A 72089-nucleotide genomic window follows, 5' to 3' on the forward strand; every position below is an offset into this window, starting at 1 on the left:
GGTGTTCCCAATAGAGCAGTGACAGTGTGTGGGGCCTCAATGTTAGCAGTGTTCCCAGCAGAGCAGTGACAGTGTGTGGGGACAATGTCAGGAGTGTTCCCAGCTGAGCAGTGACAGTGTGTAGGGGCAATGTCAGCACTGTTCCCAGCAAAGCAGTGACAGCATGTGGGGGAACATGTCAGGGATGTTCCCAGCAGAGCAGTGACAGTGTGTGGGGGCCGGTGTCAGCGGAAGGAGGTTGGTACAAAGTATGAGTGATCTGTATCGCACATAGGTGTCCCATGGCCTGGCTTCTCCTGGTTTCTTGTCCCACTGCCCCAATACTTTGGGAATGGGCGGTGGTCAGGTGTGGTGGGAATGGCTGCAAGAACAACCCCTGGATAATGGATTGACTGTGAAGGATCTGATATAAAATTTTCTTGATTTTTAAAATCCAGGAGTCCGAAGTTGTTATAATATTAACCTGAATAAGCAGAAAGTAGGTGTTCCTTCCAAATTTCTTTTTTTTTTGAACTTGAAGTAACTTTAAAGAAGAACTGCAGTTTTACTGTGACTTTTCAGTAAAAAAGCAGTAAGAAGGGGATGGATTGCCAAATTTTTTTAAAATGTTACTAATAAAATACAAATAGGAAAGCAATAGCTTTGAATCATTTTTGGAAGGATGTTGTTGTTATGTGCCGTCGAGTCAGTTCCGACTCTTAGTGGCCCTATGCACAACAGAACAAAACACAGCCCGGTCCTGCGCCACCCTTAAAATCGTTGTTATGCTTGAGCTCATTGTTGCAGCCACTGTGTCAATCCACCTCGTGGAGGGTCTTCCTCTTTTCCGCTGACCCTGTACTCTGCCAAGCATGATGTCTTTCTCCAGGGACTGATCCCTCCTGACAACATGTCTAAAGTATGTAAGATGCAGTCTCGCCATCCTTGCTTCTAAGGAGCATCCTGGTTGTGCTTCTTCCAAGACAGATTTGTCCATTCTTTTGGCAGTCCATGGTATATTCAATATTCTTTGCTAACACCACAATTCAAAGGCATCAATTCTTCTTCGGTCTTCCTTATTCATTGTCCAGCTTTCACATGCATATGATGCGATTGAAAATACCATGGCTTGGGTCAGGCGCAAGCCATGGTATTTTCAAGGTAATATCTTTAGTCTTCAACACTTTAAAGAGATCCTTTGCAGCAGATTTACCCAATGCAATGCGTCTTTTGATTTCTTGATTGCTGCTTCCATGGCTGTTGATTGTGGATCCAAGTAAAATGAAATCCTTGACAACTTCAATCTTTTCTCCACTTATCATGATGTTGCTCATTGGTCCAGTTGTAAGCATTTTTGTTTTCTCTATGTTGAGGTGCAATCCATACTGAAGGCTGTGGTCTTTGATCTTCATTAGTAGGTGCTTCAGGTCCTCTTCACTTTCAGCAAGCAAGGTTGTGTCATCTGCATGACGCAGGTTGTTAATGAGTTTTCCTTCAATCCTGATGCCCTGTTCTTCTTCATATAGTCCAGCTTCTTGGATTATTTGCTTAGCATACAGATTGAATAGGTATGGTGAAAGAATACAACCCTCACACACATCTTTCCTGACTTTAAACCAATTAGTATCCCCTTGTTCTGTCTGAACAACTGCCTCTTGATCTATGTAAAGATTCCTCATGAGCACAATTAAGTGTTCTGGAATTCCCATTCTTCACAGTGTTATCCATAGTTTGTTATGATCCACACAGTTGAATGCCTTTGCATAGTCAATAAAACACAGGTAAACATCCTTCTGGTATTCTCTGCTTTCAGCCAGGATCCATCTGACCTTAGCAACCATATTCCTGGTTCCACGTCCTCTTCTGAAACCAGCCTGAATTTCTGGCAGTTCCCTGTCGATACACTGCTGCAGCCGTTTTTGACAAAGTAAAGTGTTACAAAGACATGTGCAAAGAGCTGGAAAGGGAAAACCAAAAGGGAAGAACACTCTTGGTATTTCTCAAGCTGAAAGAAATGGAGAAAAATTCAAGCCTCGAGTTGCAATGGTGAAGGATTCTATGGGGAAAATATTAAATGACACAGGAGGCATTAAAAGAAGATGGAAGGAATACACGGAGTCATTATACCAAAAAGAATTAGTTGATGTTCAACCATTTCAAGAGGTGGCATATGATCAGGAACTGATGGTACTGAAGGAAGAAGTCCAAGTTGCTTGGAAGGCACTGGAGAAAAACAAGGCTCCAGGAACTGATGGAATATCAATTGAGATGTTTCAACAAACACATGCGGCACTGGAGGTGCTCACTCATGTTTGCCAAGAAATATGGAAGACAGCTTCCTGGCCAACTGACTGGAAGAGATCCATATTTATGCCTATTCCCATGAAAGCTGATCCAACCGAATGTGGAAATTATAGAACAATATCATTAATAATACACTCAAGGAAAATTTTGCTGAAGATCATTCAAAAATGGCTTCAGCAGTATATTGACAATATTTGGAAGGATATAAACTGTTAAACAAACACAATTATTTAGAGGAAACTTAGATTCTCAGCAAGTGTGTGTAACAAATATGAACAGTTAAATGGAGAGGAAGAAGACAGCCCTTCTAAAAGCCTAACATCAGGAAATGGCATTTAAAGAAATGGTTTTTTTTAAGCAGATTTTTCCTGGCCTGTGGAGTTATCTTGACAGTGTTAGGATGTAAGCGAAGACTTCCCAGGGAATTCTCACAGTTACAGGGTAGGATATTCACCCAGCTACTGGAGAATTCTAGAGCTGAATCTTGCCAATTAGATTTGCCTCATAATGGCCATTCTTAATTTGTGAAAAAGGTTTTCAGTGGATTTAACAACCTGGACAAAGTCAAAGTGCAGGTCTTTTTTTCACACATTTAAATAACTCCTTAAAAATTGACTAGAATGAGTCTGGATGATTTTTATCACTCAAAACCCATCTGGTTGTCAAAGACGGAACCATGCCCTAAACTTCTCATCTGTATTTCTTTTTTGTTATGTAATAGGGGCTTCTTTTGATAAAAATAATCGGAAAAAGCCCTCTATTTTACTCTCTATTATACCATATCGTATTTATATGGAGTGACACCAACCCAATTCTTTCTTTTTTTTTTTATTAGGATTTGCTAAAGAAAAATCTAGGGAAGAGAGAGGATAAAGAAGGGATGATTTTTTATGTTTTAAAAATTTGATTAAGGCAGGTTTACCCTTAGACTTAGACATCTACCTCTATTTGTTCTTGAGGGGAGCTATAAAGAAACCAGGGGATTTCGGACCAGGGTAGAAGGTCGCTGCCTCCCATAGCTGGTGAGATCAGCTCTGGGTCAGTTCGGAGCCCTCCAGGGATTGAGAAAGAGGGGGAAACGTTCAAGGAGGAATTGATCAACCAGCACCATGTGCGTATAAGGTGTGAGCCTGTAGAACTGAGTTTAATTAGAGCGTGAGAGCTTTCCATAGGGTTAACACTCTCCCTTTGCCAGGGCGATGGGACAGTGCAATGAGACAGTGGCAGTGTTGTAATTTTTAATAATGTGCAGAGTAACGGAAATGGCCCAGGGCTCTTCACTTGTCTGGAGGCCCAGATGATATGGACTGTGTATATCCAGAGGTCCTGGTGGGACGCCCTGACAGGGTGGGGTAGCTATCCCAGGTTCCTTCTCCTGCTCCCTCCGGAGGGTTCCCTTGTGTGAAGTATCTAAGAGCACACTGTGTGGACTTCAAGTACTCCATCTTTATCACCTTTTCAGAACTGATAAAATGTTTCTGTCCCTTGTCCTTCTAAACACCACCAGTCTCCCACTTCTTATGCATTTATAAAATGTGTCGCTCGAGGCATTTTTATGCTGATGCAGTTGTTAACGGTGCTAGACAGGAAATATTCCTTCTCCTTCACAGGCAGTTCAGAGCTCCCTCCAAGACAAAAGCTATTTATGATACATATAAATACACATGGCTTTTGATTTCTAGCATTGATGAGCTTAGAGCTAATAAGCAGAGATTTAAGAGTCAATTTGGCTAAATATTTGGATGGTTGGTTCAATTTTTTCCCTGGGCATGAGAAAGCATCTATTTCATCCTTTGTTAGGTAGTTTGATGCACCACACAAAATTAAGCTTTTCCTCTGGATGACTAAAATAATGCGATAAACACTGGCTCCAATTTTGTTATCAGGTCAAAGAAAATAACGAAACAAGGTCATTTAATGATCTGACCAGCCGCTTCAATAGGCTGCAATGCTTCCTAAGACACAGTGTAGGCTGAAGGTGAAAGGCAGCCTGTTCTGGGGTGTTCTTGATTACTGACGCAGATATCCTTTCATTCTGTACATTTGAGTATGTGTATTGAAAATGCTGAAAGAAAATAAAATGAAGTCAACTGTTGGAGTGGGTTTTATTTGCTATTTTGGTTCCTCTTTTAAGAAAAAATCCCCAGAAAGGCAGCCATGTGTACTGTCTCATCTTGCCCACAGATCCTCATGGTGATTGTTGTTGTTGTACGGCTCTGAATGCTGGCATCAAGCTGGCATGGTGCAATCAAATACAGTGCAGGCACAGTTGGCAGGGGTGTGGTACAAACACACGCTGCAGAAAGGCCAGCTGGGCCCTGCCACCTGCCACTCTTGGTTGTGTGTTTGCTCGGGTCACCCCCAACTCTGAGGTGACTGAATGTGGCTGGAGAGAAAATGAAGCATGCCAAAGATGCTTTGACACCTCGAAGCGTCTAGCAATTCACTTGGTTATTATGCAATTTTATGTACATTGTCAGTGTTACGTTAGTCATCTGACAAAGGCTAGCAGTAGGTTTTGCCAAGTAGCCATCCTTTGCAAAGGAACCACCCGTTCAAAAAACGGAAAATATTGAATGTGTGAATCCTAAAATATTGCTGTCTTTTCTGAAAAGTTTGCTGGATTTTTAGTCAACGTAAAATTCATGCTATATTTCACTTCATTTTCTTTAGTTCATCTGGAAGGGCCTTTATTAGAGAGGATTAAAACTAAAAGCTAGGACGTGAGTCAAATACTGGAGGCTTAATTTTTTTTTTTTTTTTAATATTTAGGTTCGAGGTTTACCTGATGTGATGTTCACAGCCCACTTGATATCTCAAAGACAAGAAAGCCAAAGGGAGCTTGGTGTATGAGAGCATTCTGTGATGGCCACGAAGATTCTCCACCTCTGATTTAGTTCAATACGTGCAGTTGGAAACCCACTTATTCTTCTTGAGGTCTAGACACCAAATATTACTTACAGAATCATTTTTAAATATAAAGCATATCTTTATTAGCATAACAATATGCTCTTTCAACACAAATTTAGAAAAGTATTAAGCAGAGAAAAAACTTACCCATGTTCTTTTTTTTTTTTAATTGTGCTTTGGGTGGAAGTTTAGAGGTCAAATTAATTTCTCATACAAAAATTTATACACATGTTTTGTGACATTAGTTTTGTTTTTGTTTTTGTTTTTGTTTTTAATGTTTTTGTGCTTTAGGTGAAAGTTTGCAGAGCAAATTAGTTTCCCGTTCGATAGTTTGTACACAAAGTGTTCCATGACATTTGTTGCCTTCCCCTCAATGTGTCAGCACTCTCCCTATTTCCACCCTGGGTTCCCCGTTTCCCTTTGTCCAGATTTTCTACACCTTCTGCCTTTTTGTCTTTGGTTTTGGGCAAATGTTGTCCTTTTGATCTGGTATAACTGATTGTTCCAAGGAACGTGTTCCTCTCAGGTATTATTATTTATTTTACGGGCCTGTCTGTTGTTTGGCTTAAAGGTGATCTCTAGGAATAGCTTCAGTTCCAGGTCAGAAGGCTGTCTTAGGGCCATATCTCAGGGGTTCCTCCAGTCTCTGTCAGACCAGTTATTCTGGTCTTCTTAGTGAATTTGATTTTTTATTCTACATTTTTCTGCCGCTCTCTTAGGAACCCTCTGCTGTGATCCCAGTCAGAGCTGTGGGTAGTGGTAGCCAGGCATCATCTAGTTTTTCTTATCTAAGGTTTATACAGGTTGTGGTTCATGTGGTTGTTTGTCCTTTGGACTAAATGTTCCCTTGAGTCTTTGGTTTTCTTCACTCTTATTTGCTCTAGACTGGAAGAGACTGATAGCTGTATCTTAGATGGCCACTCCCACACTTCTAAGATACCAGATGCTACTCACCAAAGTAGGATGCAGAACATCGTTTTTATGAACAATGTTGTGCCAACTGACGTTGATGTTCTCCGAGTCTATGGTCCTTCGCCTTCAAGCCTGTGAACTTTGTCCTGCGAGATGTTTGGTTATGTCTAAGAAGTTTCCATGACTGTGCCCCTTGTGTTCTCTATTGTGTAGATTAATATACATAAAAATAGAAAAAAATTAATATACATGAAAAAAAGTACCTAATATTGTGTATATAGAAATATCCACAAACAAACTTATATCTGCAGGTGAGTGTGCTCCCTTACACCCTCCTGCACCTCTTTAGTATACTTATCTACTATGTAGATCATTGTTTGTTAATACTATTGTTGCAGGATTGTCTATGTCATAGTAATTACCATAGTTGCCCTTTGTTCTTGCGTTCCTCTCGGTATCTTAATTTGCCTTGGTCATATTGTACTGACCTCCCCCATATTGTGTATTGCCTTTCACCTCACCAATATTAACATATGTCTTCTATCTAGTTAGTAATTTTCCCTCCTTCCCCCTCCCATCCCTGGTAACCATCAAAGAATTTTTTTTTTCTGTGTGTAAACTTTTTCTTGTTTTTTTTTATAATAGTGGTCTCACACAATATTTATCCTTTTGTGATTGACTTATTTCACTCAGTGTGATGTCCTCCAAATTTATCCATGTTGTGAGATGTTTCATGGATTTGTTGTTATTCATCATTGCATCGTATTCTATTGTGTGTATGTATCAGAGCTTGTATATCCATTCATCCCTTGATGGACACTTAGGTTGTTTCCATCTTTTTGTTATTGTGAGTAATGCTGCAATGAACATGGGTGTGCATATGTCCATTCATGTCATGGCTCTTATTTCTTTAGGGTACTTACGTAGGTGTGGGATTGCTGGATCATATCGTATTTCTATTTCTAGTTTTTAAGGAAGTTCCATGCCATTTTCCATAGTGGTTATGATATTTACATTCCCACCGGCAGTGTATAAGAGTTCCAATTTCTCTACAACCTCTTCAACATTTGCTATTTTCTGTTTTTTTTTTTTTATTAGTGCCATTATTGTCAGAGTGAGATGGTATCTCATTGTAATGTTGATTTGCATATCTCTAATGACTAATGACCACAAGCATTTCTTCACGTGTTTGTTAGTCACTTAAATGTCGTCTTTGGTGAAATGTCTGCTCATGTCCTTTGCTCATTTTTTAATGGGATTATTTATCTTTTTTTGATGTTGAGGTGTTGAAGTTTTCTATGAATTTTAGAGATTAGACCCTTGTTGGATACATCATAGTCAGGAATTTTTGCCCAGTCTATAGGTTCTCTTTTTACTCTTTTGGAGAAGTCTTTTGACGAACATAAGTGTTTAATTTTTAGGAGGTCCTATTTATCTATCTCGTCTTTTGCCATTTGTACATTTTTAGTTATGTTTAGTATTCTATTTATGCCATATATTAGGGCCCCTAACATTTTCCCCTAGTTTTTTCCCACAATCTTTATAATTTGGGTATTATATATAAGTCTTTGATTCATTTCGAGTTAGTTTTTGTGTATGGTTGAGGTATGAGTTGTTTCATTTTTCTACACATAGACATCCGGTTTTGCCAGCACCAAACAAGGTTCCAGGAATTGATGGAATACCAATTGAGATGTTTCAACAAATGGATGCAATGCTGCAAGTATTTACTCTTCTATGTCAAGAAATTTGGAAGACAGTTACCTGGCCAACCGACTGGAAGAGATCCATATCTGTGCATATTCCAAAGAGGTGATCCAACAGAATGTGGAAATTATTGAACAATATCATTAATATCACACACAAGTAAAATTTTGCTAAAGATCATTCAAAAACAATTGCAGCAGTACATCGACAGGGAACTGCCAGAAATTCAAACCGAATTCAGAAGAAGACTTGGAATGAAGGATATCTTTGCTGATGTCAGATGGATCTTGGCTGAAAGCAGAGAATACCAGAAAGACGTTTACTTGTGTTTTATTGACCCTGCAAAGGTATTTGTGTGGATCATAACAAATTGTGGATAACATTTCGAAGAATGCGAATTCCAGGACACTTAATTGTGTTCATGCAGAACCTGTACATAGACTAAGAGGAAGTTGTTCAAACAGAACAGGAGGATTCTGCATGATTTAGTCAGGAAGGATGTGTGTCAGAGTTGTATCCTTTCACCATACTTATTCAATCTGTACGCTGGGCAAATAATCTGAGAAGCTGGACTATATGAAGAAGAACTAGGCATCAGGACTGGAGGAAGATTCATTAACAACCTGCAATGTGCAGATGACACAAACTTGCTTGCTGAAAGTGAAGAGTTCTTTAAGCACTTACTAATGAAGATTAAAGTATGGATTACACCTCAACATAAAGAAAACAAAAATCTTCACAACTGGACCAATAAAAAACATGATGATAAATCAAGAGAAGGTTAAAGTTGTCAAGGATTTCATTTTACTTGGATCCACAATCAACACCCATGGAAGCAGCAGTCAAGAAATCAAGTCACATATTGCATTGGACAAATCTGCTGCAAAAATCCTCTTTAAAGTGTCAAAAAGCAAAAAAGTCACTTTGAGGAATAAGGCGTGCCTGGCCCAGGCCATGGTATTTTCAATTGCCTCATTTGCATGTACAATGAATAAGGAAGGCCAAAGAAGAATTGACATTGGCAAAGAATATTGAATATACCATGGACTGCCAGAAGAATGAACAATCCTGTCTTGAAAGAAGTACAGACAGGATGCTCCTTAGAAGTTAGGATGGCAAGACTTCATCTCATGTGCTTTGGATATCAGGAGGGATCAGTCCCTGGAGAAGGACACCATGCCCAGTAGAGAATCAAAGAAAAAGAGGGAGACCTTCCGTGAGATGGATTGACACAGTGGCTGCAACAATGGGCTCAAACATAGCAACTATTGTGAGGATGGCATGGGATTAAGTAGTGTTTCATTCTGTTGTACATAGGGTTGGTATGATTCAAAACCTACTTGACAGCACCTAACGACATTTGTTAAATAGACTGTCTCTTCCTCATTTGATGGACTTTGGCCCTTTGTAGAAGATCCATAGGTTGATGAATTTATGTCTGGGTTCTTAATTCTATTCCATTGGTCTATGTGGCTGTTCGTGTAGCTGTAGTAAATTGTTTTGATTACCCTGGCTGTATAGTGGGTTCTGAGATCAGGTAGTTTGAAGCCTCCAACTTTGTTCTTCAGTAGTGCTTTGCTCATCTGGGGCCTCTTTCCTTTCTGTATAAAATTGGTGATTATTTTTTCCATCTCCTTAAAGAATGCTTTTGGAATTTGTATTGGAATTGCATTAAATTTATAGATCTCTTTGGGTTGTATTGATATTTTCACAATATTAAGTCTTCCTAATTTTTTATTCATAAGCCTGGTTATGTTTTTGCACATTACGTATTTTTTCTCTTTTGGTTTCTTGCGGTAGCATTTTATGGTTTTCTTTGTATAGGTCTTTTATGTCCCTGGTTAGATTTATTCCTAAGTATTTTATCTTTTGGGGGGATTATTGTGAATGGTATTGTTTCCTGATATCTTTTTGAAGTTCTCTTTGTTGGTGTGTAGGAATCCAACTGATTTTTGTATGTCGATCTTGAATTCTGTTACTTTGTTGAATCCTTCTATTAGTTCCAGTAACTTTCTTGTGAAATCTTTGGGGTTGTCTATGTAAAGGATCATCATCTGCAAATAGGAGTAGTTTTACTTCTTCCTTACCAATCTAATGCCCTTTATTTCCTTTTCTTGCCTTATTGCTCTAGCTAGAACTTCCAGTACAATGTTGAATAAGAGTGGTGATAAAGGGCATCCTTGTCTGGTTCCTGTGCTCAAGGGGAATGCTTTCAGTCTCTCTCTGTTGAGAATAATGTTGGCTCTTGGTTTTGTATGAAGGTCCTTTTTTATGTTGAGAAATCTCCATTCTATTCTTATTTCGCTGAGAGTTTTTATCTGGAATGGGCATTAGACTTTATCAAATGCCTTTTCTGTGCCGAAGGACATGATCGTGTGATTCTTTTGTTTTATTTTTGTGGTTGCTTATATTGATTGATTTTTAAATGTTGAACCATCCCTGCGTATGATATGCTGTTGAATTCTATTGGCTAGAATTTTGTTGAGAATTTTTGCTTCTGTATTCATGAGGGATATTGGTCTACAATTTTCCTTTTTTTTTTTTTTTAGTGGTGTCCTTGCCTGGTTTTGGTACCAGTGTAACGCTGATTTCATAGAATGACTTCAGGGGTATTTCTTCCTTTTCTATGCTCTGGAATTGTTTGAGTAGTACTGGTGTGAGCTCTTCTCCAAATGTTTGGTAGAATTCTCCAGTCCAGGCCAGGGCTTTTTTTGTTCAGCGTTTTTTTTTTTTTTTAATTTTTTAATTACTTTTCAATCTTTTCCTTTGTTACTGGTCTGTTTAGATTTTCTACCTCAATTTGTGTTAGTTTAGGTAGGCAGTATGTTTCTAGAAATTTGTCAATTTCCTTTAGGTTTTCAGATTTGTTGGAGTGCAATTTTTTTATACTATTCTGTTATGATCCATTTTTTTTTCAGTTGGCTCTCTTGTGATGATACCCATCTCATTTACCATTTGGGTTATTTGCTTTTTTTCCTGTTTTTCTTTTGTCAGTTTGGCCAGTGGTTTGTTGATTTTATTGATCCTTTCAAAGCACCAAATTCTGGACTTCTTGATTTTTTTCTATGGTTTTTCTGTTCTGTTTCATTTATTTCTGCTCTAATCTTTATTATTTCCTTTCTTCTGGTGACTGTGGGCTTCTTTTGCTGCTGTCTTTCTATCTGTTTGATTGTTTTAGTTTTGGCCCTTTCTTCTTTCTTGATGTGTGCGTTTTTTGCTATAAATCGACCTCTGAGCACTGCTTTTGCTGTATCCCAAAGGTTTTGGTATGATGTGTTTTCATTCTCATTTGTTTCTAGGAATTTTTTATTCCATCTTTTATTTCTCCTACTACCCAGTGGTTTTTAAACAAGATGTTATTCAATTTCCATGTATTTAATTTTTTATTAAAATTGTTGATTCCTGTTATTGATTTCTACTTTTATAGTGTTGCGATCATAGAAAATGCTTTGTATTATTTCAATGTTTTGAATTTTATTGAGACTTGCTTTGTGACCTAAAATGTGATCTATCCTGGAGAATGATCCATGGGTGCTGGAAAATGATGCATACTTTGTTGCCATTGGATGGAATGTTCTGTATATATCTATGAGGTTGAGTTGGTTGATTGTGGCATTTAGATCTTCTGTATCTTTGTTGAGTTTCTGTCCAGTTGTTCTGTCCTTCACTGAAAGTGATGGGTTGAAGAAGGTACTGTCTATTTCTCTTTTCAATTCTGTTAGATCTTGTTTTATGTGTTTTGGAGCCCTGTTGTTGGGTGCATATTTGTTTATTATGGTTATGTCCTCCTGATGGATTTGCCCATTAAAAACATTAGTTATTAGATAATGTCCTTCTTTATCTTTTATGGCAGATTTTGCCTTAAATTCTATTTTTTCAGATATTAATTTTGGCACTGCTTCTCTTTTTTGCTTATTGTTTTCTTGATATATTTTTTCCATCCTCTGAGTTTTAGTTTGTTTATGTCTTTTTGTCTAAGATGTGTCTCTTACAGACAGCATAATAATGGATCATATTTTTTTAAATCCATTCTGCCACTCTTTGTCTCTTGTGCATTTAAGCCATTTACGTATAGTGTGATTATTGATAAGTACACACTTACTGCTATAATTTTTTTTTTTTTGGTGGTGGCATTGGCTTCTTTGTTCTGCTTAACTTCTTGTGCTGAGTTTTATTTATTTATTTATTTGTGGGTTTTCTTTTCATTTCTTTTGTTGTCACTGATTTTATGTTTACTGAGTCTTCATGGTTTTCTTCTTTTTTAATTTTGATGAGTAAGATTGTTAACTTTCTTTGTGCTTACCTTGAAATTTACCCTTATCTTCCTAAGTTTAAAACAAAAACCAAACCCATTACCAATGAGTCGATTACCACTCATAGCAAACCTGTATGACAAAGTAGAACTGCCCCACAGAGTTCCCAAGGAGCTGCTGATGGATTTGAACTCCCTACCTTTTGGCTAGCAGCCTGAGCTCTTAACAACTGAGCCACCGGGGCTCCTCCTAAGTTTAGAGCAACCTTCTATTTCTCGATATTGCCTTGACTTCCTGTGATCATTAGGATTGTGTGTCAACTTGGCTGGGCCATGATTCTCAATAGTTCGGCAGTTACGATGTAGTTTGGCAATTGTATGATGATGTAATCGCTTCCATGATGAGATTCCATATAATGTGATCACCTCCATGATAGGATCTCCCGTAGCCAATGAGTTGAAAGGGAGTTTCCTTGGGGTGTGGCCTGTATTGAATGTAAGTAAGTAGACATTCTGGCAAGGTTTGCTGCTTTTTGCTTGCTCTGGATCCTGCAGCTGGCTCCTGTTTGTCTGACCTCTGGTTCTTGGGACTTGAGCTAGCAGCTTACCTGCAGTCTTGCCTGCCAATCTTGGTATTCACTGGTCTTCACAGCCTGTGAACAGGAGCCCAGCTGACTGAATGGCTGATCTTGGGCTAGCCAGCCACAGTACCTATGTGAATCAGAAGAAGCCTGCAGCCTGACTCATGGACTTTGGATGTTCCAGTCTCTGCAACTGTGTGAGCCATTTCCTTTATATAAATCTCTCTGTGTAGATATTTATGTTCTTTACAGGTTTTGCTTCTCTAGAGAACCCAGCCTAAGACACTTCCTCTCCATATGGAAGTTCTGTAAGTACACTATTTATTTCCTTTTTTTTGTGTTTGACATTGTCATCATTTACAGATTGACATCTCTGGTTGCCTGTTTTCAGTCTTTCAGCTTTGTTTTAGTTTTGAGAATTCTTTACCTGGGTTGGTATCTGGATGATTGCTGTCTTGTGTCCTAATCTCAGGTTGTTGTCTAATGTTGTTTTTTCTCTGTCTGAAGGACTCCCTTTAATATTTTTTGTAAAGTTGATCTGGTTTTTACAAATTTCTTTAATTTCTATTTATCTGAAAATGTTCTAATTTCCCCATTGTATTTAAGAAATAAGTTTGCTGGATATATAATTCTTGGTTGGCATTTTTTTCCCCAAGGTTTTATATATGTCACCCCATTGCCCTCTTGCCTGCGTGGTTTCTGCCAAGTAATCAGAGCTTAATATTGTTGATTCCTCTTTGTAGGTTACTTTTCTTTTTTCTCAAACTGCTGTCTGGATTCTTTCTTCATCTTTGGTTTTGACAAGTTTGATTATGATAAATCTTGGTGACTTTCTTTTGAAGTCTATTTTGTATGGAGTTGTTGAGTTTCCTGTATGAATATCTTCTCGTCTTTTGTGATATTTGTGTTGTTTTCTACCAGCAAATCTTCGACAATTCGCATTTTTTTTTCCTTTTGCCTCCTTTTGTTCTGGAATTCCAATTATGTTTAAATTTTTCCTCTTTATGGTGTCCCACATAATTCTTAGGCTTTCTTCATTTTTGGTCATTCCTTTTTCTGGTTTTTCTTCAAATTGATGTCAAGGGATTTGTCCTGTATTCTGCAGATTCAGTCTTTCATTGATTCATTTCTGCTTCTATGTCATTCTGTTGAGTTGTCTGTTTCTGATATTTTATTGTTAATCTTCTGGATTTCTAGTTGCAGTTTTTGTGTAGTTGCTAATTGTCTATTCATTTTGTCATTTTGTTCTCATATTGTTTCCCTGAATTCTTCTATTGCATTGTCTGTGTTTTCCTTGATTTTGTCTGTGTTTTCCTTGATCTCTTGGAGAACCCTATGTATTAGTTTTTTTCAATTCCTTACCATTTCTTCCTTCAGAAGGCTTCCTGATTCTTTATTGTGGTCACTTGATGGAGCCATCTTGTCCTGTTTCTTTATGTGATTTGATATTGTCTGTTGTCACCAAGGCATTAAGGTGTTATTGTGTTTATTTGTTTATTGTATGTTTGTTTTCTGCATCCTGATTTTTTGTTTTGATATATCTGAGTAGGCAGGGCATACATGGTACTCTGGTTGCTAGTCTAGCCACCTCCTGTCTTCAGGTGAGTGGAGCAGTAGTTGAGTGTGTGAGCGCACGTCTCTGTCTGCTGGTCTTGTGGGGCAGCTGAGGATATAGCTGGCATTGCTGGTGAGGTGGATATCTGTCCAGCCCATCAACTGGGCATGGGTGCAGGGGCCATTCTCACTGGTCTATGGGTTGTGTGTTGCGTGTATGCACTGCTGGGTGGTCAGGGCGAGGGTACCTGGGTCATTGATCACTGAGTGAGTGGTACAGAAACTCTCAATGATGGTTCTGGGTGAGCAGGGCTGTGCAGGGTAGTCGAAGTGGGCACAAGTTTCCAGTTGTAGGGGTGCTGATGCAGAGAGTGGGGAAGGGGAGATGCTGCTATTCCATCAGTGCCTGCTAGGAGAATGTGCCCCTGTCTGCTAGAGCACTGCACACGGGGGGATGTATGTCACTAGTCCTCAGGCTTCCAGCTCAGGTGGCTGGAGAGTCATAGATACTGCTGGTCTGCAGGCCCATGACAAGGCTGACTGGGTGTTGGAGTGGGCACCACCAGTCCGTTGGCCCCCAGTATGAATGACTGGGTATAGGAGCAAGTGCCATATGTCCTCGGTCCCCCGGTACAGTTGGATAGGTGGAAGAGGGGGTGCCATGAGTCCCTAGGCCTCCAGTGCCAGTGGCCAGGTAAAGCAGATGCCACCAGTCTGTGGGTCCAAGCTTGAGCAGCTGGTCTGAGGAGCAGGCATCACTATTCGCAGCCCCTGGCATGGGTGGGAGGACAGAGAGAGACTGACACCTATCCACAGGCTCCTGGTGTGGGTAGCTGGACTAAGAAGCAGGCACCACTGTTATCTGGGCCCCCAGTGCCATTGGCCAGGCAGAGAGGCAGGTACCACCAGTCCTCAGGTCTCCAGTGTGAGTAGCTGAGTGAAGGGGTAGATGCCATTGATCTGTGGGCCCCCAGCTCAGAGGGTGGGGCAGTGATGTGTGCTTCTGGACCATGATCATGTGTGTGAGGGAATGGATGAAGGGGATGAGGTGGTACCACAGGTCTGTGGGCCTCTGGCACAGGTGACTGGGGGGGGGTGAGCAATGGGTGAGGTGAGTGCAGACTTAACTTTTGCAGGCCGGGGAGCACTCCTGCTGGCTCTGGATGTGGGCACAGAGTCACTCTTGCTTGTCTGCACTGGGCGATGGGGTCTTTGCCTGGGGATGCTGTTTGCTTTATCTCAATATGGCCATGTTGTACAGATTCTGCTGGCAGGGCGTCAGTGATCCGTAATTCTCTGTGTCTGCTTGTCTGCTGTTTTTGTACAGTTTCTCCTTCCACTTTGTACACAGTCTGATTCTTCAGCCTTGTCTTTGGTGCTCAGGGTTCCAAAGATATCATCTACATCTGACTCACTTGTGTCTCAGGTCTTTGCTGTAAGCAGGATGTTATGAGGCATCTGACTACTCCACCATCTTGGACTGCTTCCTTCTAATTATACATATTCTTAGCCTCTAAAGGTTAAAGTTAAAAAAAAAAATTTTTTTCTCTCTTTGTCACTGAACAAAACTTTTTTCCCCTAATGGTTATCTTCTTTTCCTGCAAGTTTTACTTAATATGAAAAAGCCCAAATAATGTATTTGAATCCTCTGCACTGCAAGTGTGTGAAATATTTCCAGCTTTGTTTGAAGTAATAGGGTTTCAGCTCGGAATTATCCATAGGAGGCCTAGTGATGATTTTAACATTCAATAGTTTTATCTAACATGATTGTTTATTCCTGGAAAAGAAACAAAAATGGAAAAACGTCTTGTTCTGAAAATAGATGCAGTAACAGTGTGCACATTGATGGTGTACAGTACATCTAAGTTCTGCTTAAATGTGTTAAGGGGAAATGTAAGACCTCTATGATTGTGAATCCCAAAGCATGATTTTTAGAACATTAGTTCTTCAAGATATTAATACCTAAGAAAGGATCTGACGATCAAATGAGCTTGGGATCTTTGCGTCAAACAAAATATTGTTTCTTTCCTGCACTATGCCTGCTCAGAACCGGTAATGTACTAACGTACCTGTGATGACTTAGAAGGGGACCATGGGCATAATATTCCCAAAACACATGTGAGAAAATATTTCCCCCCCTCCCCGGGAACACATTAAGGGATTACTATTTCAGAGAGGTCGTGGAAAAGAGGAAGACCCTCAACAAGATGAGTTGACACAGTGGCTGCTACAATGGGCTCAAGTATAACAACAACTGTGAGCATGGTGCAGGACCAAGTAGTGTTTCGTTCTGTGGTACACAGGGTCACTATGAGTCAGAATGGACTCAAAGGCACTTAACACAAACAACAGCAACATTTCAGAGAACATGCTTCTGGGGAAAAAATTTTTTGTATATATTCCTAAACCACAGTGCAAGCATATATATAAGGATGTAATTTACATTTTATTTCACACCTTTACTCTGCTATGGTCATCACTGTATTCAAAGCTGAGTTTGCACAGGGATATTGGTAGACCCTAACAGTCCCCTTCTGGCTCAGTCAGCTGTACAACTCTACTCAGTAATCATCAGGCCTGCTGGTCTGTAGAGGCTAAATGATAGAGCCCTACGTGGAACAACAATTCTGAAGTTTTGAATATGGAGAAACTCTCAACCTAAATGAAAATCAACTCTTTTACTAAAGGAACTTCGCTTTGGAAGTTTTCATTAAATTACTCATCTCAAATTCTGAGCTTTTGCATATGCTGTATTATTTTTCAGGTATTATCTTGAGGCTTTTGAACCTAGCAAAAAAAAAGAAAAGAAAAGAAAAAGCAGAGGCTATCTTAAATATAACCATATGTGACTTTTTTAAGTAACAATTACATCTTCAAAGAGATTTCAGAAGAAGTTGTCGATCACATTTTTTGGAGTTTCACAGAGGACTAAAGAAAACATCATGAAGATACAGCGAAGTAATCAGGAAATAACAGACACTGGTGTACATGCTGCTATTAAAGGGTATGACATAATATTGATACTTGTCTATAATAAGTGCACCTCATCTTGCAGGCAATGTAGTTGTCAGCTTGGGAAACATGCCCCAGTGAAGACTAATTTGAGATAACCTATAAGCAAAATGGCTGTGTGGCTTATGAAAAAATATGAAAAGACTAAAAAACAAAATAAATAGCGTGCATCTGTTGACTGTTTGCAGTAGCTCACGTGATCTCGTTGTGTTTGGTGCCATCGCCTCACATATTTAGTTAGGTAAACATGACTCTTGGAAGCCTGAAGACATCTCCGGAACCAGACATTTGGCATTAAAAACCAAAGCTCACATAATTACTGAAGTGACCACCTCAGGATCTGATTTTATTTTTGTTTCTTAACAGTTTCACTGGATATTTCAACCAAAATACTAATATCAGCAAAAAAACAAAAACAAAAAATCAAACCTGTTGCCCTTAAGTTAATTCTGACTCATGGTGACCCCACGTGTTACCCAGTAGAACTGCTTCACAGGGTTTTCTTGGCTTAATCTTTATGGAAACAGATTGCCAGGCCTTTCTTTTATGGTTCCACTGGGTGGGTTTGAACCACCAAACTTGAGGTTCTTAGTTAAGAGCAAACCATTTGTGCTGCCCAGGGACCTTAATCTCAACAGGAGTCTACAACCAGAAAGCAGTTCCAGGCACTGCTGTGAAATGAACACCTTTGTGTCCCCCAGGCCCGATGTCTCAGGTTAGTTCCCAGAAGCATAGCCTGAGACAGATTTGGGTGCCTGGGGTATATTGGGGAAGGCCAGGAAGAGTGAGAGAGGGAGTAAAGCAGGATAAGGTGGGAAAGGAGCCAAACAAGGATGTAATCTCAGGTAATCTAAGACAAAGAATAAGGCAGGCTAAAGAGATGGAGAGTAATAGGCTAGGGGGAGCAATTCCAGATTAAGAAGTTCCCTTCAGGAGTTGGCATATAAGTACACACCAAAATGATGTGATTACATAGAAGGGCATCCAGGCAGAGGGAATAGCATATGCAGAGGCCCCTGGCGTATTCAAGGAAGAGCAAGTTGACCAATGGGGCTGAAGCAGAAAGAGCCAGAGAAGAGTGGAGGGAAATGAGACAGGACAGATGTCCAGGGTCCAGATTTTAAAAGTTCTGGTGTGCCATTGTGGGAACTGGGATTCACCCCGAGTCATTGGAGGACACACAGTTGCCTGTGTGGTGCTTGAGTTCTCCAAGTGCCAATCCTGTCACTTGTAAAATAAGGGAAAAGGACTGGACAGCCTTCCAAGTCATGCTAGCCTTAAAGTCCTGATATAAAGGACCTGGTATTTCATGTCTTATTTCCTCTTTTGTCAAATGAGAATTGGCTGCTCTTAAGCCTGCTGGGAAGAATAGTAAATATGAGCTGTGGACTCTTCATAGACGAATGGCCCTTAACATTGTTCTATATAAGAAGTGGGAGTTATTTCTAAGGGGGCAGTGCCTTTTAGGAAGTGAGTTGAGGAGCTTAATTCCCAGGGCCTGTCCTAATAGTGCAAAGCAAACCATCGGGATGGTTGTCCTTCTGCCTGTAAGCTTGAGATTTGATTGGTTGCATGAAAGAAGTTCACACCCAATTGTTTGATTTTAACGTTATGTGGTAGCAGAAAGATATGAAAAGACAGAGCATTCTGGGTTGTCATATCAGAATGTTTGGTCTTGAGAAAAGAAGAGAATTAATTTATTATTGGTCTTTAAATAGCATAAGAAGAGTTAATGTGCTGGAGGAATGAGTGATTGGACCCCCATGAATTGTGCACTGGAATATTATTTAAGAGAAAAGCAACATAAAACAGCTCATGGAGCCCTCTCCTTTCAATGCAATATTACAGCTGAGGATGAAAATAGAACATATAAAGACTAGAAACTATTTTTATAATATGACCTTTTCTTAGTGAGATATAATTCATACATTAAGTTTATTCTTTAAAGTGTACAATTCAGTGGTAATTAGTGTATTCACAAAATTGTGCACCTATCACCATTACCTAATTCCACAATATTTTCACCACCTCAAAAAAAAAACCCTGTGTCCATTAGCAATCTCTCCCCATTTCCCCAAGCCCGAACCCCTGGAAACTAGTGATCTACTTTCTGTCCCTGGAGATTTGCTTATTCTGGCATTTTATATAAATTAAATCATATAATACTTGGTTTTTCTGTTTGGCTCCTTTCAATTAGCAAGATGTTTTCAAGGCACTTCCGTGTATCTGTACTTGGTTCTTTTTTATTGTTGAATAATATTCCATTGTATACCACATTTGTTTACCCAGTTATTGTTTGATAGACATTTTGGTTGTTTCTACATTTTGGCTATTATGAATAATGCTGCTATGAATATTCATGTACAAGTATTTGTGTGGACATAGATTTTCAGTTCTTCTCATGTATTACTGGTTATTTGAATATCTTTGGGAAATACAATTGATTTTTCATATTGATTTTATATCCTGCAGCCTTACTGAACTCATTTATTAGCTCTAATAGTAGTTTTGTGCATTCTTTAGGATTTTCTATATACAAGATCATGTCATCTGTAAACAGAGATTTCTTCCATTCTAATCCTTTGTCGATTTTTTTAGCTGGGTTAGTTGTCTTTTTATTACTGGTTGTAAGAGTGCTTTAGATATAATTCTCTTGTCAGATCTATGATTTAGAAATATTTTCTTTTTCACTTTCTTGATAGTGTCCTTTGAAGCATTTTTTTTTTTTTTAATTTTGATAAAGTTTAATTTACCTATTTTTGTGGTTGTTTTTGCTTGGTCTTTTGGTCTTGTATTTAAGAAAACTAATCCAAGGCTGTCTTAGTTATCTAGTGCTGCTATAACCAAAATACCACAAGTGGATGGCTTTAACAAAGTGAAATTTATTTTCTCACAATCTAGTGAGGCTGTCTTAGTTATCTAGTGCTGCTATAACCAAAATACCACAAGTGGATGGCTTTAACAAAGTGAAATTTATTTTCTCACAATCTAGTGAGGCTGTCTTAGTTATCTAGTGCTGCTATAACCAAAATACCACAAGTGGATGGCTTTAACAAAGTGAAATTTATTTTCTCACAATCTAGTAGGCTAGAAGTCCAAATTCAGGGCGTCACCTACAGGAGAAGCATTTCTCTCTCTGTTGACTCTGGAAGAAGGCCTTTCTCGTCAACCTTCCCCTGGACTAGGAGCTTCTCCATGCAGGAATCCCAGATCCAAAAGGTACACTCTGCCTCCTGTGCTTCTTTCTTGGTGGTATGAGGTCCCCCCTCTCTGCTTGCTTCCCTTTCCTTTTAGCTTTTCTAAGATAAAAGGTAGTGCAGGCCACTCTCCAGGGAAACTCCCTTTACACTGAATCAGGGATGTGACCTTAGTAAGGGTGTTACAATCCCACCCTAATCCTCTTTAACATGAAATTAAAGTCACAAAATGGAGGACAACCACACAATACTGGGAATCATGGCCTAACCAAGTTGACACATATTTTGGGGGGATGAAATTAAATCCATGGCAAAGGTCATGAAGATTTACACCTATATTTTCTTCTAAGAGTTTTACAAATTTAGCTCTGACATTTAAGGCTTTCATCCATGTTGAGTTAATTTTTGTATACAGTTTGAAGTAGGGGTTCAAATTCATGTAAACGGATATCCAATTATCCCAGCATCACTTGTTGAAAACGCTATTCTTTCTTCACCCATTGAATGGTCTTAACACCCTTGTCAAAAATCAATTGATTATAAATTCTATTCTATTGATCTATATGTCTATCTTCATGTCAGTAGTGGATGATCTTTAATGCTGTAGATTTGGACTACATTTTTTGAAACTAGGAATTCTGAAACCATCAATTTTTTTCTTCTTTTTCAAGATTGTTTTGGCTGTTCTGGGTCCTTTGCATTTCCATATGAATTTTAGTATCAGCTTTTCAATTTTTGCAAAAAAGGAAGCTAAATTTCAATGGAGATTGCTTTGAATAAGTAGAGCACATTGGGGGATATATCTATTTTAACCAAAATGAAGTCTTTTAATCTATGAATATGATATGTCTTTCCATTTATTTAGATCATCTTTAATTTCTCTCAACGTTTTGTAGTTTTTGGTTTATGAGTCTTGCACTCCTTTGTTAAGTTTATTCACATGTATTTTATTCTTTTTTATGCTATAGTAAATGGAATCATTTTCCTAATTTCATTTTTCAGTTTGTTCATTGCAAATGTATAGAAATAGAATTGATTTTTGTATACTGATTTTATATCCTGCAACCTTGCTGAACTCATTTATTAGCTCTGACAGTATTTTTGTGTATTCTTTAGGATTTTCTATATACAAGATCATGTCATCTGTAAATAGAGATTTCTTCCTTTCTAATCTGGTTGCCTTTTATCTTTTTTTCTAGCCTAATTTCCCTGACCAGAACCTCCAGGATAATGTTTTATAGTAGAAGGGTATACTTGTCTTGTTTCTAATCTTAGGAGAAAAGCTTTTAATATTTCACCATTAAATATATTAACTCATGTTTTTTGGTAGATGCCAGTATCATGATGAGGAAATTCCATTCTATTTCTAGTACACTGAGTATTTTTATCATAACATCATTATTTTTATCATAAAAGTCTTGGAATTTTTGAAAGGCTTTTTTTGGCATCTATTGAGTCAATCATGTGGTTTCTATTCTCTTACTATGGATAAATTCTAGGATAAATTCCACTTGGTCATTGTCTTAGGCTGGTTTCTCTAGAGAAGCAAAACCTGTGAAGTGTATATATTGAGAGAGAGAGAGAGAGAGAATGAGAGACAGATTTATCTCAAGGAAATGGCTAACATGGTGGTAGAGGCTTGCAAGTCCCAAGTCCATTGGTCACGTGTCAGGCTGAAGGGTTTTCCTAAGTAACATAGCTGTGGGGGCTGACGAACCCAAGATCAGCAGGTCAGATGGGAGGCTTCTGTCTCACAGGCTGTGGAGACTGATGAATCCCAAGACCAGCTGGTAAGCTGCTAGCTCAAGTCCCAAGAACCAGAGGTCAGATGATGATGAGCTGGATGCAGGATCCAGAGTAAGAACCTTTCATATACTGGAGGCAAGCCACATCCCCAAGGAAACTCCATTTCAGCTGATTGGCTGTTCATAGAAGGTCTCATTATGGAGTTGATTACATCATTACATAACTGCCAAACCACATGGTAACTGTCAAACCACTGAGAATCATGTCCCAGCCAAGTTGACACAGAATCTTAATCATCGCATTCATGGTATATAATTCTTTTAATATATATGCTGTGTTTGATTCAATAGTGCTTTGTTGAAGATTTTTGCACTATATTCATAAGGTATATTGATGTGTAGTTTTCTTTTCTTGTGATGGCTTTGTTTAGATTTGGTATCAGGGTAAAATTGACTTCATAGAATGAGTTGCAAAGTGCTCCCCCTTATTCTATTTTTTGGAAAGTTTGAGAAGGATTGTTATTAATTCTTTAAATATTTGGTAGAATTAACAGATGAAGCCATCTGGTCTTGAACTTTTCTTTGTAAAAAAGTTTTTTTTAGTACCGATTCAATCTCTTTACTTGTTATGGGTCTATTCAGACTTCTGTTTCTCCTTGAGTCAGTTTTGGTAGTTTTTGTCTGTCCATTTCATCTAGGTTATCTAATTTGTTGGCATAAACTTGTTAATAGTATTCCATTATAATCATTATTTTTTCAGTGATGTTGGTGGTAATGCCCACTCTTTCATTCCTGATTTAAGTAGTTTCAGCCTTCTTTCTTGGTCAAGTTTAGATAAAGCTTTTTCAATTTTGTTGATCTTTTCAAAGAATCAACTGTTGGTTTCATTGATTCTCTCTATTATTTTACTACTCTTCATTTCATTTATTTCAGTTCTAGTCTTTATTTCCTTTCTTCTACTTGTTTTGAGTTTCATTTATTCTATTTTCTCTATATTTTTAAGATGGAAGGCTAGGTTATTAATTTGGGATTTTTCTTCCTTTTTAACGTGGGGATTTACAGCTAAAAATTTCCCTTTAAGAAATTGCTTTAACAACATCCTATAAATTTTCATACGTTGTGGTATTATTGTATTTATCTCAAATTATTTTTAAATTTCAATTGTTATTTTTTCTTTGAACTTTTTTTTTTTAAGTTAGAAGTGTTGGTTAATTTCCACATATTTCTAACTTTCCAAAATTTTCTTCTGTTATTTTTTTCTAATTTCATCCCATTGTTGTTAGAGAAAATACACTGTATGATTTCAATTCTTTTTTAAATTCATTAAGACTTGTTTTATGGCCTAACATTTGTTCTATCTTGGAGAATGTTCCCCATGCAATTAGAAGAAAGTGTTATTTTTCTGTTGTTGAGTGGAGTGCTCTATATATGTATATTAGATCTACTTGATTTATACCGTTGTTCAAGACTTCTATTTCTCTATTTGTCTTCTCTCTAGTTACTCTATTTGTTCTATAAAATGTAGTACTGAATTCCCAAAGCATTATTTTTTAATTGCCTATTTCTTCAATTGGAAACCCTGGTAGCATAATGGTTAAGTGCTACAGCTGCTAACCAACAGGTCGGCAGTTGAAATCTGCCAGACACTCCTTGGAAACTCTATGGGGCAGTTCTACTCTGTCCTATAGAGTCGCTAAGAGTCAGAATCGACGGCAGTGGGTTTGGGTTTGGTTTATTTCTTCAATTCTGCCAGTTTTTGCTTTATGTATTTTTGAGCTCTATTGTTATGTGTACATATGTTGATAGTTGATGGATCAACTCTTTCATGATAACAAAATGTCTTTTGTCTCTATTAACAATATTTGTTTTTAATATGTTTTATATGCTATTTGTGTAGCCACTTCAGCTTTCTTTTGGTTACTTGTTGCATGGTATATATTTTTTCATCATTTTACTTTCAACCTATTTGTGTCTTTATAAGGTGTGCCTCTTTTAGATTGCATTTAAAGAATCATATTTTTATCCATTCCAATATCTGCCTTTTGATTTTATCGTTTAATCCATTCACATTTTAATATTACTATTGATGTATTTGGATTTATGTCTACCATTTTACTTTTTGTTTTCTATGTCTCATGACTTCTGTTTCTCTGTTGTTTATTACTGCCATCTTTTGTGTTATATAATTTTTTTCTAGTGTTCCATTTTAATCCCTTGTCATTTCTTATACTATATTTTTCTGAGTAACTTTCTTAGTGAGTGCCTTGAGGATTAAAATTAATGTCTTAATTTACAACAACGTTGTTCAAATTCACACCAATTTAACTTCAGTATTGTACAAAAACTTTGCACTTACATAGTTCCATCCCCTCTTCTCTTCTTTGTTCTATTATTATCATGTAAATTATATGTTTATACATTATATGCCCATCAACATGTATTTTTTTTTATAGTTATGGTTTTATGCAGTTTCCCTTTAAATAAAACAGAAGAAAAAAATGTTATAAACAGAAAATCCATTAATAGTGTCTCTTATACTTAGCTATGTAGTTATCTTTTCTGGTGCACTTCTTCATTCATGTGAATTTGAGTTATTGTCTAGTGTCTTTTTATATCATCTTAAGGACTTTATTATTTTTTGTAGGGCTAGTTACAAATTCAAAGAGCCCTCATGGTGCAATGGTTAAGCACTTGGCTGCTAACCATAACTCAGTGGCTTTGTGGGAGAAAGACCTTGTGATCTGCTCCCAAAAAGATTATAGTCTATAAAACCCTATGGGGTAATTCTACTCTGTTATGTATGATTGCTATAAATCAAAATTGGCACAATAACACCCAACAACAATGACAGTAATAAATCCAGTTTTTGTTTATCTAGTAAAGTATCAATCCCTCCTTTTTTATTATGATAATATTTTATTGTGTTTTTGGTGCAAGTTTACACAGCAAATTAGGTTCCTATTTAACAATTTATATACATATTATTCAGTGACATTGGTTCCGTTTTTCACAATGTGTCAACATTTTCATTATTTCTGTTCCGATTGTTCCGTTTTCATGAAGCTAGCCTCCCTGCCCTTCTTTTGCATTAGTGTAAATTTTGACAGTTTGGTCTCATATAGATGATTTTTTTTTTTTTTTAAGTGAGCACAGTATTCACGGGCTATTTAGCTGAAAGGTGACCTCAGAGCGCAGTTCCAATACATAGTTTAAGGGATATCTCGGGGCAGTAGTCTCGGGGGTCCCTCTAGTTTCTACTGGTCTAGTAAGTCTGGCCTTTTTTAAGAATTTGAGTTTTGTTCTACATTTTTCTCCCATTCTGTCCAGGACCATCTATTGTGTCCCTGGTCAGAACAGTAAGTGGTGGTAGCTGGACATCATCTAGTTCTGGTTTCAGGATAGATGAGGTTGTGGTTTGTGTAGGCCATTAGCCCTGTAGACTAATTTCTTCTTTGAGTCTTTGGTTTCCTTCTTTCTTTTTTGCTCCAGACAAGTAGAGACAAATAGCCATATCTTAGATGACCGCTCACAAACTTTTAAGACCCTAGATGCTAGTCACCAAACTTGGATGTAGAACATAATCTTTATAAACTATATTATGCCAACTGACTGAGTTGTCCCCCAAGACTATGGTCCTAAGCCTTCAAATCCAGTAGGCCAAGCCCATAAGGTATTTGGTTATACCTGGGAAGCATCCATAACTGTGCCCCTAATGAGTTGTATTATATAAAGGAACATATATACAGCACACACATACACGTATATGCATATGCCCACAGATATGCTACTTGCACCCATATACACACACATATACCTTCCTACACACATATGCATACATATCTACCTATGTAACCACACACATTTTCATTGTTATTTCTGTTTTTGCAAAATTGTATGTATTATAGCATTTAACATAAATGTCCCTTGTTTTTCTACTTCTTAGTGTCATCATTTACCTTGCTCAACTTGTGCACACTTCACTCATATTTGGTATTGCCTTTCCCGTCTTCTGCATTTTTGAAAGATAGGTTTGGTGGGTATATATTCTTGATTGACAGTCTTTTTATTTCAGCACTTTGAATATATTAATCCATTGTTTTTCCACCTCCATGATTTCTGATGAGAAAACTGCTGCTAATTTCATTGCAGATTCTTTGTATATGATCTGAGACTTCACTATTGCTGCTTCCAGATTCTCTCTTTGTCTTTGGTTTTTGAGACTTTGATTATGATGTGCCTAGGTATGGATCCTACCACTTGTCTGTCAGTTTGTCATACTGTGGTGCCTTGTGGTGCTGGAAGTTATGCCACTGGTATTTCAAACAGCAACCAGATACTGATGGTGGAAGAGTTTCAGCAGAGCTTCTAGATGAAGACAGGCCAGGGAGAAGGACCTGGTGGTCTACTTCCAAAAAAGATTGACCAGTAAAAAAAGTTATGGATAGCAGCCTGATCCAGTGCTGGAAGATGAGCCCCTCAGGTTGGGAGGCACTCAAACTAGGACTGGGCAAGGGCTGCCTCCTCAAAGTAGAGTTGACCTTAATGATGTAGCTGGAGTAAAGCTTTTGGGACCTTCATTTACTGATGTGGCATGACTCAAAATGAGAGGAAACAGATGCAAACACTCACTAATAATCAGAACATGTAATGTATGAAGCATGAAGCTAGGAAAACTGGAGTTTGTCAAAAATGAAATGGAATAAGAACTGCTTTAGGTGAAGGGAAAGACAATACTCAATACATGGAAGGTCAGCTCAATTGGACTGGACCAAAAGCAAAGAAGTTTCTGGGATAAAATGAATGCTTCAAAGGTCAGCGGAGCAAGGGCGGGGGTCTGGGGAACATGGTTTGCGGGGACTTCTAAGTCAATTGGCAAAATAATTCTATTATGAAATCATTCTGCATCCCACTTTGAAATGTGGTGTCTGGGGTCTTAAATGCTAACAAGCGGCCATCTAAGATGCAGCAATTGGTCTCAACCCACCTGGAGCAAAGGAAAATGAAGAACACCAAGGCCACACGACAACTAAGAGCCCAAGAGACAGAAAGGGCCACATGAACCAGAGACCTACATCATCCTGAGACCAGAAGAACTAGTTGGTGCCCGGCCACAATCGATGACTGCCCTGACAGGGAGCACAGCAGAGGACCCCTGAGGGAGCAGGAGATCAGTGGGATACAGACCCCAAATTCTCATAAAAAGACCAAACTTAATGGTCTGACTGAGACTGGAGGAATCCCGGCGGCCATGCTCCCCAGACCTTCTGTTGACACAGGACAGGAACCATCCCCGAAGACAACTCATCAGACATGAAAGGGACTGGTCAGCAGGTGGGAGAGAGACGCTGATGAAGAGTGAGCTAATTATATCAGGTGGACACTTGAGATTGTGTTGGCAACTCTTGTCTGGAGGGGGGATGGGAGGATAGAGAGAGAGGGAAGCAGGCAAAATTGTCAAGAAAGGAGAGACTGAAAGGGCTGACTCAAGAGGGGGAGAGTAAGTGGGAATAGGGAGTGAGATGTATGTAAACTTATATGTGACAGACTGATTGGATTTGTAAACGTTCACTTGAAGTTTAATAAAAGTTATTAAAAAAAATGAAATGGAATACATAAAAGCCAATGTGCTAGGCATTACTGAACTGAAATGTACTGGTATTGGCCATTCTGAATAGGACAATCATATGATCTACTATGCTGGGAATGACAAACTGAAGAGGAATGATGGTGTCACATTCATCATCAAAAAGAACATTTCAAGATCTATCTTGAAGTACAATGCTGTCAGTGATAGAAAATACTCATACGCCTACAAGGGAAACCAGTTAATACAACTATTATTCAAATTTATGCACCAATCACTAATTCCAAAGATGAAGAAGCAGAATATTTTTACCAACTTCTGCAGTCTGAAATTGATCAAACATGCAATGAAGATATATTGATAATTACTGGTGATGGGAATGTGAAAGTTGGAAACAAATAAGGATGGCAGGTTGGAAAATATGGCCTTGGTGATAGAAATGACACTGGGGATTGCATGAGAGAATTTTGCAAGACCATGGACTTATTAATTGCAAATATATTTTTTCAGCAACACAAGTGGCAACTATACACATGGATCTCACCAGATGGAATGCACAGGAATCAAATAGATTACATCTGTGGAAAGAGGCAATAGAGAACCTCAGTCAGAACAAGGCCAGGGGCAAACTGTGGGAAAGACCATCAATTGCCCATATGCAAATTCAAGCTGAAGAAAATTAAAACAAGTCCATAAGAGCCAAAGTATGACCTGGAGTATCTCCCAACTGAATTTAGATACCATCTTAAGAATAGATTTGATGCATTAAACTGATGACTGAAGACTGGAAGAGTTGTGGGATGTCATCAAAATCATCATACATGAAGAAAGCAACTCACTGCCATTGAGTCAATTTTGACTCATAGAGACTCTATAAGACAGAGTAGAACTGCCCCATCGGGTTTCCAAGGAGTGGCTGGTGGGTTTGAACTGCTGACTTTTTGGTTAGCAGCTGTAGTTCTTAACAACTGTGCCACCAAGTCTCCAAAGAAAGTAAAAGGTCATTAAAAAGACGGGAGAGACAGAAAAGACCAAAATGGATGTCAGAAGAGACTCTGAAACTTGCTCTTGAATGTAGAGTAGTTAAAGCAAATGGCAGAAATGATGATGTAAAAGCTGAACTGAAGATTTCAAAGGGCAGATTGAGAAGACAAAGTAAAGTATTATAATGAAATGTGCAAAGACCTGGAGTTAGAAAGCCAGAAGGGAAGAACATGCTCGACATTTCTCAAACTGAAAGAACTGAAGAAAAAATTCAAGCCTCAAGTTGCAATATTAAAAGATTCTATGGACAAAATATTGAACAATGCAGGAAACATCAAAGAAAAGTGTAAGGGATACACAGAGACACGATACTGAAAAGAATTTGTAGATGTTCAGCCATTGCAGGAAGTAACACATGATCGAGATCTGATGGTATTACAGGAAGAAATGTAAGCTGCACTGAAGGCATTGGTGAAAAACAAGGCTCCAGGGATTGGTGGAATACTAACTGAGATGTTTCAACAAATGAATGCAATGCTGGAAGCATTCATCCATCTATACCAAGAAATTTGGAAGATAGTTACCTGGCCAGGTGACTGGAATGGATCTGTATTTGTGCCCATTCCAAACAACGGTGATCCAACAGAATACAGAAACTATCAAGCAATACCATTAATATCACACACAAGTAAAATTTTGCTGAAGATAATTAAAAAATGGTTGCAGCAGTACATTGACAGGGATCTGCCAGATTCAAGCTGGATTCAAAAGAGGATGTGGAACGAGGGATATCATTGCTGAAATCAGATGGATCTTGGCTAAAAACAGAGAATACCAGAAAGATGTTTACCTGTGTTTTAATGACTCTGCAAAGGCGCTTGACTGTGTGGGTCATAAGAAATTATGGATAACATTGAGAAAAGTGGGAATTCCAGAGCACTTAATTGTGCTCATGAGGAACCTGTACACAGACCAAGAGTCAGTCATTCAAACAGAACAAGGGGATACTGCGTGGTTTAAATTCATAAAAGGTATGTGACAGGGTCGCATCCTTTCACCATACTTATTCAGTCTGTATCCTGAGCAGAGAATCCTAGATGCAGGACTATTTGAGGAAGAACACAGCATCAGGGTTGGAGGAAGACTCGTTAACAACCTATGATATGCAGATGACACAACTTTGCTTGCTGAATGCAAAGAGAACTTGAAGCACTTACTGATGAAGATCAAAGAGCACAGTCTTCAGTGTGGTTTATGCATCAACATAAAGAAAACAAAAATTCTCACACCTGAATCAATAAGCAACATCATGATAAACAGAGAAAAGATTGAAGTTATCAAGAATTTCATTTTACTTGGATCCACAATCAACACCCATGGAAGTAGCAGTCAAGAAATCAAACGATGTATTTAGCTGGGCAAATCTGGTACAAAAGACCTCTTTAAAGTGTTAAAAAACAAAGATGTCACTTTGAGGGCTAAGCGACCCTCACCCAAGCCATGGTATTTTCAGTCACCTCATATGCATGTGAAAGATGGAAAAAGAATAAGGAAGACCCAAGAAAAACTGATGGCTTTGAATTATGGTGTTGGTGAGGCATGTTGAATATATTATGGACTGCCAGTAGAATGAACAAATCTGCCTTGGAACAAGTATAAGCAGAACGCTCCTTAAAAGTGAGGATGGAGAGACTTCATCTCATGTACTTTGGATATCAGGAGGGACCAGTCCCTGGAAAAGGACATCATGCTTGATAAAGTAGAGGATCAGAGAAAAAGAGGAGGACCCTCAATGAGACGGACTGACACAGTGGCTGCAACAATAGGCTCAAACACAGCAATGATTGTGAGAATGCGAAGGACTGGGTAGTGTTTTGTTCTGTTGTACATAAGGTCATGTTGAGAAGGAACCAACTCAATTGCACCTAACAACAATAGGTATGGATCTCTTTGAGTTTATCCTATTGAAGTTCATGAGCTTTCTGGAGTGTCGATTAATGATTTTCATTATATTTTGGAGTTTTCAACTATTATTTTTTCAAATATTCTTTCTGGACCTTTCTCTCTCTCCTATTCTTCTAAACCAAACCAAACCCAATGCCGTCGAGTTGATTCCAACTCATAGCAACCCCATAGCGTTTCCAAGGCTGTAAATATCTACAGAAGCAGTGTCACATCTTTCTCTCACAGAGCAGATGGTGATTTTAAACTGCCAACATTTCAGTTAGCAGTCCATTGCTTTAACCACTGTGCCAACAGGTCCCCTTCTTACCCTTTTAGGACTCCCGTTATACATATGTTGGTATTCTTGATAGAGTACCACAGGTCTGTGAAGCTTTCAATTTTCTTTACTCTTTCTCTTTCTGTTTCTTTGACTAGACAATCTCAGTTGACCTATCTTCAAATTTGCCAATTCTTTCTTCTGCCAGTGAAAACTGCTGTTGACTTCCTCTAGTAAATTTTTCTTTTCAGTTATTTTGCTTTCAACTATAGAGTTTCTATTTGGTCTTCTTATTACTTCTATCTCTTTATTGACAGTCTCTATTTTGTGAGACATTGTTCTCACACTTTCATTTAGTTCTTTTCACCTGGTTTCCTTTAGTTTTTTGAACATCTTTAAAATAGCTTATTTTAAATCTTTGTCTTATCTTTGGACTGTTTCTTTTGACTGCTTTTTTACCTGTGTATAGGTCATACTTTTTTTTTCTTTGCATGTCTTACAATTTTTTTTGTTGAAAACTAAAAATCAGATACTGCCTCCCAGAGTTTGTTGTTTTAGTTGCTGTTGCTGTTTGTTTTTTAATGACTTTCCTGAACAAATTCTGTAAAGTCTGCATTTTTTGTTTGTGGGGCCACTCAAGTCTCAGCTTGGTTAGGTTAGTGGTCAGTAGATGCTCAGTAAGTTTCAAAGATATTTCTTTGAGTGCCTAGAGTCATTAAGTTTCCCAGTCTTTGCTGAGGGGCTCTGTGCTTATATATTGTGACACACCTTCAATACTCAGGCAAGTAGTTTACAACTATGCCTCACCTTCATTTCCTGCTTATGCAGTGCCTCAAGATCAGCCAGATGTGAGAGCTTAGGGTCTTTTGAGGTCTTTCATGGGCATGTCACATTCCTAAGCATGCACACATCCTTACAGAATCTCAGGAATATGTAGGAGTATTTCAAAGTCCCCTATGAACATCTTATTTCCTACATTTTCCTTTTAAGTGGTTTGCTCACCTTGTTGTTTTCCGCAACTATTCTCATTACTTCAGGCAGCTGCCATGTTAAAAAAAAAAAAAAAAATCCCTCTTATGGTTGCAACCACCACTCCAGAGAAAGGCTGTTTGCACTGGTGGAGCTCTGAGTTAGGTCAAATGAAGACAAGCCTAAATGGATTTTCTATGGAATTACCATAAAAAAAAAAAACCATACAAGGCATATAATGACAATATTCTTAGAATGGGGCTTTGGAGGAGCTTCAACCCCATTATTCCATCTCCAGTGGCTGCTAGTCGACTGTTTTTCACCATGATTGTGGGGCTGTTGATTTTCATGGCTACCATGGAGATGGGAAGAGGAAGATGGGAATAGAACTAGTCAAAACACTACAAAGTTTGCTGTTTTGATAGGTATTCAGCCATTTTTCTTGAATAAATCCTCCTGAGGTTGTAGCAAGCCTTTGTTAGTTTCCAGAGTTCTGAAAACGTTGGTTTTGACAATTTTTGCCAGTGTTCTTATTAATTTTTGGAGCTTATGCTGTCATTCCCATTGATGCCAGTCTGTAGCACATCCTTTTAAAAGCCAAATAATTACCTTTTAACTAAAGATTTTTCATTAATGAGGAGAATATTTCCAGAGGTGGGTAAAGCAGAAGCAAACAGCCCATTTGTGGTGGTCACTCAGGATCAATGTGGCTTAGGGGAGAGGAAAGCATATTCCTAGTGTGCACAATCACCATGCAGAAACAGTAAATCATTTGGGGAAAGAAATGCACAAAATGCCTTCAAGTAAACTTGAAAGTTTCTTCTCTTGAAATAAAAGGGAATAATTATAATTTCTATCTTATAGAATAACTGTGAGACTTTAGAGGGCTAATATGAAGCATGGGTAGCTCACTTCTGGGCAAAAATATTCAATAAATATTAAGTTTTGTTTTAAGAAATATAAAAACTGTTTAATTCAATAGAAAACAAAATAATGACAGAAATATTTCCTAATATTTGTGGTTGTGTGACTACGAACTGATGATTAAGGGTAAGGGGAGAATGTTGCTCAATGTTGTTTTTGTTGTCAGCCCTCAACTCATGCCAGCCTCATGCACGATGGTATGAAACACTATCTGGTCCTGCACTGTATCCGTGGTCAGTTACTGATCAGGCCATTGTGATCCATAGGGTTTTCAATGGATGATTTTCAGAATTAATTGCTATGCGTTTCCTCCTAGTCCTTCTTAGCCTGTAAGCTGTGCTGAAACTTGTTCAGCATCATAACTATACATAAGCCTCCACTGACAGATGGGCAGTGGCTGTAATGAGGTGCATTGGTTGGGATTCTAACCTGGTCTCCCACACAGAAGGCGAGAATTCTACCACTGAACCACCTGTGCCCTCTGTGTCACTTCATAATCATGAGGAATATTTCTTTAATTTGCCTCTCAAGGTGAGGTTGGGGGTCACTCCGCTGGATAAGTGATCCTAGTCAGCATGAGATCCTGGTAGTGTTAGAGCTGAGATGGTCACTCCGCTGAATAAGGGATCCTAGTCAGCATGAGATCCTGGTAGTGTTAGAGCTGAGATGGTCACTCCGCTGGATAAGTGATCCTAGTCAGCATGAGATCCTGGTAGTGTTAGAGCTGAGATGGTCACTCCGCTGGATAAGTGATCCTAGTCAGCATGAGATCCTGGTAGTGTTAGAGCTGAGATGGTCACTCCGCTGGATAAGTGATCCTAGTCAGCATGAGATCCTGGTAGTGTTAGAGCTGAGACTTGCTCGCATAAACATTGCTTAGGACTGCTGAAGTGCTTCCAATAGACAAATCAGATAAAATGGATTTTTCAAACTGGTAAAAAGTATTAGTTGTGGGAGAAAGAATATTTCGAGGAATTCCTGGTAGGGAGGATAAAGTTAGTTAGCAGGGAAGGAAAATTCAGAAATAGAGAGCACAGTCATCTTGATACAGTGAGAAGCTGAGATTTTGAAATGGGTCAAGCACAGCCCTGGGTCTGCCTTGATCTTATCCATGTAGCCTTGGGCTGGTTACTTAGCCTCCAGTTGCCTAAATCTCCTCATTTGAAACATGAGTGGTTATAACACAATTAGCACCTTGAACTGATTTTATCAAGATGGTAGAATTAGAGGTTTTGTTGTTGTGTTCTTTTTGCCCTAAAGTAACTGATAGTTAAGATTGTGTGTCAACTTGGCTGGACCATGATTCTCAGCCTTTTGGCAGTCAGATTGTGTTGTGATCACTTCCTGTTGAGATTTGATACGTGATCACCCCCTTGATGGGATCTGCTGTGAGTCAGTACTGGTGGAGGTGGAGCCTGTGGTGGCTCACTGCCTCCTTCAGCCTTCATCTCTTCGCCCTTCACTGCCTGGCTCTTCCTTCTCTCCTTGCCAGGGCTTTTGCTTGTTCTGGATCCTGCAACTGGCTCCTGTTCTAACCTCCCATTCTTGGGAGTTGAGCTATCAACTTACCTGTGGTCTTGCCTGCCAATCTTGAGATTTGTTGATCTTCACAGCCTGTGAGCAAGAGGTCTGCCCTCTGACTTGCCAATCTTGGGTTCACCAGCCCCTGTGGCTACTTGAATCAGGAAAAGCCTCTTTCCTGACCCAGGAACTTGGGACATTACAGCCTCTACAACCCTGTGAGCCATTTTCTTGATACAAATTTCTCTGTATATATGCATAGTTATATGCTTTACTGGTTTCCTTCTCTAGAGAATCCAGCCTGAGACAGTAACCTAAAGCGTTTTTGGTTAAAGGATTTCTTATGCCTACATTTAATTTTGGGAAGCCACAAATAAATCTTTGTTAATTTAGCACTTAAGATGGAGGCATGGTGGTTTATTTAAATGGAAGATTATTTGCTTACATAATTAAAATGCAAACAGGAGTACTCATTTTATATTGGCCTTTCATAGACTATTTGGAGAAATTTTTTGATGAGTAATTTGCTTTTTGTTGACTTTTAAAACACTGTTCAATAAATTACAAAACAGTAGATGCTCAGTAACTTTTAAATGACATAGTGTTAAATAAAATGTAGCATTAAATAAAAAGTAAAATGTACCTTTTGTGCCCGAGTTTCCATTGTTAAGTCTTCAGAGGAAGCCCTATAACCAATTTCATAGCCTTTCATGCTTCCCCCCCCCAGGTACTATTCACACACACACACACACTCACACACAACATGCACACACTACCCTTTATCCACACACTACCCCCAATTTTTTTTTAGTAAAAATGTAATCATACAGTTATTAACACTCTTCTCAAAGCCCATCAGTGGCTCTCCATCTTACTTAGAGTAAAAACCATAGTGCTTACAACAACTTGCAAAGCTCTAAGGGATCTGCACCTTCACCCCATATGGCCTCATCTACTGTTATCCCTGATTGACAATCTCTAGACATTTTGGCCTCTGCGCGTTCCTCAAACACACTCAGCATGCTCTGCCTCAGGGCCTTTGCACTTGATATTCCCTTTGTCTGCTACGCTCTTGCCCTACATAGGCTTACAGTTCCCTCCCTTCTTTAAGTCTTTACTCAAGAGCCACTTATCATTGAGGTCTTCCCTTCCATTTCTTTTTTTTAATAAGTAGCAATCCCACTCCAAGTCCCAACTTCCCTGTCTCCCGATTTTATTTTTCTTCATGACATTTATTACCATCCGCAGACAAGAATGCCAACTCTGTAATGGCAGGTAGTTAGATCTTTTTTAGTTCTCCTTATCTTTAGTATCTAGAACAGTTCCTGGTGCACGATAGTGCACAACACATGGCTGACAAATAAATGAAAATGACAGTCTTTAAAAATTTTCATGCTGTTACCAATTGCCAATCTGACACAAAGTGTTCTTGTCTTTTCCTGAGTGAGAATATATGCGAAAGACAAACTTTATCTTCAGCAAGCTTTATTTTGCTTGAGTCAAGCAAAAGGAGTCAGCAGGGATCTAAAGCTCTCCAAAACACTGACTTGAAAAGGGAAGGAAGGCTAGGGCTTATATGGGTTCGGTGGAAACAATACAGTAATGAATATTTAGTGGGCTTCTTTCAAGGGGCCGGTACTTCTCAGAATGGCGGTGCATGTTAACTAGTTTGCGCAGCATCTGGAATCCAAGAAAGAACCCGCTCATATTCAAGATGCAGTCCTCTCGGCAGCCCTCGGCATCACTTATTATGGGATATAGTGCAAGCGTGCTGATCTTTGGCACTACATCACCATCTTCAGAGGGCCAAGGAAGGTTAAACAGTGATCACACTTTGTTCTGCTCATGCCAGAGCCTATAAAGGGGGAAGTGACTAGAAAAACACTCAGAAGGAGATAGTAATTCATGGGTTGTTTCAGCCTTACCTCGTGTTGAAAGGGTGTGGTTTCTGTTTACCCAACTTCTAGATGGTAATCTTTTAACAGATCTTTTGTTCTGCCAGCACAGTTAACCCTATCTGTCTCATAACCTCTGGAGGTTGGGATATAAAAAATATTTTTAAACTATAAATGATTATAGAAAGGTTGGTGTTAGTCAGATGAAATTTTGTTGTTGTTAGGAGCCATCGAGTCAGCTCTGACTCACAGGGACCTTACATATAACAGAATGAAATGTTGCCCAGTCCTGCGCCATCCTCAACATCTTTGCTATGTTTGAGCTCATTGTTGCAGCCACTGTGTCAATCCACCTCATTGAGGGCCCCCTCTTTTTTGTTTACCCTCTACTTTATGAGCACAATGTCTTTCTCCAGTTATTGGTCTCACCTGATGACATGTCTAAAATAATCAAGACAAAGTCTCATCATCCTCGCTTCTAAGGAGCATTCTGGCCGTACTTCCTCCAAGACAAATTTGTTCATTCTTCTGGCAGTCCGTGGTTGCCCTAGTCATCTAGTGCTGCCATAACAGAGATACCACAAGTGGATGGCTTAACAAAGAGGAATTTATCTTCTCACAGTCTAGTAGGTTAGAAGTCCAAATTTGGGGTATCAGCTCCAGAGGAACACTTTCTCTCTCTGTCGGCTCTGGAGGAAGAAGGTCCTTGTCCTCAATCCTCCTGCGGTCAAGGAGCTTCTCAGACATAGTGATCCCATGTTCAAAGGATGTGCTGTGCTCCTGGTGCCACTTTCTTGGTGGTAGGAGGTCCCCAACTCTCTGCTTGCTTCTCTTTCCTTATATCTCTTGAGAGATAAAAGGTGGTGCAGGCACCCCCCCCGAGGAAACTCCCTTTACCTTGAATCAGGGAGAAGACCTGGATAAGAGTGGTGATACAATCCCACCCTAATCTTCTCAACATAAAAATACAATCACAAAATGGAGGACAACCACACAATACTGGGAAGCATGGCCTGAGCAAGTTGATACACACATTTTTGAGGGGACACACTTCAATCTATGGCAATGGTATATTCAATATTTTGTCAACACCACAATTCGAACATGTCCATTCTTCTTCAGACTTGCTTTTTTCATTGTCCTGCTTTCACATGCATACGAGGCAACTGAAAAGACCATAGCTTGGGTCAGGCGCACCTTAGTCATCAAAGTGATACATCTTTGTTTTTGAACACTTTAAAAAGGTCTTTTGCAGCAGATTTGCCCAGTGCAATACATCATTTGATTTCTTGACTGCTGCTTTCATGGATGTGGACTGCTGATCTAAGAAGAATGAAATCTTTGACAACTTCAATTTCTTTGCCATTTTACATGATATTGCTTATTGGTCCAGTTTTAAGGATTTTTGTTTTGTTTATGTTGAGGTGTAATCCATACTGAAGGCTGTAGTCTTTTGCTTTCATCAGTAGGTGCTTCAAGTCATCTTCATTTTCAGCAAGAAACTTTGTGTCATCTATATATTTCAGATGTTAATGAGTCTTCCTCCAATCCTGATGCCATGTTCTTCTTCATGTAGCACACTTTTTCCAACTTTAAACCAATCTTTGTTCTGTTCAAATGACTGCCTCTTGATCCATTTTCAGGTTAGGCATGAGCACAGTTAAGTGTTCCAGAATTCCCATTTTTGGCAATATTATCTGTAATTTGTTATGACCCCCATGGTCAAATGCCTTTACACAGTCAATAAAACACAGATAAACATATTTCTGGTATTCTCTGCTTTTGGCCAAGAGCCATCTGACATCAACAATGATATCCCTTATTCTACGTTGCTTCTAAATCCAGCTTGAACTTCTGGAAGTTCCCTGTTGATGTATAGCCACAGGTATTTTTTAATTATCTTCAGCAAAATTTTGCTAACATGTGATTTTAATGATATTGATCAATAATTTCCACATTCTGTTTGATGGTCTTTCTTTGGAATGGGCATGAATACGGATCTCTTCCAGTCAGTTGGCCAGGTAGCTGTCTTCCAAATTTCTTGACATAGATGAGTAAGCACTTCCAGGATTGCATCTTTTTGTTGAAGCATCTCAATGGGTATTTCATCAATTCCTGGAGCCTCATTTTCACCAATGCCTACAGTGCAGTTTGTACTTCTTTCGGGACCAGTGGTTCTAGATCATATGCTACCTTCTGAAATGGCTGAATGTTGACCAATTATTTTTGGTATAGTGACTGTATATTTTCCTTCCATTTTCTTTTAATTCTTTCTGTCTCATTCAATTTTTTGCCCTTGTTTTTATTGTTGTTGTTGTTAGGTGCTCTCAAGTCAGTTCCAACTCATAACGACCCTATGCACAACAGAATAAAACATTGCCTGATCCTGTGCCACCCTAACAATCATCACTATGTTTGAACCCATTGTTGTAACCACTGTATCAATCCATCTTGTTGAAGGTCTGCCTCTCTTTTGCTGACCCTTTACTTTACCAAGCATGATGTCCTCCTCCAGAGACTGTTCCCTTCTGATATCCAGAGTACATGAGATGAAGTCTTGCCATGCTTGCTTCTAAGGGGCTATGCTTCTTCCAAGATAGATTTGTTTATTCTTTTGGTAGTCCATAGTATATTCAATATTCTTTGCCAAAACCATAATTCAAAGGCATCGATTCACCTTCAGTCTTCATTATTCATTGTCCAGCTTTCACACGCATATGAGGCGATTGAAAACACTATAGCTTGGGTTAGGCACACCTTAGCCCTTAAAGTGACATCTTTGCTTTTTAACACTTTAAAGAGATCTTTTGCAGCAGATACGCCCAATGCAATGCGTCTTTTGATTTCTTGGCTGCTGCTTCCATGGGCGTTGATTGTCTATCCAAGTAAAATAAAATCCTTGACAACTTCCATCTTTTTTCTGTTTAACATGGTGTTGTTGCTTATTGGTCCGGTTGTGAGGATTTTTGCTTTCTTTATGTTGAGGTGTAATCCATACTAAAGGCTATGGTCTTTGATCTTCATCAGTGAGTGCTTCAAGTCCTGTTCACTTCTAGCGAGCAAGGTTGTGTCATCCGCATATCATAGGTTGTAATGAGTCTTCCTCCAATCCTGATGCTGTGTTCTTCTTCACATAGTCCAGCTTCTCAAATTATTTGTTCAGGATATAGATTGAATATGTATGGGGAAAGGATATAACCATGACACACAACTTTCCTGATTTTAAACCACACAGAATCTACTTGTTCTGTTCAAACAACTGTCTTTTGGTCATAGAATGCCTTTTGCCCATAGAATCCTTCAATATTGCAACACAGGCCTTCAATTTTGTCTTTAGTTCTTTCAGCTTGAGAAATGCTGATTGTGTTCTTCCCTTTTGGTTCTCTAACTCCAGGTCTTTGCACATTTCATTATACTACAGGACCTTGTCTTCTCAAGACGCCCTTTTAAATTTTCTGTTCAACTCCTTTATTTTATCATTTTTCCATCTGCTTTAGCTGCTCTCTAGTCAAGAGAAAGTTCCAGAGTCTCTTCTGCTGTACATTTTGGTCTTTTCTTTTTTTTTTTTATAACTTTTATTGTTCTTTAATTGAAAGTTTACAAATCAAGTCAGTCTCTCACACAAAGACTTATATACACCTTCCTACTTACTCCCAATTACTCTCCCCCTAATGAGATAGCCCGCTCTCTCCCTCCACTCTTTTCGTGTCCATTTCGCCAGCTTCTAATTCCCTCTACCCTCTCATCTCCTCTCCAGGCAGGAGATGACAACACAGTCTCAATTGTCCACCTGATCCAAGAAGCCCACTCCTCACCAGCATCCCTCTCCAACGCATTGTCCAGTCCAATCCGTGTCCGAAGAATTGGCTTCAGAAATGGTTCCTGTCCTGGGCCAACAGAGGGTCTGGGGGCCATGACCACCTGGGCCCTTCTAGTTGCAGTTAGACCATTAAGTCCTGTCTTTTTATGAGAATTTGGGGTCTGCATCCCAGTGCTCTCCTGCTCCCTCAGGGATTCTCTGTTGTGTTGCCTGCCAGGAAAGTCATAGGTGGTAGCCGGGCACCATCTAGTTCTTCTGATCTCAGAATGATGTAGTCTCTGGTTCATGTGGCCCTTTCTGTCTCTTGGGCTCGTACCTGCCTTGTGCCCTTGGTGTTCGTCATTCTCCTTTGACCCAGGTGGGTTGAGACCAATTGATGCATCTTAGATGGCTGCTTGCTAGCGTTTAAGACCCCAGATGCCACTCTTCGAAGTGGGATGTAGAATGTTTTGTTAACGGATTATGCCAATTGCCTTAGATGTCCCCTGAAACCATGGTCCCCAAACCCCTGCCCCTGCTACACTGGCCTTCGAAGCATTCAGTTTATTCAGGAAACTTCTTTGCTTTTGGTTTAGTCCAATTGTGCTGACCTCCCCTGTATTGCGTGTTGTCTTTCCCTTCACCTAAAGTAGTTCTTATCTACTGATTAGTGAATACCCACTCCCACCCTCCCTCCCTCCCTCCCCCTCTCTTAACCACAAAAGAATGTTTTCTTCTCAGTTTAAACTATTTCTCAAGTTCTTATAATAATGGTCTTATATGATAATTGTCCTTTTGCAACTGACTAATTTCACTCAGCATAATGCCTTCCAGGTTCGTCCATGTTATGAAATGTTTCACAGATTCCTCACTGTTCTTTATCAATGGGTAGTATTCCATTGTATGAATATACCATAATTTATTTATCCATTCATCCATTGATGGGCACGTTGGTTGCTTCCATCTTTTTGGTATTGTAAACAGTGCTGCAATAAACATGGGTGTGCATATACCTGTTTGTGTAAAGGCTCTTATTTCTCTAGGATACATTCTGAGTGGGATTGCTGGATCATATGGTAGTTCTATTTCTAGCTTTTTAAGGAAGTGCCAAATCAATTTCCAAAGCGATTGTACCATTTCACATTCCCACCAGCAGTGTAGAAATGTTCCAGTCTCTCCACAGCCTCTCCAACATTTATTAGTTTGTGTTTTTTGGATTAATGCCAGCCTTGTTGGAGTGAGATGAAATCTCATTGTAGTTTTGATCGGCATTTCTCTGATGGCTAATGATTGTGGACATTTCCTCATGTATCTCTTAGCTACCTGAATGTCTTCTTTAGTGAAGTGTATATTCATATCTTTTGCCCATTTTTAATTGGGTTATTTGTCTTTTTGTAGTTGAGTTTTTGCAGTATCGGAAATGTCATAGCTCAAAACTTTTTCCCAGTCTGTAGGTAGTCTTTTTACTCTTTTGGTGAAGTCTTTGGATGAGCATGGGTGTTTGATTTTTTAGGAGCTCCCAGTTATCTAGTTTTTCTTCTGCATTCTTAATAATGTTTTGTATACTGTTTATGCCATGTATTAGGGCTCCTAATATTGTCCCTACTTTTTTTCCATGATCTTTACCGTTTTAGATTTTTTATTCAGGTCTTTGATCCATTTTGAGCTCTTTTTTGTGCATGGAGTGAGGTATGGGTCTTGTTTCATTTTTTTTGCAGATGGATATCCAGTTATGACAGCACCATTTGTTAAAAAGAGTGTCTTTTCCCCATTTAACTGTTTTGGGGCCTTTGTCAAATATCAGCTGCTCATATGTGGATGGATTTATGCCTGGATTCTCAATTCTGTTCCATTGGTCCATGTATCTGTTGTTGTACCAGTGCCAGGCTGTTTTGACTACTGTGGTGTCATAATAGGTTTTAAAATCAGATAAAGTAAGGCCTCCCACTTTGTTCTTCTTTTTCAGTAATGCCTTGTTTATCCGGGGCCTTTTTTCCTTTCCATATGAAGTTGGTGATTTGTTTCTCCATCTCGTTAAAGAATGTCGTTGGGATTTGGATTGGAATTGCATTAAATGTATGGATCACTTCTGGTAGAATAGACATTTTTATAATGTTAAGTCTTCCTATCCTTGAGCAAGGTATGTTTTTCCACTTATGTAAGTCTCTTTTGGTTTCTTGCAAAAGTGTGCTGTAGTTTTCTTTGTATAAAGCCTTTTACATCTATGGTAAGATTTATTCCTAAGTATTTTATCTTCTTGGGGACTATTGTAAATGGCATTGATTTGCTGATTTCCTCTTCGATATTCTTTTTGTTGGCGTAGAGGAATCCAACTGATTTTTTGTATGTTTATCTTGTATCCCGATGCTCTGCTGAACTCTTCTATTAGTTTCAGTAGTTTTCTCGAGGATTCCTTAGGGTTTTCTGTGTATAAGATCATGCCTTCTGCAAACAGAGATACTTTTACTTCTTTCTTGCCAATCTGGATGCCCCTTATTTCTTTATCTAGCCTGATTGCTCTGGCTAGGACTTCCAACACAATCGTGAATAAGAGCAGTGATAAAGGGCATCCTTGTCTGGTTCCCGATCTCAAGGGGAATGCTTTCAGGCTCTTTCCATTTAGGGTGATGTTGGCTGTTGGCTTTGTATAAAAGCCCTTTATTATGTTGAGGAATTTTCCTTCTACTCCCATTTTGCTGAGAGTTTTTTATCAGGAATGGGTGTTGAACTTTGTCAAATGCCTTTTCTGCATCAATTGATAAAATCATGTGATTCTTGTCTTTTGTTTTATTTATGCGGTGGATTACATTAATTGTTTTTCTAATGTTGAACCATCCCTGCATATCAGGTATGATTCCCACTTGGTCATGGTGAATTATTTTTTTGATATGTTGTTCAATTCTGTTGGCTAGAATTTTGTTGAGGATTTTTGCACCTACATTCATGAGGGATATAGGTCTATAATTTTCTTTTCTTGTGGTGTCTTTATCTGGTTTTGGTATCAGGGAGATGGTGGCTTCATAGAATAAGTTTGGTAGTATTGCATCCTTTTCTATGCTCTGAAATACCTTTAGTAGTAGTGGTGTTAACTCCTCTCTGAAAGTGTGATAGAACTCCTCAGTGAAGCCGTCCGGACTAGGGCTTTTTTCTTTTTTGGGGCGGGGGGGAGTTTTTTGATTACATTTTCAATCTCTTCTTTTGTTATGGATCTATTTAGTTATTCTACCTCTGTTAGTGTTTGTTTAGCTGGGTAGTGTGTTTCTAGGAATTTGTCTATTTCTTCTAGGTTTTCAAATTTGAGTAGAATTTTTCATAGTAATCTGGTATGATTCTTTTAATTTCAGTTGGGTTCGTTGTAATATCACCCATCTCATTTCTTATTCGGGTTATTTGCTGCCTCTCCTGTTTTTCTTTTGTCAGGTTGGCCAGTGGGTTAACAATCTTGTTGATTTTTTCAAAAAAACCACTTTTGGTCTTGTCAATTCAATTGTTTTTCTGTTTTCTATTTCATTTAGTTCTGCTCTAATTTTTATTATTTGTTTTCTTCTGGTGCCTGTGGGTTTCTTTTATTGCTCCCTTTCTATTTGTTCAACTTGTAGGGATAACTCTTTGATTTTGGCTCTTTCTTCTTTTTGTATGTGTGCATTTATTGATATAAGTTGGCCTCTGAGAACTGCTTTTGCTTTGTCCAAAGGTTCTGATAGGAAGTGTTTTCATTCTCATTGGATTCTATGAATTTCTTTATTCCATCCTTAATGTCTTCTGTAATCCAGTCTTTTTTGAGCAGGGTATTGTTCAGTTTCCAAGTGTTTGGTTTCTTTTCTATGCTTTTCCTCTTATTGATTACCACGTTTATGGCCTTATGGTCAGAGAAGATGTTTTGTAATATTTCAATGTTTTGGATCCTGTTAAGGCTTGCTTTATGTCCTATATATGTAGTCTATTGTAGAGAATATTCCATGTGCACTAGAAAAGAAAGTATACTTGGTTGCTGTTGGGTGGCATGTTCTGTATATGTCTATGAGGTCAAGTTGGTTGATTGTAGCGTTTAGATCTTCCGTGTCTATAGGGTCACTATGAGTCGGAATCGACTCCACGGCACTGGGTTTGGTTTTTTTTTTTGTTTTTTGGTGTCTTAATTGAGCTTCTTTCTGGATGTTCTGTCCTTCACTGAAAGTGTTGTGTTGATGTCTCCTACTATTATTGTGAAGCTGTTTATCTCACTTTTCAGTGCTAATAGAGTTTGCTTAATGTATCTTGCAGCCCTGTCATTGGGTGCATAAATATTTAATACGGTTATATCTTCTTGGTGTATTGTCCCTTTAATCGCTATATAGTGTCCTTCCTTATCCTTTCTGATGGATTTAACTTTAAAGTCTATTTTTTTTAGAAATTAATATTGCCACCCCTGCTCTTTGTTGATTGTTGTTTGCTTGATATATTTTTTTCCATCCTTTGAGTTTTAGTTTGTGTCTCTAAGTCTAAGGTGTGTGTCTTCTAGGCAGCATACAAATGGATCTTGTTTTTTAATCCATTCTGCCACTTTCTGTCTCTTTATTGGTGCATTTAGTCCATTTACATTCAGGGTAATTACGGATAGGTATGAATTTAGTGCTATCATTTTGAAGTCTTTTTTTGTGTGTTGGTTCCAGTTTCTTTTTCCCACTTAATTTTTTTGTGCTGAGTAGATTATCTTTATATATTGTTCTTTCCTCATATTTGTTTTTGTTGATTTTGTTTCTGATGAGTCTATTTTTTTCTTGTATTTTATTTTGATGAGTAGGACAGTTTGTCTCCTTTGTGGTTACCTTATTATTTACCCCCATTTTTCTAAATTTAAACCTAACTTTTATTTCTTTGTATCGCCGTATCTTCCTCTCCATTTGGAAGGTGTATGAATACATTTCTTAGTCCCTCCTCGTTATTTTAATATTGTCTTCTTTTATATAATAACATCGCTGTTACCCTGTTTTGAGCTTTTTTTTTTAATAATCTTGTTTTGTTTTTTTGGATTTCCCTGTCTGAGATGACTTCTGATTGCTCTGCCCAGTGTTCTAGTCTTGGGTTGATACCTGATATTATTGATTTTCTAACCAAGGGACTCTCCTTAGTATTTCTTGTCGTTTTGGTTTGTTTTTTATGAATTCCCTAAGCTTCTGTTTGTCTGGAAATGTCTTAATTTCACCTTCATATTTAAGAGACAGTTTTGCCGGATATATGATTCTTGGCAGGCAATTTTTTTCCTTCAATTTTTAAAAAATGTCATCCCATTGCCTTCTTGCCTGCACGGTTTCTGCCGAGTAGTCCGAACTTATTCTTATTGGCGCTCCTTTGCAGGTGACTTTTCATTTATCCCTCGCTGCTCTTATAATTTTGTCTTTATCTTTGGTTTTGGCAAGTTTGATTATAATGTCTTGGTGACTTTCTTTTAAGATCTACCTTATATGGAGTTTGATAAGCATCTTGGATAGATCTCTTCTCATCTTTCACAATATCAGGGAAGTTTTCTGCCAGCAAATCTTCAACAATTCTCTCTGTATTTTCTGTTATCCCTCTGTGTTCTGGCACTCCAATCACTCATAGGTCATTTCTCTTGATAGAGTCCCACATGATTCTTAAGATTTCATCATTTTTTAAAAATTCTTTTATCTGATTTTTCTTCAAATATATTAGTGCTAAGTGATTTATCTTCAAGTTCAGAAATTCTAGCTTCTATTTGCTCAATTATGCTCCTCTGACTTTCCACTGAGTTATCTAATTCTGTAATTTTATTGTTAACCTTCTGAATTTCTGATTGCTGTCTCTCTATGGATTTTTCCAGCTTAATAAACTTTTCATTATGTTCCTGAATAATCTTTCTAATTTCTTCAATTGCTTTACCTGTGTGTTCCTTGGCTTGTTCTGCTTATTGCCTCATTTCCTTCCTGATGTCTTGAAGGGTTCTGTACATTAAACTTTTGTATTCTGGCTCTGGTAATTCCAGAAAAGCACATTCATCTAGAAGATCCCTGGATTCTTTGTTTTGAGAGCTTGTTGAGCTGATCATGGCCTGTTTTTTATGTGACTTCATATGGACTGTTGTCTCAGAGCCATCTATAAGTTATTGTATTAATTTATGCTTGCTTACTGTGTCGTAGCTGCTTGTATACCCCCATGGGTTGCTTGAGTGAGCTAGCTTGATTGTTTTTCTTTTGGAGCTCTGACATCCTGTCCCCAGATGGCTAGAGCTATTATCAGGTATACCAGTCTAGGAGTCCATTCAGCTTTCTTGTATGAATTCAGCTCAGGTTTCCAGGTACTTGATCATCAAGTGTGTGGTACAGGCTCTGTCCTACAGTCTTAGAGGGGCAGGGGTGATTGGTGTAGGCACAGGTACCTGATTGCAGCAGGGGGTCACACTCTGAACAAGGCAGGGGGCTGAGAACTGACCCCTGAATGCCTCGGAGCGTGCAGGTGGGTGGGTTCTGCAGACGGACCATGGGCACCCAAAGTTTTTGCTTGTAAGGAATGGGAGGTACCAGTTATCTTTGGACCCTGTCATGGGTGGCTGGGTGATCTGGGTGAAGCTACCCGTCCTTGGGCCCCTGATGTGGGTAGGTGAGGACCCTGTTTAATAGGCAAAACAATGTCAAACATCAAACACCCACCTTTCCACCGCACAGCTGAAATGGTTGGAGTTTGCCAACAAGGGCCTATTCTCCTGAAATAGGCCCACACATGTCCATGCAGAAGGGAAACGTGCTCAATGGCCACAGATGTTTTACCCCTGGATAGGAGCCACTTCTGTCCTGAGCTCCTCTGCTTAGTGGAGTTAGCAAATTTTCTTTTCCCCCAACTGCAAATTTTTTCCTTTCCCAAGGCCGGGAGGATGGCTGTAGGTGCTTAAGAGGGCCTATCTCAGGGCCAGGGAATTCAGCCACTGAAGCTGGCTTGGGGGTTGGGGGCTGCGGTAAAATATACACAAGTACTTAGCTTTTGCCGAGAGCGCCATTCTTCTCGGGTTCTGGAGCTGCGAGTGGGCTGTGTGGCTGGCAGCTTCTCCTTGAGGAAACTGTGGCTGAAAGCTAGTACCAGTCCACTGCTGTGGCTCCGGGAATGGTGCCTGAGTGCTCCCTGTGATTCAGGTCTGGTAACTCCTCTCTGCTTCTGAACGGTCTCTTCGTCCCTCATTCCTCAGTTCGTTTTCTAAGCTTGCCTTTGAAGCTCAGGGCTCCCAGCTTGTCACAAATATACTTGTTTCACTTATTTTTTTTAGGTCTTTGTTGTAAAGAGGGCTTGCTGGAAGCATCTGTCTATTCCGCCATCTTGGCTCTGCCTCCTGAAGACCTTTTTCTGTCTTTTTAAATGACCTTTCATTTTCTTAGCCATTTGTGGTGAACGTAAATCTTGAATTGCTGTTAGAATGGAAAACAAAGCTAACTGAGACTTGTGCTTCTAGTTGTGAGTCTTAAGCCCACATTTCAATCCTACTGTTTTCTGGGCTTTTGGCAACTCTATTATCTTTCCCAGAAACATGGGTTTGAGAAATTGGCAGGACCTACAATTCACAAATTATATGTATTTATCTTATAACACTGTCTTCTTGATGTTGCTTACTCAAAGCGTAGCTTCACCTCAAGACCTTTACCCTTGATATGTCTACTGTCTGGAATGCCACCCTCCTGGCTCTTCACTGGGTTGGTGCATTTTCATTCACTGGGTCTCAAACATGTTGTACTTACAGATGCCTTCAACTATCTTATCCAGCATGTCCCTCCATTTCTCTCTGTCTTATCACCATATGTATTTTGTTCTTATCATTCATTTCTAATACATGATCTGTAATTACTTATTTGTATGCATGCTTATTAACTGTTTTCTCAGAATAGAAGGTAAGCTCTATGAGATCAGAGCTCTTGTCTCAGTGCCTGGTTCATAGCATTAGCTCGGTAAATACACATTGAATCATTGAATGCATCCAGACTTTCAGAAATGATTCCTGGTTTTACATTAACATCATAGAGCACTTTTCCTCCTGCAAGTGGCTATTAATTTTGCCATCTACACCTAGAATGGAGGCCTGGTGGTACAGTGGTTAGGAGCTGGGCTGCAAACTGAAGGGTTGGCAATTTGAATCCACCAGCCACTCCTTGGAAACTCTATGGAGGCAGTTCTACTCTATCCTATAGTGTCATTATGAGTGGGAATCAACTCGGTGGCAACGCATTTGGTTTTTGTACCTAGAATATTGTGTAATTGTGGTGTCTCTGTTAAAATTCTACATTTAAATTTTAGGTACCCTTTTCTTTATATAGTTTTTCTGATTATAGAAATTATACATTCAGGTTGTAAAAACAAAACAAGATAATGCAGAAATGTATGAAATGAAAGTTTTATAATCCTGTCTTTTAAAAATAGCTGTTTTTCTGTGATCCTTCCAGATCAGATATAATGTTATATAAACTATTTGTACCTTGCTGTTTTTTAGTTTTAGATATACAATAGATGCATTTTTATATTAGTATTTTGTAGGTATTTTTAATTATTTTTAATAACATTCCATTGTGTGGAATAGCCTATGATTTATTTAAACAATTTCATCTATGAGTTGGAATCGACTCAACAGCAACGGGTTTGGTTTTTTGAGATTTTAGCTTGTTACCAGTGGGTTTTTGGGTATCTATAGAAAAGTGCAAAAATATACTTACACATATATTTGTATACTTTTCTGTAACACAGATTCAGAAAAGTGGTATATACAAATATGTTAATAAATGTTATGAATTTATACTGTGAATAATTTAAAGAAAGAAAATTAAGGTTGAGGAGTGGAAGGAGAAAACTCTTACATGAAGGGCATGGGTTGGAATTTTTTTCTAGCCAATAAAATCATGATTATGACAATTATTAAGCAACACAGAAAAAACATTTGTGGTATGCTGTTAAAGGGTGTAGCATTTTATAATATTACGTACACACTATGGTTGCAACCACAGGAGCCCTGGTAGTGCAGTGGTTAAGAGCTATGGCTGCTAACAAAAAGATTGGCAGTTCAAATCCACCAGGTACTCCTTGGAAACTCTATGGGGCAGCTCTACTCTGCCCTATAGGGTCACTCTGAGTCAGAATTGACTAGATAGCAACAGGTTTTTTGTTTTTGTTTTTGTTTTTAATGGTTACAGTGATTGAAAATTAGGCATGCCTATAAATCATGCCTAGAGGAGAAAAGATTTTTAGAAGTTTGATTAATTAGGAAGGAAGAATCAGGGTGACATTTTCTTTTTTCATTTTTATCACCCTTATTATTAAGGTAGCCAGAAATGTAGCCCAATTACAACCAGGAACTGAAGTGAGGGTATGACAGGGATAGATCCATGAATTTAGGGGAAAGGGATGAGTCAGGAAAGAGACAGCAGTAGATCCACCCAGGTCTGAAGAAAGGATGTCAGGGAGAGTAACTAAAGAACACTGCATCACAGCTGGATGAATGAGATCTCTGACTCCAAGGAGGTGGGGAAGAAAGATATTAAAGGGATTGATTAGATATATAACTAGCTTGAAACTGAGTAGGATCCATTATACTTTTCTTTGGAAGATTTACCATAAAGATCAGTGTTATTTCTTTCTTAAAATTTGGGCAAATTTGGGCCACATAAACCAGAGACTACATCAGCCTGAGACCAGAAGAGCTAAATGGTGCCTGGCTACAACCGATGACTGCCCTGACAGGGAACACAACAGAGAACCCCTGAGGGAGCAGGAGAGCAGTGGGATGCAGACCCCAAGTTCTCATAAAAAGACCAGACTTAATGGTCTGACTGAGACTAGAAGGACCCTGGTGGTCATGGCCCCCAGACCTTCTGTCATCCCAGAATAGGAACCGTTCCCAAAGCTAACTCTTCAGACAGGGATCAGACTGGACAATGGGTTGGAGAGGGATGCTGGTGAGGACTGAGCTTCTTGGATCAGGTGGGCCTTTGAGACTATGTTGGCATCTCCTCCCTGGAGGGGAGATGAGAGGCTAGAGGGGGTTAGAAGCTGGTGAAATGGACACAAAAAGAGAGAGTGGAAAGAAGGAATGGGCTGTCTCATTAAGGGGAGAGCAATTGGGAGCATGTAGCAAGGTGTATATAAGCTTTTGTGTGAGAGACTGACTTGATTTTTAAACTTTCACTTAAAGCACAATAAAAATTAATAAGAAAAAATAATTGGGGGCAAATTCACCAGTGAAGCAGTGTGAGCCTGGGGTGTTTTTCACAGAAAAGTTTTTAATAATGAGTACAATTTCTTTAATATAAGACTACGCTCATCCATTGCTGGTGGGAATGTAAAGTGGCACATCCATTGTGGAAAACGGTCTAGTGGTTCCTCACAAAACTAGAGGTAGAGCAGCTACATTGTTGTTAGGTGCCGTTGAGTCAGTTCTGACTCATAACGGCCCCATGCAAAACAGAACAAAACACAGTCCGGTCCTGTGCCATCCTTAAAATTGTTGTTATGCTTGAGATCATTGTTGCAGCCACGGTGTCAATGCACCTCTTTGAGGGTCTTCCTCTTTTCCACTGACCCTGTACTTTGCCAGGCATGATGTCCTTCTCCAGGGACTGATCCCTCCTGACAACATATCCAAAGTTTGTAAGATCCAGTCTCGCCATCCTTGCTTCTAAGGGGCATTCTGGTTGTACTTCTTCTAAGACAGATTTGTTCATTCTTTTGGCAGTCCATGGTATATTCAATATTCTTTGCTAACACCACAATTCAAAGGCGTCAATTCTTCTTCTATCTTCCTTATTCATTGTCCAGCTTTCACATGCATATGATGCTATTGAAAATACCATGGCTTGGGTCAGGTGCACTATAGTCTTCAAGGTGACATCTTTGCTTTTCAACACTTTAAAGAGGTCCTTTGCAACCCAGAAATCCCACTCCTTGGAATATACCCTAGAGAAATAAGAGCCTTTACATGAACCGATATATGCACACCCATGTTTATTGCAGCACTGTTTACAATAGCAAAAAGCTGGAAGCAACCAAGGTGTCCATCAATAGATGAACGGTTAAATAAATTATGGTATATTCACACAAATGGAATACTACCCATCAATAAAGAACAGTGACAAATCTGTGGAATATTTCATAACATGGAGGAATCTGGAAGGCATTATGCTGAGTGAAATTAGTCAGTTGCAAAAGGACAAATACTGTATAAGACCACTATTATAAGTTCTTGAGAAATAGTATAAACTGAGAACACATTCTTTTGTGGTTACGAGAGGGGGGAGGGAGGGAGGGTGGGAGAGGGTTATTTACGGATTAGTTAGTAGATAAGAACTATTTTGGGGGAAGGGAAGGACAATACTCAATACAGAGAAGGTCAGCTCAACTGGACTGGACCAAAAGCAAAGAAGTTTCCAGGATAAACTGAATGCTTCAAAGGTCAGCGGAGCAAGGGCGGGGATTTGGGGACTATGGCTTAAGGGGACTTCTAAGTCAATAGGCATAATAAACTCTATTATGAAAACATTCTGCATCTCACTTTGAAGTGTGGCATCTGGTGTCTTAAATGCTAACAAGCAGCCATCTAAGATGCATCAATTGGTCTCAACCCACCTGGATCAAAGGAGAATGAAGAACACCAAGGTCACACGATAACTATGAACCCGAGACAGAAAGGGCCACATGAACTAGAGACTTACATCATCCTGAGACCAGAAGAACTAGATGGTGCCCAGCCACAACCGATGACTGCCCTGACAGGGAACACAACAGAGAACTCCTGAGGGAGCAGGAGAACAGTGGGATGCAGACCCCAAATTCTCATAAAAAGACCATACTTAATGGTCTGACTGAGACTAGAAGAATCCCGGCAATCATGGTCCCCAAACCTTCTGGTGGCCCAGGACAGGAACCATTCCTGAAGACTACTCATCAGACATGGAAGGGATTGGACAATGGGTTGGAGAGAGATGCTGATGAAGAGTGAGCTACTTGTATCAGGTGGACACTTGAAACTGTATTGGCATCTCCTGTCTGGAGTGGAGATGGGAGGGTAGAGAGGGTTAGAAACTGGCAAAACAGTCACGAAAGGAGAGACTGGAAGGAGGGAGTGGGCTGATTCATTAGGGGGAGAGTAAATGGGTGTATGTAGTAAGAGGTATATAAGCTTATATGTGACTGACTTGATTTGTAAACTTTCACTTAAAGCACAATAAAAATTATTAAAAAAAAAAAAAAACGAGGTCCTTTGCAGAAGATTTACCCAATGCAATGCATCTTTTGATTTCTTGACAGCTGCTTCCATGGCTGTTGATTGTGGATCCAAGTAAAATGAAATCCTTGACAACTTCCATCTTTTCTCCGTTTATCATGATGTTGTTCATTGGTCCAGTTGTGAAGATTTTTGTTTTCTTTATGTTGAGGTGTAATCCATACTGAAGGCTATGGTCTTTGATCTTCGTTTGCAAGTGCTTCAAATCCTCTTCACTTTCAGCAAGCAAGGTTGTGTCATCTGCATAACACAGGTTGTTAATGGGTCCCATCCTGATGACCCATTCTTCTTCATATACTCCAGCTTCTCAGATTATTTGGTCAGCATACAGATTGAATAGATATGGTGAAAGGATACAACCCTAACACACACTTTTCCTGACTTTAAAACAATCAGTATCCCCTTGTTCTATCCGAACAACTGCCTCTTGATCTATGTAAAGGTTCCTCATGAGCACAATTAAATGTTCTGGAATTCTTCCTATTCTTCGCAATGTTATCCATAATTTGTTATGATCCACACAGTCGAATGCCTTTGCATAGTCAATAAAACACAGGTAAACATCCTTCTGATATTCTCTGCTTTCAGCCAGGATCCATCTGACATCAGCAATGATATCCCTGGTTCCACATCCTCTTCTGAAACCAGCCTGAATTTCTGGCAGCTCCCTGTTGATATAGTGCTGCAGCCATTTTTGAATGATCTTCAGCAAAATTTTGCTTGTTGTGATGTTAATGATATTGTTCTACAATTTCCACATTTGGTTGGATCATCTTTCTTGGGAATAGGCATAAACATGGATCTCTTCCAGTCATTTGACCAGGAAGCTGTCTTCCATATTTCTTGGCATAGACAAGTGAGCACCTCCAGAGCTGCATCTGTTCATTGAAACATCTCAGTTGATAATCTGCCAATTCCTGAAGCCTTGTTTTTTGCCAGTGCCTTCCAAGAAGCTTGGACTTCTTCCTTCAGTACCATCAATTCCTGATCATATGCTACCTCTTGAAATGGTTGAACATCGACGAATTATTTTTGGTACAATGGCTGTGCAGCCATATGACCCAGCAATTCCACTCTTAGGTGTATGCCCTAGGAATCTAACAGGAGTGACATAAACAGACATAGACACAACTATGTTCATCACAGCACTATTAACAATAGCAAAAAACTGGAAACAACCTGAGTTTACATCAATGCATGAATGGATAAGTAAAACGTGGTACATACATACAATGAAATACAACTCAGCAATAAAGAAAAAATGAGTTCCTGAAACAGCTTGGAACATGTATGAACCTAGAGGATATTATGTTGATCAAAATAAGTCAATCACAAAAAGTAAGTATTGCATGTGCAGTGTGATGGATTGTTTTTATATGGACTTTCTTGCAATGGTCTTGTAGCTCCTGCCAAATGACTAGATATTGTTGTTGTTAGGTTAAGGATAACAGGTGCTGTCGAGTTGGCTCTGACTCATGATGAACCTATAAACAACAGAACAAGATATTGCCTGGCCCTGCGCCATCCTCATAATTGTTATGCTTGAGCTCATTGTTTTATCCGCCGTGTCAATCCATCTCATTGAGGGTCTTCCTCTTTTTCGCTGACCCTCTACTTTACCAAGCGTGATGTCCTTCTCCAGGGACTGATCCCTCCTGATAACATGTCCAATGTATGTGAGATGGAGTCTCACCATCCACGCTTCTTAGGGGCATTCTGGCTGCACTTCTTCCAAGACACAGTTGTTCGTTCTTCTGGTAGTCCATGTTATATTCAATATTCTTCTCCAGCACCATAATTCAAATGCATCAATTCTCGTTCGGTCTCCTTTATTCATTGTCCAGCTTTCACATGCATACGAGATGATTGAAAGCACCATGGATTGGATCAGTTGCACCTTAGTCCTTAAAGTGACATCTTTGCCCAATGCAATGCGTCTTTTGATTTCTTGACTGCTGTTTTCCTGGGCGTTGATTGTGGATCCAAATAAAATGAAATCCTTGGCAACTTCAATCTTTTCTCCATTTATTATGATGTTGCTTATTGGTCCAGTTATGACTGGGTAGAACTATACACGTGAGGTGCTTGTGGCCCATCAAGGGTATTGATATCTTGCTAGTAATGCAAATAAGGTATGTGGTACCCTTGGGGGGATGGGACCCTGCAAATAAGGTATATGGAATCCTAACTAGGGGATTGGTCAGTTTTACTATCCACCCCCCCCCCAAAAAACCAAACCCAGTGCCATCGATTCCAACTCATAGCAACCCTGTAAGACAGAGTAGGACTACCACATAGAATTTCCAAGGAGCACCTGACAGATTCAAACTGCCGACCCTTTGGTTATCAGCCATAGTACTTAACCACTACGCCACCAGGGTTTCCTTTATCATCCCACTAGGCTTAAAATGAGCCATCCTATAGGAGGACTAGGGGTTGGGAAGCCGCACTTCCACCGAGAAAGAAAGTCCAGGAGCAAAACACATCCTTTGAACCCAGTGTCCCTGGGCTGAAAACCTCTTAGACCCTGGGGACAGAGAGCTGTAACACTTGAGATGGCACAAACCAAGTGTAGCAGAGAACTGGCAGAGGCAGCAGAACCAGGAGACTGGCAAGAGATGGCCTGGTGGGCTTCCTGTACCCACCGAATGAGAAAGCCGAGTGCCTTCGGGCAGGAGGCTCCTGGGCAGAGTGGGGTGCCTCCGCGCACTTGTTGGTGGAGGTGGACTTGTGGACTTATGGGTCAAGAGAGCCAAGAACCTTCTGGCAGGAGGCTTGCCGGTGTAGCAGGAGCCTCTGGGCACTTGTTGGCAGAGCTAAGCTTGCTGACCCACAGAGCTAGAGAGCTGAGTGTCTTCGGGCTGAGGCTTAGTGGTGGAGTGGGATGCCTCTAGGCCTTTATCGGTGGAGTTAAAGAGCTTTGTAACACTTGCTGGAGCAAGGCAGAGGCTGAGGCGGCCCAAGAAGGGCTGATGGCCAAAGAGAGTCCTGCCTGCAGGCATGGCTGAGAAGAGGCTGTACTGATCGAAGAACTGTATCCTGAGTTGTTTCTGATCCTGAATTGTAACCTGTTACTTCCCTGGTAAATTCCATAACTGAGAGTATGACCTGTGAGTTCTGTGTGACCATTGCAAAAAATTCTCAAACCCAGCAGAGAAGTAGAGAGTGCTGTGGAAGGGACACCTGGTGTGAGAATTGGTAAAGAGGTTGGAGGGTGGAGGTATGTCTGACCTCCACTTCACAGCAATTAGCCTTGAGCTGTTGACCCTGATGGTGACTCTGAGGCGGTCAGATGACGTCTCCACCACACCTTTTTTACAGTATGTCTTCACTTTTAGGAAATGATATGGACAGGTAAATATACAGAAACTAATGTTCGTTAGTGGTTACCAGGGATGAGGGAAGGGGGACTCACTCTCTAGAGGGTAGATCCTTGTTACTTTTGGTGACAGGAAAGGTAACACCAAATGAGGGTGAAGTGTACAGCTTGGTGAAAGTAACAAAAACGTACAGAAGAGAAAAAGACCTGCTGGTAATTGCTATGCCATACATAATTTTGAAACAACAGCAAAAGCAACCAAAAAATATATGTGCAGGTATGTAGATATGTACGTAGGCATATGTGTGTACAGGTAAATATTTGTGAGTATATAGAGGTGTATGCAGATGCATATGTATATGCGTCTACGTTAGTGTAAGCACATATATTCGTATACATAACAAAGCACACAAGTGGCCACAGTTACAGATCCTTCCTAAGCATAACTAAACACCTCTCTGGATTGGTTTTCTGAAGGCTTACGGCCATAGTCTCATGGAACGTCTAGGTCAACTGGCATAATATAGTTCATAAAGTTATCTTCTACATCTAAGTTAGGTATGTTTGGGGTCTTAAAATCTTGTGAGTGGTCATCTAAGATACACCCATCGGTCTCCACTTGTCTGAAGCAAAAGAGAAAGAAGGAAACCAAAGATGCAAAGATAAAATCAGTTTACAGGACAAACAGTCCACATGAACCACAGCCTCGTCTATCCTCGGACCAGAACCAGATGGTGCCTGGCTAGCACTATCAACTGTTCGGATCAGGGTCACAATAGATGGGCTCTGACAGAATGGGAGAAAAATGCGGAACAGAACCTCAAATTTCTAAAAAACAAAACAAACTTATTGGACTGGTTGAGACTGGAGGACTCTCTGAGACTATTGTCCTGAGATGCTTGTCAAACCTTGAATTGAATTTAACCCCTGAGGTCACCTTGTAGCTAAATAACAGATTGGCTCACAAAATAGTGAGTATCACCCAGAATACTATGTTTCTTTAAAAAGTCAGCTATGTGAGACCAAATGGGCAACAATTACTTTGAAACAAAGATGAGAATGTAAGGGGGCAGGGAAACCAGGTGATGGAAACAGAAAAACCAGAATAGAAATAATGAGAATGTTCACACGTTGTGAAAAATGTAACCAATGCCACCGAACAATTTGTGTAGAAGTTGTTAAATGGGAACCTAAACTGCTGTGTAAACCTTCACCAGAAACACAATAAAGTGTTCTTAGAAATATACATACTCAAATTTTCTATTTTTTTTGTATCAGTTTTTTACTTTACATTTTTCAAGGAATTTGTTGATTTCGTCTAGATTGTCAACATATCAGTGAAAGTTGTTTATAATCTTTTAAATGTCTATAGGATCTGCAGCCAATGTTATTTCTAACGTTGGATTTTTTTTTTCTTTCTTTTAATTCTGGTCAATATTCATAGGGAATTATCAATTCTACTTGTCTATTTAAAGAATCAAACTTTGGCTTTGTTTATTTCTTTGAAATTCATTTTTAAGAACCCACAACTCCTAAGCACCTTCCCTCACACAATTACCTGTCTGTCACTGCTGGACTATGACAAGAAGGAAAGGGAAGAAAACGTATCAAAAGAAGAATCAAAAGAAAAAGGTCAAACTTGTTAAAGACATACACCCTGTTTCCCTGGAGCAGACAAAACGAAAGCAACTACATCATCCTAGTTGTGTAATACATGTTAGGAAGGCGTAATTTATTTAACTACCAGCCTGGTTAAATGATAAAATCTTAACTGTTTCTCCGGTTTTCTGGGCCTTTCTTTTGCTGCTAGACATTTTGATCAATGCTTCCCAAACTTCTCAAAAGTTCCTTTCTGCAAGGGGGTATATGTTGAAGAGGTGGAAATTCAAAGTCGCTCATCACAAGTTTCAACATTCTTTGCAGTTTCATTAGTGAGACGGGTAAGAGTAGGGACCCTGGAGTCATTTCTCCTGGCCTGGTCCACACTTACTAACTTGTGACTCTGGAGGGCATGCTTGCTTACGTTTGGAGAGCAAGGACCTGGATAATATTGCTGGGCCCAAATTCTTCTCCAGTTTTACTCCAAACCTTTGGATGTTTCAGAGACTCACAGCCTCTCCTTTTCAGAGATAATGCTGTCATTCATTTTAATAAAGTTTAAAAGTGGTGCAGGCAAAAACAAAAATAATTAAATTGGTACGGGGCCAACAAATCACATATTTATACATACTAGTCTAATCTCTTGGTGTGTAGGTGACCAGACATAATTTCAAGTCTGTTTTGAAACTATCACCTGATTTAAAGACCATAAAGTAGTTGGGAAATTGCTACTCAATAAATCAGTCACTTTTCATAGGATTTGACAAATACGTTTAAGGCTACATTTCTCCAAGCTGGTTTCAAGAAACAGGAGCAGTGTGAGATGTTCTGCGGGGTGGGGGAAGGATTTTTATGGCCAGACACATTTCTGAAACACAGTTCTCATTACCCACCTTGGGAATTTTCAATGAACTTTAGTGTATCCATCTCTTAAGAATTGTGCAGAAAAACTAAAAAAAAAAAAAAAAAAATGTGGCTGAATCTGGGTTCCCCAGATGCAAACCCAGAAACAAGGCTCCATTTGTTGAAAGTAGTTACTTGAGATGTGACTCCAGGAAGCACTGTTAGGAAGTGGTAAGTGAGGCAGGGAAGGGACCTGGCTTATAGAACATGTGTTATTTCTCAGACTGCCGCTGAGGACACCTGGGGCTCAATCCAGTTGGGGACCTCTGGGAGACAGAAGAGAAAACACCTCAGAAGGTGAGGAAGGTGTGGTGGCTATTTCCCCCTCCAGTCCATCATCTACCAGGGGATGTCCTGTGGCACTGATTTCCTGGCTCTCCAGCGGGTGCTGTGCAAGCTGGGAGAAAGCCCCAGGCAGGGAGGTGCAGGGTCTCATAATAGGGTGCCACCAGCGTGTACTGGACAAATGGGTCTGAGGGGTTTGGGTGGGCACCATCAGCTCTGTTACACTCAGTGTTTCCCATATTTGAGCATGCAATGCCCATTCTCTTCTTTGCCTGTATGTGCTCCCCAGGGCTGCCGTAACAAAGTACCACAAACTGGGTGGCTTAAAACAATAGAAATATACCGTCTCACAGTACTGGAGGCTAGAGGTCCAAATTCAGGGTGTCAGTTGAGCCATGCTCTCTCTGAAGATCCTTTCTTATCTCTCCCAGCTTCTGGTAGCCCCAGGTATTCCTTGGTTTTGTGGCTACATCACCCCAACTTCTCCCCTCCATCTTCCCATGGCCATCTGCCCTCTGTGTCTGTGTCTCTATGTCCTGCTTTTTTATAAGGACATCATCAGACTGGATGAAGGCCCACCCTACTCCAATGTGACTTCATGTTAACTGATAACTCCTTCAAAGACTCTGTTTTCAAACAAGGTCATCTCCACAGGTCCCAAGTGTTAAGACTTCAACATATCTTTTTGGGGCACACAATTCAATCCATAACACTACCCTATGGTTTTGTTTTGTTTTGTTTCCAAACAGCTACTATCATCACATTGAACTAACGCTTGGTGGAATATTCTTGGAAGCATTATAGGTTTAGTATTCTTCCCCACCGTTTCTCTTTCCAGATCTACATCATAACCAGGATGGAGCATCTATAAGATTTGTTTTCATAAAATAGTATCTGATGGGAAAGGGCAGACTTATAAATTGTCACTAGTGTCTTGCTATTTAGAAGAGCCCGGGTCAAAATGCTGCCCTTGGAATATGTCCTATGTCACTGTCTGTTCCAATTGCTATGTTGTGTAAGAAGTCATCCCCAAAACTTAGTGGCTTAAAACTATGACATGTATAAAATGCCTCACAGGTTCTGTCAGGGCTTCAGATGGCACTGTGGAACTGACTTGTCTTCCCCCAGCAATGCCTGGGGCCTCAGATGGAAGATTCAGGGCTGGGGCTCGGATTTGAAGGCTTTTTACTCACAGATCCAGTACTTGGACAGGGGTGACACACACAGCTAGGATCTGGGACGGCAGGGGCTCCTCGGTGTGCCTACCTCCACGTGGCCTCTCTGGCAAGGCAGCCTCAAGAAAACAGACTTCTCACGTGGCAGCTCAGGGCTCCAAAGGTGCAGGTCCTGAGATGGAGCAAGCCAGGTGGAAGCGTGTCACCTCTTATGACCTAGCCCCAGAAGTTACACAATACCACTTTTGCCAGGATCTCTGAGTCTAGACAGCTCCACAGGTGTGCCCAGGGCTTGGCACAGAAACACAGGCCCACCCCTCACAAAGCAGTGGAAGAGTCTCATTTAAGAGCGTCATGTGAGGTGGAAGACAAGAGGATGAAGCTGTTTCTGGAAAAGGCAGCCCACAACACTGGCACACTCACTGGGATTAGGAGATGCCCTCGCGTTGATGGAGACTACCTCACCTCTGTGTACCCATGACTTGTTAAAAACTCTGTGCAGCCCAAGAAGACATTCCCACTCTGCTCCCTGAGGCCTCCTGTAAAAAAAAAAAAAAACAACTCATCGTCATTGAGTCAATTCCAACTCATAGCGACCCTGTAGGATAGACTAGAAATGCCCCATAGGGTTTCCAAGGAGCAGCTGGTGGATTCTAACTGCCAACCTTTTGATTAGTTGCTGAGCTCTTAACCATGGCGCCACCAGGACCCCAAGAATAGAAAGGACCCTCCTCCCCTTTGCTTCCTTGCCTCTGCCCCCACATTGTTGGCCACAGCACCCCTGAGGCCAAAGGCAGTGGGAATTTCTGAAAGCCCAGGAAGGGACAGCAGATCTCAACTGGAGTGTCTGTGTCTGAGAGAACCTCAGCTCTATGCTGGTTTCCTCATCTTCCAACTTGAGCCATTCCTGAGAGTGAAAAGGACACTATCAAAATTACTCCGAGGCAACAGGAATATGGATTGCCTTGGGCAAATCTTGACATGTGGCTATCACACCCCGGGGGACATTAAGGTTCCTTCCTTCCCACTGGGACATCCTATATTGTGGCAATGTGAGCACACCTTATTCATCGCTTTATCTCCAGCACCTAGTACAATGCTGCTCACAGCAGGTACTAAGCAAATGCCTTTTGAATGAATCAATACATTGTCTATCACTGTTAAAACTGTACCTTTTAAGAGAGAAGGAAAGAAAAGAAACAAAAATGACAGGGCCTCATGGGAGTTGGTGGGGGAAGTGATATCATCAGTGTCACGGTGCTGGGACCCATGGCCTTACCTCTTCTAATTCCTTATAACATCACTACAAAGCAGGAACCTTGACTAGCCCCATCTCTCAGACTGATAATCTGAAAACCATGGCCAAAAGTGTACAGGTGAGCCCAGGTTTGTCTTCAGAAGGGTGTAAGGCTTACCCATCCACCAGTCTGTCTGCCTGTAGAAGGAGGAAAAATTAGAACTTGCTGAAATTTTCTTTAGCCCCCTGCCTCTGGGCTCCAGATGAATGGTTCAGAGCTGGAGAGGAAGCTGCTTGATCATTCGGCTCACTCCTCCACTGGGTTTAAAACTCTGCCCTGTGAAACCTATTCCTTCGGTTTGGCTTTCTCTGAATACCACGGATTGGAAGGTTTTAACGTTCAGTTTAACGTTCAGGAACTTTGTTTCATTTCAGTGTGTTTTGCCTGGACATCGAGTTCTTTTCCCTGGAGGTGAAGGTGCCAACAGTGGGACCGGCTGATGTCAGTCCTGTGCTCCCCACCTCTGTCGCCACAGCCAAGTCCAAGCATGAAGCGTGTGTCCCTTCTCCGGTCATTTATCTTCCCAAATTCTTTAGAGAGGTGGGCTGGGACCACGAGGTGGAAGCCCAGGTGTGTTTCTCCTATCTAGGTTTCCGATGAGCCCTCCCTGGATCCCTGAGCACGCAGAGGGCTGGCACATTACCCTCACCAGCAGAGTCCAAACCCTGCCACCCATACCACAGCCCTCTAGGGACAGCCTGGCTCCAAGGTTCCACAGGTGGTAAGGGGGCACAGCCACCTCCCGAGTGAGCCGGCCTGGGAGTCATCGTAGGTGTCTGGGCACCCCGCTGCTTGTGTCCCAGCCTGAAGCCCGTCTTCCCCAGCAACCAACTGCTACTTTTTTAAGATTAACGGATTTTTATAAGCCTTAAGAATTTTTTCTTTTTAGATAAAGTCGAGCATTAACAATTGAAGTTAATATTTTCAAGGGAATCCACACACGTAGCCTATAAATTCTAGGTAGCTACAGACCCCACTGTAGCTGGTCCACACAGAGCTCTCTATGAAATCTCTCTCCTTGGTGAGCCATGGAAAATATTTGCTGCCACGGCCTGGGTCGATGACAAACATACACGGGCCTGGTGCTGGGACAGCCATGGTGCAGCACGCCATGACCTTCGCGGCTGGCTGCCCTGGGCGTGTGGAGCGTTTACCTGACACCGAGTCTAGGAGGCCACAAGCTGAGTTGTGTCTCTCCTAGAGGAAACCTGCGTGGCTATTTTAATCCCAAGGGCTAGACATGGTGTCCCCAGTCTGCCACTCACCAGGACAAACAGGGCTCACCAGCACAAACAGTGGACATTCTCCAAAGAAATACTGTGGCACTTCTAAGAGCTGCTTTCCAGACTGAGAAGAAAGGGAGGCAAAAGGGCATCACATGTGCCCACCATAAATGGAGCACACAGCTATGGAGGCAGAGCACACACTTGCATAGGCATTCGTATTCACCTTCCCTTATACACGATCACATCACACATGTGCACAGACTCTCACACACATACTTTTCTAAGCACACACACACACTCTCATTCACACAAACGTTCATAGTCATGGACTCAGTGCATTCATACGTGTACAGCTTACACTCAAACACATGAGTGCTGTGTCTCTCTGGTTCTGGACGTGGGTAGAACATACAGAAACATTTTCAGGAAGCGCTGTCATCTGCAGCTCTGGGCGCACTCTCTCCCCTGGACCCACAGCTTCCATTTGGGTCAGAGGAGGTTTGCTGCTTTCTCCCTCCATGGTCCCCAAAGTGAAGGACAGTAACTTCTGTGGCATTTTTAAGGCTGATTGGAAGCTGTGGGTGAAGGTCCCTTGTTTTTTGAATCTTAATGGCCAGGTTCATTGAGTCTCAGACGTTAATGAGCAATTTGCATTTTCCGGTTTGATTACCTGTATTTTGTCAGCTGAAGTTTTTCTTATGCAAACTGGTCACCTCTCTGCATCCTTCCATATTTTCCAGGTGTGCTCCTGCAATGTCTACAAGGATGTAATATGAAATAACTTTTTGAATGAGTCACTAGCTTTTCTTTAACCTCAAGTTGCCTTGAAAAAATGGAACTCAAATAAATAGTAGTACTCGGTTGACACCAGACAGCTCTGGTCACCCTTGCTTTGACATTGTTTTGGACAAAGATGCTAAGTCAGGGAGCTTGTCCTGTGTTATCTGGAAAAATTATGTATTTGGGATATTTAAATTATTTTTGTTACACAGAATTTTATAGTAATATTTATTCAAATAAAAGAGTAATACCTCTTTTTCAACTAGTCAAGTGGTTCTAATGCTTTAGTCCTTATTCTTATGACCATATAATAAGGTAACCAGAGTTTTATAAATGACTTGCATTAGAGTTCTAACTCCCACTCTCCAGAATAACCAAACAGCCTTCTATGCAATGCTGATGTCATTGAAACAGCTGGGAAAGCTGAAAAAGGTAGAAGGGGGAGGCTACACAAGAATTATAGTACTTTTAAAGACCTAATTTCTATCGATGTCTTGTTGAATTGCCTTTCACTTGGCTTTTCAGAGTCTTAGTCTATTCATCTGTAAAGTGACTTGGCCAAGGCCACAGAGCTAGTAAATGGCAGACTGGAATCCAGGATTTTGATGCCAACTTCTGTCTGAGCCTCAGGGAGAGCAGTTCAAAGAGCTCATGAAGGACCCCGAGGGCACGAGCAGGCTGATTCCCTGAGCACCTCTTAGCTCTCAGCCCAGGCCCACCCCGGGCAGCCTGGTGCACTCGTTCTATTTCCCACAGAGAGGCAGACCTTGCAGGCCAGTTCTCAGCTGGCCATCAGCACCACTTTGTGAGTTTGGGTGAAAGTGGATTTTCTCCAAGGTCTAATCCTTCAGAGGACACACACACACACACACACACACACACACGCCAATAACTGAGAGAACATACAGAGCCACCCGGATGCCTTAAAAACAAAGAGTCATGAATCAAAGAATCAAGTACTTATTAAATCAAGATCAGTCATAACAGACTATTTCTTTTTTTGCCGTATGATAGTTCTAACTTTGCATATGGATATTGTATTTGAAGAAAAGAATGAGGTTTGTTTCTTAAAGCCTTAAATTGGCATAAAAAGCATTTAGAAACTATAAAAATGCATGTAAAAATCAACACCTAATTTATTCTCCTTCCCTCAAAAGGCAGCATGAATCAAATTAATTTTGGGGGAAAATGCTGAGAGTGAAACTTTCATACCCTCTTCTCTGTTCTTTCACTTTTTCTTTGAGATTCTTCAGAAGAGAGAGAAAGGAGAGAAGAGGGAGAGAGTGATTCACTGTCTTAGAAGTTGAGAGGCAGAACATCAGGTCCTGTAGCAGAAGCAGTTGGTACTGCTTCCCCTGCCCCAGGCACCTGTCCCTCCCTCACTAGCACACCTGAGAAGGGCAACTTTCATTTCTGCCCTGGCAAATCCTTCCACCAGAGGTACACATGAGAAATTATGGATGCCTACATTCTATCCTCAGCAATTCTGATATAATTGATTTGGGGTGGGGCCTGGACACGGGTTTTAAGAACTCCCACTCCTTGCCCCCATATTGAGGTCCATTTACTAGATAAAGGGGAAGGGCTTCTCATACCTGTGGAGGGAGCAGGGGTGTGGGGGGGAGGAGTCCTTGTCCACACTTTATAAGCTCGGCTCTCCTCCAAGCTCATGAAGGAATCAGTACTTACAGCCAAATAAATCCTGGGCCCTAGTCAAGGAGCCCTGGTGGCATAGTGGTTAAGAACTCGGGGGCTAAACAAAAGGTTGGCAATTCAAATACACCAGCTGCTCCTTGGAAACCCCATGGGGCAGTTCTACTCTGTCCTATGGGGTTGCTGTGAATTGGAACCAACTCGATGGCACCTAACAACAACAGTCAACAAGGTTTCACAAAAGAAAACAAAACTATTGCCTGTAGAAACAAAACACACAGGGCTTGGTGATCAACAAATGATCTTAAGTTCTCCCATTATCATTTTCTTTTAAAGGATAATTATTAGGATCATAAAACTGTCATCCAGCACGAATGCATGGCACCAGCTGCCTGGGGTGAAGTGTTTCACGTCCTCCATGGTTGTCCCCCACCACCTGTCAGTTTGTCATACTGTGAAGGCTTACATGTTGCTATGATGCTGGAAGCTATACTACTGGTATTCAAAATACCAGCAAGCTCACTCATAGTGGACATGTTTTAGCAGAGCTAAACAGAGGAGGGAGAAAGGCCTGGTAGGTCTGAAAAATTAGCCAGTGTAAACCCTATGAGGTTCCTTGGTGGCACAAATGGTTTGCACTGGGCTGCTAACAGAAAGGTTGGTGACTCAAATTCACCCAGTGGTGAAAAAAGAAAGTCCTGGCAATCTACATACACAAGATTACAGCCATGAAGGGGGACTATGGTAACAACAGAGTATTGCCCAACTTGCCTGCTTTGGACACATCATCAGGAGGATCAGTCACTAGGAGAGGTTATCATGGTTGAAGTAGAGAGCCAGCGAGCGCTAGGGAGACCACCAGTGAGACAGATTAGCACAAGAGCCTCAGCGATGGACTCAAATATGCCAGTGATTGTGACTGCGAGGATGATGCAAGATCGAGCAACATTCTATTGTGTTGTACATAAGCTCACCATGAGCCAGAGTCTACTGAATGCAGTTATCTGTCTGTCTGTCTACCTATCTGTCTGTCTATCTATCTATCATCTATCTATCTATCTACCTACCTACCTACTTATCCATCTATCTATGGTTGCTCTAAGGCCTTATTTTAAGCACCAACAGAATGGGTCTATCCAACATCAACAGAGTGTATGGCAGGATTTTATATAATCCAAAGTCGTATAGTCAGCATTAAAGAGCTTTGTTCTCCCCTGGCTTATTTTCCCCTCTTGTAGTCCTTGCTGGAAACCCTGGTGGCACAGTGGTTAAGTGCTATGGCTGCTAACTAAAAGGTCGGCAGTTAGAATCTACCAGGCGCTCCTTGGAAGCTCTCTGGGAAAGTTCTACTCTGTTTTATAGGGTTGCTATGTGTTGGAATTGAGTCAACGGCAATGGGTTTTGGTTCGCAGTCCTTGACTGCCCACAAGATGGAGTGTCAGCTCTAGAGCTTAACCCATCTACTGGGAGAAGAAATGAAGGAACAGGAGCTCTAACTACAAAACTGTTTTTCTTCCCATCTAAGTCTGAAGGGTCACTTGTCATACCTGGACCTGGCATCTGGAGGCAATTACAGAATGAGGGAAGACCAACTCAGACAAGAAAAGGCAGTGCTTGAGGGATACTTAGGGTCATTCTTGGTTGAGTTTTCTCAATACTCATTTGCCAGACTCATGTCTGGAAATAGCAGTGAAGTCAAGATTAAAGGATACCCTGAAAAAGGGAATTGGGTAATATCATCTAGAACTTTCCAGTTAGCTCTTTGGAAAGTTCCTCTAAGACTAATTGGAGCAAATATAACAATATCAATAATACACAATTATGTTTTGTTAATGCTTTCCATTTCCAGGTACTGTGCAGAATGCTTTATTTTCATTATCTAGCAGTATTGTCTCCACTTTACAGATGAGGAAACTGAGACTCAAAGAAGCTAACTCATTTTGCTATGTCGCACAGCTACTAAATGCCACCTGCGGATTCCGACCCCAGCCTATTTGGTCCCAAGACTATGTGACTGCCAACAAGAACCGTGAAGGATTATTTCTTCATTAAAATGTTGCCTGCTAGATATTCTTACTGCCTCCATTCCACCCAGCTATTGCCAACTGTACTACTCTAACAATTCGTTTTGCACAGACATGGTGGAGGCACTATCCCAAATCACACTTTGACCAGCACACTCTGTTACTCAAAATCCCCCTTAGTACATATGGGACAAAGTCTAAGACTTATCACTCACAAGACCTTTACAGTAATTCTCCAATAAAAACTGATGAAGCAGACATGTGCTCCTGGCACTGTGCCTTTATTTCCCCTTCCGCCTCCTGAAATGCCCTGCTCCTTCTTTTTGCTTTCTGGACTCCTACCTGTCATTCAATGATGGCTGTGTTGGGTAAAGGCAAGACAATGGGCTTTGGAGTCAACCAGGTCCCGGGTCACTTATTAGCTTTGCAATATGGCACAGGGACACAACTTTGGTAAAATGGAACCACAGAGTTGTGAATGTGAGATAATAAACACAATTTTTTTTTTGTTGTGATCCATAGGGATCACTCTTAGAAGAAATAAGGCCAGAATTTTCCTTAGAAACGACTCACTTGCTTTGAACATGTTGTCAGGAAAGACAAATCGCTAGAAAACTGTGTCACGTTTGGTAAAGTGGGCCAGTGGAAACGAGGGAAACCCTCAGTCTGATGAAGTGACACAAGAGCTACAACGAGACACTCAATCATGCCAAGGCCACGAAGATGGCCCAGGAGGAGGCAAGATCTCCCTCCGTTGTATATAAGGGCACCGCGAATCTGAGCCGACCTGACCAAAACTAAAAACAGCAACAAACATAAAGGACCCAGAAGATGGTTGATGTTCAAAAAACCAGCACTTTTTAAAGTTATGGGCCACATCTAAGTGTGCTGGGGCCAGCAGTTATTTATTTATCAAATGCAGACCTGGACTCCTTTCTTCAGCACCTGGCTCAAGCTCTCTTCCGCTTGCCTCAGTTTAAGTGTTCTTCCTTAACCTCCAGGCCCACCATTCCTCTGAAACCTCTGGTGCCTCTTAGCTGGGATTTTCTCCAAAAGCATACTTTGCATATTTTCTCATCAAATAAATTGTGAATTATTGTGTACAGCTTACTAATAAGTTTTATCCTTTTTTGAACATTTGCCAGATATACATTCTGACGATTGATTGGTCTGGACAGCTACTGGGTCTTCTATTGCAATTGGAAGAAACTCTGGAAGATGGCGATGGATGATGTTGGGCTATAGAGCTTAAGAGAAGGCCCACCCTGCTGGACGTTGACACAACAAATCTGAAACTGCAGAGTCTTCCACACTAGCCATAAGTGCAAATCTGGCAGATACACACTCCCCGGAATGAAAGTAAAAAAAACAAAAAACTCATTTCTATCAAGCTGATTCTAACTCATAGCGACCAAGAATCAATTGGTGGACTCGAACTGCTGGCCTTTCAGTTAGCAGTCAAGCTCTAAACCACTATGCCACCAGAGCTCCAGATTGAAAGTAGGATTACTTATTTTTCTGCATTTTATACACAGGAACAATTTGTTAGTTGATACAAACGATGGGCTAAGCCACAGTAGCAACTTCCTAGGTCGTGGGGGAGAAGATGACTAGGGAGTAGCAGAATTATTCCCAAGAGCCTAAAAATCTGCAAGATTACCAAATTTGGGCTGTGGGCTGACTAAACACTATGCCTCCCTACATACATTGTAGTTTATTGAATGGAAGATACCATTAGTTCTAAAATCCACCTTTATTTTATATACTAATGAGAGGAAAAAAAAAAGTTGGCATTTGAATTATGACACCATGGCTAATATATCATCAATTGTCAAAAATTTGCCAATATTATTGGTGTTAAGGTGTAAAAAAAAAAAAAAAGCATGTGTAAAAATTGATGAAATATGCTATGTACTCTTTTTCAAGTTAAAGCAAACATCCTATTAAAGCAGATTGGTAAAATTCAAATTCATTTGAAAAGGTTACAGAGTCCATAACATTTCCCTTTTTTGAAGATTGCTAAACATACAACTATTAAGTGTTTTTGACCTTAAAAGGGAACTTTATTCTGAAAAATATTGGAACTGTTCGGTTCACTAGTGAGGATTTCCCTATCCCTGCCTTCATTCTGAGGCCTGTTGCGACAAATCGCTGACTCCTAGGGAGCAGACCAAGGTTCTGAAGAGAGTCCCAGAGGAGCTGCTAATTAGAGACAATCAAGGAACTATCGGCTTTGTTACAAAGTGTGGCTGTGTCAGCTCTTACTTTATGCTCCAAAATGAATATAACTTCCAGGAAATCACAGGATGTGGCAGAATATACTAACGAGCGAGATGCTTGGGGAAATACAGAACAAATGACCGGAGCTGTCAAACATTACAGCGTTTCCTGAAGCAGAGAGCTCTGTCAGGGTTTTTCAAAGTACATTTTCACATCCATTATCATATTCTAATCTCACAAATATGACAAGAAGATCTGTTTGGAGACTTGTACTACAGCACTATTAGGGTGCCAGATGGACAATCAGAAAGTGCTTGCAAAGATGGCCTGGAGGGAAGGCGGCCCAGAAATCTCCTTGATCTTTGGGGTTGTGGGGGGGAAGTGGCGGGGGGGGGGGGGGGACTTTGGGAAGTCATGTAAAATTCTTAACAACCATGACTTGTGTTTTTACAACTTAGTTTTTCAGGTCTGGGTAACTGAATCTTAAATATCGAAATGCCTGATAAGCAATGAAAGGCCAAAGCATTCATTCCTTACTTGGAAGATATCAACAGCAACAAACATCTGATAGTAGCAGGATCAGATAATTGGATGGACTTTTATAGAAGTTTCAGGAGCACAGATTTAGTGATGCTTAAGGTGGTGGCTTCTAAATTTTCATTCTGGCTCCCTAAGCGTATTAAAATTTTTATCTCTGCATTTAGGCCAATGCTGTGCAAAAGCACTCCTCCTTTCTTAGACCGACAGCCTCCCCAGATATGTATGTCCCCAGGAGGTAACAGCGTCCATATCTTCAGAAAAGCTCCCTGACTCTTCCCATGAGATCAGGATCAAAACCCGAAGGATCTGGTCATGGATCCACGGTTCTCTTTACCAGATCCCCCCCTCACCACCCCTTGTCCCTGTGCTGGCCTAGAAAGGGAAGATCAGGTTGTCCAGAGACGTGGCTGCTGATCCTTGCCTTTCCACTCACAATTAAGTTTGAACAGGTCTCCCTAGACCTCACCTGAAAAGAGGGCAAGGGGAGCAGATAGGTTATCTTTGCTTTGCTTTTCCATCCTAAATACTTGTTCCCTGGACTATTTCTCGGAAGGACTTAATGGACTCCACAGACACCCCTTTCATCCTGACGTCCCAGAATGGTTATACTCAGGGTAATAAGACTCAGACCTCTTGACAACCAGAGACACCAGGGGTTTCTGAAATTTGCCAGAAAGGTGATTTTACCTGATTTTTAAAAATCTGCCAAACAGACCTGTAATACAACTATGGGCCCCTTGATATGAAATCCTAGAAGGCAAAACACTGTTGAAGCTAGATACACATACGCTTTAGCACCACTTTGGCTACACGTCACCAGGCCCAGCAAACCCCACGGCCCCATCTGGTGACAGCACTCATGGGCTGTGTCTCAGCTTCCAGGTAGAGTGGTCCCTGCTTAACACGCCCCCACACCCGGACACTAAAAAAAGGTGGCCATTGAGTGCTTACTGCAAATACATCATGGGCTAGGCACTGCACGGGTGAAATAAGAAACACGTGGCCCTCGTTCTCCCAGGTGACCAGCCCAGGCTGTTCTAAATGGGAGGTAGAGTTAACCCATTTGATCAATTCTAATATCAGGACCAAGGACTCTAGAACTGCCCAGGGTTCAGAGTGAGAGAGACTGTAATCCCAGGAGCTATAACCCAAGAATCAAGGAAAGGTTGCCCCTATAACAGGCTAATATTTGTACTTTTCCTATTACTGTGAAGATTGAAACTTAGCTAACGGTAAAAGAAAACCATTACTTTCTCCATTTAACAAATGATTACTGGGCTCCTGGCAGTATTTAAAGCAAAACCAAGACTGTCCCCACTTTCCAGAAATTGATAATGCGACTAAGTGTTTAAGGTGCTGGGTGAGAAGAATGGGCTCAGTTGCAGATGTCTCCACATCTAGGATATGCGGTCCATTCTGAAGAATGGACTGAGGGTGGCTTGCAGATGGCAGCTCTGGGACTGTGGTCTGAGATGCCGAGGCTGAAGAGGTTGTCCCCTGCCCTGTCTTGAATCACAGGTGCTGAGGTGTGCTTCTCCACCAGCCAGTGAGCACACAAGGAGGGAGAGCTGAGTGCTGTCACCAGCTCTACATGGTGGCTGTTCCCCAGATGCCACCATGGATCCCAGCTGCCTCCTCTTTTCTCCATGAAGCTTTGTTTTTGTTGTTAGCTGCTGCCAAATTATCTCTAAGTCACGATGACCCCATGTACAACAGAAGGAAACATTGCCGGTCCCGTGCCATCTTCGGAAACCCTGGTGGTGTAGTGGTTAAGTGCTATGGATGCTAACCAAGAGGTCGGCAGTTCAAATCTGCCAGACAGTCCTTGGAAACCCTATGGGGCAGTTTTACTCTGTCCGATAGGGTCGCTATGAGTCGGAATCCACTCCACAGCAGTGGGTGGGTGGTGCCATCTTCACAATCATTGACATGCTCAAGTTGCCTCCACTGTGAATTTTGAGTGCCTTTTTTTTTTTTCCAACACTTGGGGGGCCCATCTTCCAGCACTGTCTCAGACAATATACTACTGTGATCCAGAGGGTTTTTGCTGGCTAATTTTCAGAAGTAGATTGCTAGTCCTTTCTTCCTAGTCTGTCTTACTCTGGAAGTTCCACTGAAACCTCCCCCATAGGTGACCCTCCTGGTATTTGAAATATCGATGACATAACTTCCAGCATTATAGCAACATACAAGCCACCATAGTAAGACAAACCGACAGACGGGAGTACAAAAGCTGTCCTTCTTAGGAAACACTCACATTTAATATGGGCAACACCCCCATTCCAGGGCTACCTTCAGTCCCTTTCTTATTCCAAGGCAAAAAATGCAGCTGCTTATGGTGCTTATGATTTTGTTTTGTTTTATGTAATCTGGGCAATTGCTCTAGCTTCTTCTCTGTTGTTGACAATCTCTAGACTGATTTCGAAAAGGCCAAGTCCTCCTTGCCCGTCACCACCAGTGACCGAGGAATTGAGCCCTGTGCAAACGAACTGCCTGAGAGACAGATGCCTGCACAGGGGGTGCGAGGAGCTTGGTCTAATGCCTTGCACTGGGTCTTCTTAGAAAAGAAAGGCACTGCTCCCAGTGGAAACACTATTTGGTGTATAAACTGCCTTCTGACTTTGGTGACTCTGACAGGCCTCTAATTTGTACCTTTTATGAGGAGCCAGCATGACACATTAGCAAGACCCTGGCCGACAGCAGCCACCTCCCATGTGGCCAAACCTGGGCCCACTCTGTGTTTGCCTTGTCGAGCACTGGCCTGCTTTGC

This window comes from Elephas maximus, chromosome 25 (assembly GCF_024166365.1).
Source record: "Elephas maximus indicus isolate mEleMax1 chromosome 25, mEleMax1 primary haplotype, whole genome shotgun sequence".
NCBI classification, from domain to species: Eukaryota; Metazoa; Chordata; class Mammalia; order Proboscidea; family Elephantidae; genus Elephas; species Elephas maximus.